The sequence below is a fragment of the Saimiri boliviensis genome, chromosome 5 (genome assembly GCF_048565385.1).
Source record: "Saimiri boliviensis isolate mSaiBol1 chromosome 5, mSaiBol1.pri, whole genome shotgun sequence".
NCBI lineage: Eukaryota > Metazoa > Chordata > Mammalia > Primates > Cebidae > Saimiri > Saimiri boliviensis.
In genome coordinates this window covers 45,796,436-45,868,524 of record NC_133453.1, presented here as the reverse complement: position 1 = coordinate 45,868,524, position 72,089 = coordinate 45,796,436, and positions in this window count along the sequence as shown.

The following is a 72,089-nucleotide window of genomic DNA, read 5'->3' as shown; positions in this document are numbered from 1 at the left end:
TTTATTTTCAGCTTAATTCATGGGAATGCTTGAGATTTCCCAGAGAAAGAGGAAGCACTTTGAAATACGTTGGATGGAAGTCAAGACAGTATGCAATCAGGAGAAGAGAATTTTTCTGAAGGAAGAGTGATACATATTTTTAAAAGCTAACAAGGTAAATATGACACAGAAGACACAGATGTGTCTATTATATCAGAAACAAAGGACATTAGTAAAAGTAGATTCATTGAAGCAGAGGGAGCAGAAGTCAAATTTTAAAAATTTGGGGATGAATGGAGAATGAAGATATAGAGAAAAAGGAGTGAATGTGCATTCAGTAAGGTCTGATCTGATGAAAACAAGTTATAGTTCTCAGATTTGGGCATCAGATAGAGAGGTTTGTGGGCAAAGGGGCTTAAGTATATTTCAGATATAATGGGAAGGGTCTATTGAAGAAGAAAAGTTGAGAAAAAAAGGATTACTGATAGAACTGAATCCATGTAACAAAGGGAATTCAGGACTGCCTTAATTAGTGGGAAAATAATTACTTCAATGGTGAGAAAAGTTGAAAAGAAAATATAGGTATAAATGTATATCCTCTTGAAGGCAGAATGTCAGAAAGTTAAGGGGAGATGTTACGATTGCTTTAATGTGAAGGAGCTAAGTCATGTTTCTGATACGGAGATGGAATTATGTGATACAATAATAAGAATTGTTTTATAAAATTCCTTCAAGAAATAGGTAAACAGAATGGCTAATGAAATAGAAAATAACTTCGAATAGCACACTCAATGACAGAGATCATAAATTTCTTGTAGTGAAAATCTGCATTATTGTGTCATTTTTCAGTAGTCATTAGGTCATAAGTAGGGGTAGAAAAGAAAAATATTTTGCAAGGAGGATGGAAAAAATAAAAGGGGCAAGTATTCTGTTGGTATTGACAAGAGATATTGAGGTGATGGACAATAGGTCTGTGCTGAAGAAGGAAGGAAGTGAGAAGGGGATAGCCAGGAGACAGCAGGGGAGCCAACATCTCAAAAGGTTTGAGTAAGTTTTTATAGTAGAAATAATAAATGGTAATACATTTACTGACCACTTAGTATTTCAAGGATTCTGCACTTACTCATACCTAATTCTGCTAGCGTTGATTTTAACCTGACCAAAAGAGGAAAAGTCAACATCATGGCATCTGCAACCTTTCAAAATAAACACATAAAATAACACGTGGTGAATATCCTGCATAGCTGCAGTTGTATGGCATATGTTACAGCTAAGGACCTCATGTTTTCCTCTCCTAGATCAGATAAAGGATGTTATGGGACACCAAAGTGAGCTTTAATATTTAACCTAAAAAAGGTAGGCATGTGTATTATTTTATTTTAGATGCAATAAGAAGTGTAAAGAACCTGAAGCAAATGTGTAGTAGGCTTATAACTGGACTGCATATCCTAACTACTACTTAGAAAACTAAAGCCTAATTTGGTTAAGTAAGCTACCAAGAATCTGTTTTAAAAATTCAAAATTTAAATCCAAACCCAGGCCTGACTAATTTCGCATTCTTAAGTGTGATACAATATCCTCTATGTGAGAGAGTTGAAAGCACAGATGTTTATAGATGCAGAGTATTTTATGATAGGAAGTTAGAAGTGATATGATTATGGATAAGGAAAATTTCCAAGGTAGATCTTAGGAGTGCATAGCTGAAGTGGAGTAAAGAGATAGTTAACTGACGTGCCTATGGTTCCCTAAGCATTGGATATTGATCTTATATTAGAGGATGGCAGGAAACAGTTCAGAGGGGAAAACTGTAGAAAAACACCAAAGTCTTCAATGAGTGACCAAGAATGATCAAGAGGTCAGAAGATGTTCTTAATAAGGAAAAGCAGTGAGATGTATGGTTAACTTACATATATATAAACACACATATATACGTATATATATGTATATATACACCCTTATATATATACATATACATATATATATGTGTGTGTGTGTGTGTGTGTGTGTGTGTGTGTTTGTTTGCGTGTGTGTGTGTATGTGTATGTATATGGCACCAAGAAAATTAAATCACAGAAGCTTGATTTGGAGAGTGGTAAAGGATGCCTACCCAACTCCCAATATTGAGTATTCTGGCTTGTAAGGTAATGAATAACATTAATTAAAAGACCTACAAGGCAGTTTCTTTGAAACTACTTAAGATTCAGAGAAGACAGTGAAATTTAGAGAAGCATCTAAGAATTTTGTACTACAGAATAAGAATTTCAAAAGACAAAAGAGAGAGTTTTAGGGAAATAGAACTACACAATTTGGTTCAGGAGAAAAGACAATGGTTGCAGTACAGAATATTGATTTCTGAACAAGCTAATGTTTGGTGTAATAACTAAAGGCTACAGGTATCTGAGGCATAGAAGGTTGACCCCAGTAAACTTACCCCAAACAATAGACCCAACAGTTTTTTGGAGCATGGGCAGGACTTGTTCCTTTTGGGAGGAATCAGTTTTCATAGATCAGCTTCCAAGAGAATCCAGCAGATGTCAGCAAGCACACAATAGGATGTGTCCCCAGGGGTCCCATAGTCCTAGAGCCCCTAGTAAAATGTTGGAGCAGAACTGACTCAAAATTACAGAAATGAAATAAAATAAAATAAAAACTACCTTCAAGATTTTCTCACTAATGTCAAAGGCCTAAAAAGTTGCTTCTTCAAAATTTTTAGAGTTCTAATTTAAAAATTATTTATTAAAATTATAATTTATGTACAAAAACAATTACCTTTAGAAAAAAATAGGTTATATTTAAATATTAGAATTTTGTTAGGTCACATCTACAAGCTGCACATTAACAAACTTAAAAATTACTCATCTATTTTTTCTAGTTTTGAATTAAGTTTGAATAATTTCAAGGTCAGTAAATTATATTCATCTGTGGTAGAAGAGTAAAAAATGCTCTCAGTATTACATTAAATGATATAACCTTAAATTACTATTACCATTCTTGGCATATATATGTATATTATATTAAGGGTTTTTTTTGTGAAAAGTATTTAACTCATACTATAAAGTAAAATTAACATGCATCACCAAATGCATTCTCACTAATTCTCTAGCTCCCTGGAGGGACACAAGGATCATCTCCATACTATTTAGAAGTCACACAGTTGGCATCATTTTAAATTAAGGATAATATGCATTTATGAACTACTATGAAAGTGTAAAAAATACTGATGAAAAGTAATTGCATTCTAAATGCATTTAAATTAACCCTCTATTTTTAACAAGAAACAAAAATACAAAAATCTTATTTTATGCTTATTTGAGCACAGTTTTACACCCTGCCATTTTGAAACTGATCTTACTCCATTCCAAACAAGTAGGTTCTCCGCAGGGGGATAAATGCCTTTTATTCTTTTGAAAAGAGAATAACAAAGACCCCTAAACAAGTACCAAAACCTAGTGTTAACTGGCAGGATCCAGGCCACGGTGGCTGTGGAAATGGTTGTTATCCTATGCTATTCCTTCACCTTTTTTCACATATATGGCCACCTACAATTAAGACTGTAATTCTCAGCAGGCATGACTCTATATGATTAAGTTCTCCCAATGGAATGTGAAGAGGAATGATATAAGCAACTTCCAGATATGTTCTTAAAGGAAGGAAAAGGTGACTCTTTTCTCCTCCTTCCACTAACTTGCTGCTTTAAATTTGGACATAATAGGGAGCCATGTTGGAACATGCAGACAAGTATTACATTCCAAGGATAGAAGAGCAACCACCCGAAGGAGCCTAAGTCCCTGTACCTCATGGTGCAGATCTGCCATACCAGGACCTTCTGCTTATAAACTGTTCTGTGAGAGTAAAACAAACTTTCATATTGCAGATGAAACCATGCCCTAACAAAAATTGCCTCCATATTCTCTAAATTCACTGTTGTATAATGTTGGTGACTTAGGTGCTTGGCATGAATGGTAACTTCAGAAGCAGAGCCATTTCTTTCCTTTGTAGTTCTAGATGATATAAAGCATCTCTCTGACTCAATAAGGGAGAAGTAGTGTATAAAATACCCATTACCTCTATATAGAACAACTCTAGAATAGAGCAAATCCAAATAAATGGCCCAGTCCCTAAATTTGGAAGAATGCTGTATAATTTTTACCTTTACATTAAACATATTTTTGATGTGAGCAAATTCTTTCCAGCACCAAAAATTATCACCTACTGAATCATACTAAAAGGTAGTATGCCAGAGATTGTTAATATTCAATAAGTAGGAGGATTGTCTCAAAATGGTGGTGCAAATGTAAGCTGGCTTCACTCCCCCACACCCAGATAATTAAAAACATATATAGAGCACAGATATTATCACCTGCAATATTCCAGAATTCAAATATGAGGATGAGAGAGTTTCCAAGGCCACAAAGAAGTGAAAAAACTCGGAGCATATGATAAGATAATTGGACTTTCATATTCACAATGCCCTTCCTCTTAACCTTTTTGGCACCAAGTACATAAAAAACTCCCCCATGATTCATGATTTCTACACTAGAAAAAATGAGTGTTAGGTGGACAACCAGCTTTCTTAGGTTCCCTGCCTCAACCTAAAGGAAGCATCGTGAGTGCCTAAAGGGAGGAATATCCCTGAGGACATCCAGAAACAAAGAGGGGAAGTGAGAACCATCCTCCGCCCTGGAAACTCTGCTCTGTAACTCAGCCAAAGAAGACACCAAATCAGAGTGGCTGTTCAGAAGGATCATGCTGTAGGAGGTATATTACATAGCTCCCTTGGGCAGAAATACCTTGTCATCCTTCCTACATTGCTAGAATAACCCCTCTGGGACTTCCCCCATTTGAAGCGGGCAGCATTCTAATAATTTACTAGAGCCGTGGGAAACCTAAGCTTAAAGCACCACCTAGTGCCAAAAAGGAGGAAGAGACCTAACTGGGGAAAGAAAAAGAGATTCACCAGGTAAGCAATAAAGATTCTCTATGCAAAAACATCCAATTAAAAAACAAAACATAGCAGACAGAAAAGACTAAAATAGGTAACTAATTCTTTGATGCAAAAACACAATATGCATTCATGAAAAATAACAACAGAGAATGATGACATATCCAAATGGACAAAGTGAGGAATCAGTGACTGACCCTAATGAGATGGTAATGTGTAAGATATCTGATCAAGAATTCAAAATAGCAGTTTTAAGGAAACTCAGTGATTTCCAAGATAACACAAAAAAGTAATTCAGAAATTTATTAAAGAAATTAAGCAAAGAGATTGAAATAATTTTTGAAAATCAAAGAAATCTTAGAGCTAAGAAATACATTTGCTGAACTTTATTAGACAGTCTCAACAGTACAATGGATCAAACAGAGGAAAGAATCATTGAGCTCAAATACAGGCAATTTGAAAATACACAGGAGGAAAAAACAATGAAAAAAAAAGAAAATCACCTACAACACACAGAAAATTACCACCTCAGAAGACCAAATCTAAGAATTACTGGTCTTCCAGAAGAAGTTGAGCAAGAATAAGGGATAAAAAGCTTATTCAAAAAATAATAACAGAAAGCTTTCTAAAACTTAGGAAAGAGATAAATATCCAGATACAGGAAAGTCAGAGAATACCAAACAAATTCTAGCCAAATAAGACTACCACAAGGTATATAATAAACTCTCAAAGTTCAAGAAACAAGAGAGGATCCTGAAAGCAGCAAGCGAAAAGAAGCCAATAACATATAAACGAGTTCCATTTCATCTGGCAACAGACTTCTCAGTGAAAACCATACAGATCAAAAGGGAATAAAATGTCATTTTCAAAAAGTGCTGAAAGAAAATAAACAGTGCCACATAGGAATACTGTGCCCTGCAAAGCTATTCTTCCAACAAAAGCTAAGATAATTCATCACCACCAAACCCATCTTAAAAGGAAGTTCTTACCTATGAAAGAAATAAAGAAAAAAACCAACAATGTCCAAAAACAAAATAAAACCAGTTGGATGTCTAAAACTCACTGATAAAACTAATCACAGACAAACCCAGGATTCTCTAATACTGTAATTGTGGTGTTCAACCCACTACTATAAAGCCTAAAAAAAAAAAACTATCTAAAATAATCATAGCTGCTATAACCTGTTGAAAGGTAAATAATATAAAGATGCATAAATTGAGAAAACAACAAAAACCTAAAATGATAGGGAGGATAGAGTTAACATGTAAAGATGGTTTGGATTCTTTTTTTAGTTTTTTATTTGTTTGGAATCTTTTCTTTGTGATCTAAAATAAGTTTTGATCTCTTTAAACGAACTTATTATTTCTATAAAATGTTTTTCTAAGGCTCATGGTAATCGCCATGCAAAAACCTAAAATAGATACATAAAAATAAATGCAACAAATTAGAAATACCACCAGAGAAAATTACTTAACAAAGGAAGACAATAAAAAGGAAGAATAAAGAGATTAGTTACAAAACAATCTCTTGAAAATAAGCAAATCTCTTGAAAACAATCTCAGAAAATAAGCAACAAAATAGTAGTAGAGAGTCCTTGCTGATCATTATTAACACTGAGTGTTAATGGACTAACTTCTCCATTAAAAAGACATAAAGTGCCTGAATGGCTAAAGAAGCATGAACAAACTCCATGTTGCCTACAAGAAACTCATTTTACCTATAAAGACGAACAAACTGAAAGGGAAGGGATGGAAAAATGTATTCTGTGTAAGTGAAAATCAAAAATGAGCAAGAGAAGTTTATACATCAGATAAAATAGATTAATTTATAGTCTTTGACTGTAAAGAGGGACAAAAAAAGGTCACTATATAATGATAAAGGAGTAATTCAGCAAAAAGATACAACCACTTAAAACATCTCCTCAAACTAGGCATGGTGACTTACACCTGTAATCCCAGCACTTTGGGAGGCTGAAGTGATCAGATCACTTGAATCCAGGAGTTCAAGACCAGCCTGGCCAACATAGCAAAACCTTGTCTCTACTAAAAATGCAAAAAAATTAGCCAAGCATAGTGGTGCATGCCTGTATCCCAGCTACTTAAGAGGCTGAGGTGGCAGAATCACTTGAACCCAGGAGGAGAGATTGCAGTGAGCAAAGATTGTGCCACTGCACTCTAGCCTGGGCAACAGAGACCCTGTCTCAAAAAAACTAAAACAAAAACAAAACACATCTCCACACCTAACACCAGAACACCCACATATTTAAGGCAAACATGAATCTGATGGGAAAGATAAGTTGCATTGCAATAATAATAGGAAACTTCAATACTCCACTCTCAGTAGCAGATGGATTATCCAGATTAAAAAAAAAATCAGCAAATAAACATTGAAGTTATTATTACACATAAGATGAAATAGGTCCGACTGACATTTTCAGAACATTTCACCCAACTGCTGCAGATCACATGTTATTTTCATAAGCACATAGATTATTCTCCAGAATAGACCATTTCTGAAGCCACAAAAGAGTCTCAAAAATTTTAAAAAGTAGAAATTGCATCATTTCTTTTCCAACCATAATGGAGTAAAACTAGTTATTGGTAACAAGAACTAATATCACTGACTAACATAGATGAAAAAATCCTCAACAAAATACTAACAAACTGATTTCAACAACACATTTAAAAGATTATTCCCATGATCAAGGGAAATTAACACCAGGGATGCAAGGATGGTTCAAAATATGAAAATCAATAAGCATAGTACATCAGATTAACAGAACCAAGAATTAAAACTGTGAGATTATTTCAATAGATGCTGAAAAATCATTCAAAAATTCAACATTCCTTTATGATAAAAAACTTCAACATACTGAGTATAGAAGGAACATACCTCAAAATAATAGGGGCCATGTTTGACAAACACATAACTAATATCGTACTGAACAGGAAAAGACTGAAAGTCTTTCCTCTAAGATCTGGAGCGAGACAAAGACGCCCACTTTCACCACTTTTATTCAACATAATACTGGAAGTCCTGGCCAGAGCAGTTAGGCAAGGAAAAGAAATAAAGACCATTTTAGTTGGAAAGCAATAAGTAAAATTAACTTTATCTGTACATGACATGATCAAATATTTAAAAAAACATAGATACTATGAAAAAAAAACTGTTAGAACTGATACATAAACCCAATAAAATTGTAAAATACAACTCAACATACAAACATCAGTAACATTTATATATGCAAATGGTGAATAATCTGAAAGACAAATAAAAATACCATTTATAATAGCTACAAAGAATATAAAATACCTAGAAATTAATTTAACCAAAGAAGTGAAAGACCTATACAAGAATAACTATAAAACATCAATGAAATAAATTGAAGAGGACACAATGAAAGATATTTCATGCTCATGGATGGAAAGAATTAATATTCTTAAAAAGTCAATACTACCCAAAATGCTTCCCAGGGACAAAGAGAGTGGAGCAAGTGTTGAAAAACTACCTGTTGTGTGCTACATTTATTATTTGGGTAACAGGTTCAATCAAAGCCCAAACTGCAGCAGCACACAATATATCCATGTAACAAACCTGCATATGAGCCCTCCGAATCTTAAAAAAAAAAAAATGATATGTATATGGAATGAAATATTATTCAGCCATTTAAGATTCAATGCAATCCTTATAATAATACCAATGAAATTTTTCACAGACAAAAAAAATTCTAAAATTTATATGGAACCACAAAAGATGCAGAATAGCCAAACAAACAAACAAACAAACAAAAATCCTGGGCAAAAAGAACAGAACTGGAGGCATCACACTGTCTGACTTCAAAATACACTACAAAGCTGTAACAACCAAATCAACATGGTACTGGCATAAAAACTAACACACAGATCAGTGGAACAAAATAGATAACCCAGATACAAATTCATGCATTTACAGTGAATTCCTTTTCAACAGAAGGGTCAAGAATATACAATGAGGAAAGAACAGTCTTCAATAAATGGTGCTGGGAAAACTAAATAACCATGTGAAGAATAAAACTAGATTCCTATCTCTCACCATATACAAAAATTAACTCAAGATGTATTAAAGACTTAAATATATGACTTCAACCTATAAAAATCATAGAAGAAAATCTAGGAAATACTTTTCTGGTCATTGGCCTAAGCAAAAAAAAATTGAGACTAAGACCCCAAAAGCAGTTGCAACAAAAATGAAAATTGATAACTGTGACCTAATTAAACTAAAAAACTTCTGCATAGCAAAATAAACTATCAACAGAGTAAAAATACAACCTATATTATGGGAGAAAATCTGACAAAGGATTAATATCCAGAATTTAGAAAGATCTTAAATCAACAAGTAAAAACCAAATCACTTATTAAAGTGAGTAAATAACATGAACAGACACTTCTCAAGAGAGGACATGCAACTGGCCAACAAAGAAATCAAAACATGTTCAACACCATTAATCATCAGAGAAATGCAAATCCAAACCACAGTGAAATACCATCTTACGTCATCTAAAAATGGCTACTACTAAAAAGTCAATAAAGTAACAGATGTTGGCAAGGTTGCAGAGAAAAGGGAATGCTAATACACTTTTGGTGGGAGTGTAAATCAGTTCAGCCACTTTGGAAAGCAGTTTGAAGATTTCTCAAATAACTTAAAATAGAACTACCACTTGGCCCAGCAATTCCACTGTTGGGTGTATACTCAAAGGAAAATAAATCATTCTGTCAAAAAGATACCTGCATGGTAATTTTATTTTATTTTTTTTTGAGGCGGAGTTTCGCTCTTGTTACCCAGGCTGGAGTGCAATGGCGCGATCTCGGCTCACCGCAACCTCCGCCTCCTGTGTTCAAGCAATTCTCCTGCCTCAGCCTCCTGAGTAGCTGGGATTACAGGCACGCGCCACCATGCCCAGCTAATTTTTTGTATTTTTAGTAGAGACAGGGTTTCACCATGTTGACCAGGATGGTCTCGATCTCTTGACTTCATGATCCACCCGCCTCGGCCTCCCAAAGTACTGGGATCACAGGCTTGAGCCACCGCACCCGGCCCTGCATGGTTATTTTTATTCTAACACTGTTTACAATAGCAAAGACATAAAATCAACTCAGGTCCCCATCAGTGGTGCACTGGATAAAGAAAATGTGATACATATACACCCTGAAATACTAAACGGCCATAAAAATGAATGAAATAATGTTTTACAGCAATATGGATGCAGCTGGAGGCCGCTATCTTAAGTGAATTAATGTACAAACAGGAAGTCAAATGCTGCCTGTTCTCATTTGGAACAATAGCTACTAGAGACCCCAGAAGGGAGGAAAGAGGGAATGGGACTAGCATGCCACAGCATCACACAATATATCCACGTAACAAACCTGCACATGAGCCCTCTGAATCTTAAAAAGAAATAAATAATTTGTTTAAGTTCTTTAAAACAATCAATCCCATCAAAAAATGAACAGACACTTCTCAAAAGAAGACATTTATGCAGCCAACAAACGTATGCAAAAGAGCTCATCATCACTGGTCATTAGAGAAATGCAAATCAAAACCACATTGAGATACCATCTCATGCCAGTTAGAATGGTGATCACTAAAAAATTAGGAGAAAACAGATACTGGAGAGGACGTGAAGAAATAGGAACGCTTTTACACTCTTGGTAGGAGTATAAATTAGTCCAACCATTGTGGAAGACAGTGTGGCGATTCCTCAAGGATCCAGAACTAGAAATATCATTTGACCCAGCAATCCTCTTACTGGGTATATACCCAAAGGATTATAAATCATTCTATTATAAAGACACATGCATACATGTTTATTGCAGCACTGTTCACAATAGCAAAGACCTGGAACCAACCCAAATGTCCATCAATGACAGACTGGATAAAAAATATGTGGCACATGTATGCTATGGAATACTATGCAGCCATAAAAAATGAATGAGTTCATGTCCTTTTCAGGGACATGGATAAAGCTGGAAACCATCATTCTCAGCAAACTGACACAAGAACAGAGAAATAAACACAAGTTCTCACTCATAAGTGGGTGTTGAACAATGAGTACACATGGACACAGGGAGAGGAACATCACACACTAGGGCCTGTCAGGGGAAGAGGGGGTAGGAAACGGATAGTAGCGGGTGGTGGGATAGGGGAGAGATAGCATTAGGAGAAATACCTAATGTAGATGATGGTGTGATGGATGCAGCAAACCACCATGGCACATGTATACCTATGAAACAAACCTACACATGTATCCCAGAACTTAAAAGTATAATAATAAAAAAAAGTTTTTTAAATAAAATAAGTAATATATATCTCCAATAAAATGTTATTGAGGCATTCAAAAGAATAAAATACTGTTACGTCCAGCAATATGAATGGAAGTGAAGGTAATTATATTAAATGAAATAAGATAAGAACAGAAAGGCAAATGTTGCATGTTCTCCCCTACATGTGGAAGCCAAAATAAAGTAGGCTTCATAAAGACAGAAAGTAGATTTGTGGTTGCCAAAAGTTGGGAAATGTAGGCAGGAATAGAAGTTAATTAATTAAGTACAAATATAAAGTTAGTTAGAAAAAGAAGGAGGAGGAATAGAAGTTAATTAATTAAGTACAAATATAAAGTTAGATAGAAAAAATAAGACCTTGTCTTTGACAGAGCAGTAGGATGATTGTATTTAACAATGATCTATTGGACATTTCAAAATATTTAGAAGAGAATAATTCAAATGTTTCTAGCATAAATAAAAGGTTAACGTTTAAAGAGAAGGATATGTCAATTACCCTGATTTGAGATGTACAAATTACATGAATATAACAAAACATGTACCCCCAAATATGTACATCTATTATGGATCAATACAAAAGTGATTTAGAGAATTCAACTAATATATATGTGTTTCTCTCTTTCCCAGCCACCCTTGCAGTTCGGTTTAAGACATGTGACTGGGTGTTGGAAAAAGCGTTCCCCTTTCCTCTGTCATGGCACATTTAGAGGGCACAAGTTCTAAATAATTCTTCTGCAAAATGGAGAAAGCCAATCACAGTGAATACTGTAGTATACCACCAAGATTTTCTTGTTAGTGTTGGTGACAGCTTTCAGCTGAGTTGCTCCCTTAGCATTTCTCTCAGCAGAACAGAGCTATTTTCCCAAGTATTACTCTTCCCTAGGGTTAGCACACATCTAACAACTGGTCAAAGTAAAGGTATACAAGCTTGGACACTTTTTTCCCAAAGTAAGATAACCCATGTCATATGGAAGGAAGAGACTTAATTCTTTACCTCTTTTACAGCAAAAATTCCAACCAGCTTAGGTGATTAGAACTCTAATCTCTCTCTCTCTCTCTCTCTCTCTCTCTGTCTCTCTCTCTCTGTCTCTGTCTCTTTCTCTCTCTCTCTCTCTCTGTCTCTCTCTTCCTCTCTCTCTGAGGGAGGGCTGGAGAGAGAGACATATACGTATACACATATACGCATATATATACACATATATGTATACACACACATATACACATATATATACACATTATATATACATATATGTATATACACATATATACACACATTTACACATACACAAAGTGTACATATATACACACACACATACGTATGTGTGTATATGTATGTGTATATGTGTGTGTGTATATATATATACACGCATGTATATACACATTAACACTTTGTGTATACACACACACAAATATGTATATATGTATGGCTATTGTGAATAGCCTACTAGATATTTTTCTTAGAACTGGAATGTCAGGTTTTCCTTGTGTATAGTTTACATGTAGTTGGGGTGGGGATTTAAAAAGGGGGAAGAATAGAGAGCATTATATTATCATGAACCATAGAGGATACAGAGACATATCAAAAGTAGATTCTCAATTAGGGAAAAAGCAAAAGGATATCTCAACCAGTTAAATACATTTTCTTAAAACTTTTTCTTTGTTAAACCAAAATAAAATGAAAATGATTGGCATTGGATATCAATCAGATTACAGTAGACATCAGTTATAATTGATAGCTGTCAGAAATTAACATAATTATTTGTACTATATAAAGATCTTTTTGTTATTTGCTTTCAGAATATCTCACAAGTATTTCTTTAGTTGAAATTTATGCAATTTATACCAAAATAGCAAAGATTACTTAAAGTTATATATGTAATTTCTTTATACTAATTTTATAGTTCCTGCATAAAATCTTTGTATCGTATTTCTTCAAAGATGGAAAAAAGATTACGAAAGGCAACCAGTGAACTTTAAGATAATCTATGTTCCTGCTGTACATGACAGTGTCATTTTTCACCCAGTGTAATAATGTGTGAATTCTGCATTATTCTTCTTTTCATCACAAGTTTGTAATTGTTTCTTCTGAACACAACAGCGTAACTCATATTTTCCTACTAATGCTGTGAATGCATGAGATTACTAAAACAAATGTTTTGGTGAAAAATAAAGTTTGTGACATTTATGTATTCAACCAGCATTAAAACAGTTTGAAGGATAATTAAAGGTTTGGGGAATAGACATTTTTATAAGCTGTACATGTTTGATTGAATGATTCTGACATGCAGTGCTCTGAGTGAGTTGTGAGTCCCAGGGGAACAGCATGAGTTTTTTAAGCTGGGTTTTTAAACTCAAGTGATGTACAGTATTTATAACCACATAAATTCCTGTTATAAGAAGTGGTTCCAATGGGACTTACTCAAAGTGGTCATATTTCATATAGGACAATATAAAGTGTTTGAAAGGAGTTGGAATCAAAATCTGAGCCAGAGAAAGTTTTTCTGAATTATCAGTTAGGAAAGCAGAAGAATTTTTAAAAAGGAAGCAAATGGGAATAAAAACTAAAGAATAGATGAAGAAAAAGAAAAAGAGAAAAGAACTTATACCAAAAAAGTGCTCAGTAAATGTTTGGTGAAATAACACGTTAAATCAGGGAATGGGAGGAGCAAGAAAGATATCTGCTTCACAATTTAGGTGGAGTCAGTGGCCAAAATGACCCTCTTTAACTCATAGGATTCCTCCTTTCTACTCTGTGCATAATCTGTTTCATCTGACGTGGCTGTGGTTTTGTATGATATATGCACTTCTCAAATACAGTATTTTATATCTCTCTTTCATGTGATGTACTGTTAGAAAATCTGTCTTTTATGCCACAGAACTTAGTTAAGAAGCTATCTCCACACAACAAAAACAGAAAACTTTGGGCCAATATCCTTGATGAACATAGAAATTTTAAAAATCTTCAACAAAACACTGGCAAACTGAATTAAGCAGCACATCAAACGGTTATCCCACCTCAATCAAGTAGTCTTTATTCCTGGGAGGCAAGGTTAGTTCAACATATGCAAATCAATAAATGTGATTAATCACATATACAGAACTAAAAAACTGCATGATTATCTCAACAGATGCAGAAAAGGCTTTCAATAAATTCAACATTCCATCATGTTAAAAATCCTGAACACACTTGGCATTGAAGGAACATAGTACAAAATAATAACAGCTATCTGTGAAAAACCCACAGCCAACATCATGTTTAATGAGCAAAAGATGAAAGCATTCCCCCTGAAAAACTGGCTCAAGACAAGAATATCCACTCTCAACACTCCTATTCAACATAGCATGGGAAGTCCTGGCCAGAGCAATCAGGCAAGAAAAAAAAAAAAAAAAGATATTCAAATAGAAAGAGGAAGTCAAACGACCCTTGTTTGTAGATGACATGATTCTATATCTAGAAAAACCCAAGGTCTCTTCCCAAAAGACCCTTGAGCTGATAAACAACTTCAGTAAAGTTTCAGGATACAAAATCAACATAAAAAAAAACACTAGCATTTCTACACACCAACAACATTCAAGCCAAAAGCCAAGTAAGGAATGCAATCCCATTCACAATTGCCACAGACAAATAAAATACCAAGGAATACAACTAATCAAGGAGGTGAGAGATTTCGATAATGAGAATTACAAAACACTGCTCAAATGAATCAGAGATGAAACAAACAATTGGAAATACATCCATGCTCATGATTAGGAAGAATCAATATCATTAAAAATGGCCATACTGCCTAAAGCAATTGACAGATTCAATGCTATTTCTATCACACTACCAATGACATTCTCCAAAGAATTAGAAAAAAAATTACAATTATTATTGAATCATTAACAAGTTCGAATTGCCAAAGAAATCCTTAGCAAAAAGAATAAAGCTGAAGGCATCACGTTATCTGACTCCAAACTATACTACAGGGCTACAGTAACCAAAAGAGCATGGTACTGGTATAAAAACAGACACAGAAACCAATGGAATAGAATAAAGAGCCCAGAAATAATGTCACACCCCCACAACCATCTGATCTTCAGTAGTAGAAGTTGACAAAAACAAGCAAAGCAATGGGAAAAAGAGTCCCCATTCAATAAATGGTGCTGGGATTACTGGCTAGCCATATGCAGAAGAATAAAACTGGACTCCTACCTTATACCACATACAAAAATCAACTCAAAATGGATTAAAGACTTAAGTGTAAAACCTAAAACTATACAAATCCTGGAAAAATAACCTAGGAAATAACATTTTGGACTTAGAATTTGGCAAAGATTACAGGGTGAAGATGCCAAAAACAATTGCAACCAAAACAAAAATTGACAAATGGGATCTAATTAAACTAAAGAGCTTCTGCACAACAAAAGGAACTATCAAAAGATTAAACAGACAACCTACAGAATGGAAGAAAATATTTGTAAACTACGCATCTGACAAAGGCCAAATAGTCTAATACCCAGAACCTATAAGAAACTTAAACAAATTTACAATGAAGAAACAATCCCATTAAAAAGTGGCAGAGGATATGAAGAGACACTTTTCAAAAGAAGACATACATGGGCCAGGTGTGATGGCTCATGCCTGTAATCCCCACACTTAGGCCACAGTGGGAGGATTGCTTGGGTCCAGGAGTTGAAGAACAGCCTGGGCAACATGGCAAGAGCCCTCCTCTACCAAAAATACAAGAAAAATAGCTAGGTGTGGTGACATGTTCCTGTGGTTACAGCTTCTCAGGGGACAAAGGCCAGAGGATCATTTGAGCCTTGGAAGCAGAGGTTGCAGTAAGCCCATGATCACACCACTGCACTGCACTCCAGCATGGGCAGCAGAGTGAGACCCCGTCTCAAAAAAAAAAGACATACAAGTGGCCAAAAATCATATGAAAAAATGTTCAACGTCACTGCACATTAGAGAAATGCAAATCAAAATCACAATGAGATAATGAGATCCAGTAAGAATGGCTGAATGAGAACTACTCATACCAGTCAGAAATATGATCTATTCATACCAGGCAAGCGGCAATTATTAAAAAGTCAAAAGTACCAGATGCTGGCAAAGTTGCAGAGAAAAGGGAATGTTTAAACACTGATGGTGGGAGTGTAAATTAGTTCAGCCATTGTGGAAAGCAGTGTGACAATTTCTCAGAGAGCTTAGAACTACCATTTGACCCAGCAATCTTATTCCTGGGTATATATCAACAGGAATATAAAGCATTCTTACCATGAAGACACATGGACGTATATGTTTATTGCAGCACTATTCACATAGAAAGATATGGAATGCCCACCAACAGTAGACTGGATAAAGAAAATGTGGTATATAGACACTATGGAATATTATGCAGCTGTAAAAAAAGAATGAAATAATGTTGTTTGCAGCAACATGGATGGAGCTGGAGACCATTACCCTAGCAAACTACTACAGGAAGAGAAAACCAAACCTCCATGTCCTTCCCTATAAGTGGAAGCCAAACAATGAGAACACGTGGACACTAAGAGGAGAATAACAGACACAGGGGCCAGCTTGAAAATGGAGAGTAGGAAAAGGGAGAGGATCAGAAAAAAATACCTATTTTTTTCAGTACTTTGCTGATGACCGGAGTGACAGAATAAGCCGCACACCAAACCCCTGTGGCATGTAGCTGATTTATGTAACAAACCTGCAGATGGACCCTGAACCTAAAATAAACATTTTTTAAAAAGCTGTCTCCAAACGCACATTCAAGTTTTTAGAGGTAGTAAAATAACTTAGTAGAACATTAAATTTAACCTCCACAAATCTGGATTAAATTTTGGACCTGCTACATACAAGTTATGTTACCTTGGACAAATTATACAATAACTGTGGCCCCCATGCCTCATCTAGAAAATAAGGACAACAATAGATCTTTCATCTTTATTGTTGAGATTAGAGCTATTCGATACAAAGCATTTTCACAGTTGTTCCTCAATAAATACTAAATATTTCACTATAATAAAGTAAGTGGGAAAATTGCTGAAAGATACACTACTGTCATTTAAAATGATTGAGAAATAAGACGTTCGAGTAAATCATATATTTTGAGTTACAATGCATTATCACATATATATTACATGCTTACCGGTTTCGAATGAATTATAAAGATATACATTTAACACTCAAATTCCATTGAAGTAAATTTTATGCTACCTTAGTGATAAAGCATTACATCAGTTTCTGCTTATGAATCACATACACCAGATAATCCAGGAAAGGTATATTCAGGAAATTTTCTGCTCATGAATAAAGTTGATATATGTCATTTATCAAAAATTAACAGCTGTTAGAACGGAAGTAACTTGGCTTTTACTATAATTATGAAAACAGGGTCTATGACTAATTTTAAAAATAAATACCTTTAAGTGATTAAATAACCTTTGAAGAAAAGTGATTAATGTAGGGAGAAAAGACTTAGAGATGTTCAGCAAATGTGTGCTGGTCTTAAAATGTAAGCTCCTCTAAAACAGAGGTGTTGTTCCTCTAGCTCACTGCTTAGAACGGTGGGTACATAGTGGATACTTAATACATTTTTATTCAATAAATGATTGAAGAATGAGTGTACTAACATATACTTAGCGTATTTCCATCCCTTTAACTCCCTTTCTACAAGAATACCTCTGTTAAATACATCTCATCTAGTCTTGGTTAGTGACATACTTGCCAATGAATTTAAAAGACTGCATTTTTTTCAGCATGTTTTGTATCTATGTATGTTTACATAAGCTACAATACTTATTATCTCAAATTAGGTATTGTTTCACAGTCTGTAGCAGCATGAAATGGAAGATTATCTCTTTTATAAAATTCTGGATATGTTCCAAGAAAATGCTTAGAAAATAACAGCAGACAAATTAACAAGCTCATAACGGGAGGTAATTCTGATCATATTCATTGCATTTCTCTTTATCATAACAGAATGAAAATGAAATACCTACAATCTTGAAAACAGACAGCTTTGGGAGATTGCCTTCTTGAGTTAATTAGAAGAATCCACTTCTTCTAATCCACCATACCACATTGACGAAGCAGTCAGACCTTACTTTAGAATCCAGGGGAAATGCTCCAGGGAAATGTTGCAGAACAACAGTATGTAGCCCAGTTTGAAAACTAGTTGTCAGATTCTTCACCTGAAATGGTTAAGTCTGGATTCATTTCATAATATGCCTCCTTCTATATAAATTTCACAACACTAAAGGTGGGTATTCTTATCTTCATTTTTAGGGTAAAGTAACTTTGTCTCAGAGAGCTAAACTAAATTTCCTAAGAACACACAGATAATAAGTGGTGGATCTAGAATTCAAAACAGGTCTGCTGCCTCTAAAATCCATGCACCTAAACCTATACTATTCAGCCTTCTATTTCAGAATTAAATAAAATATAATTTTGCTTTTCCATATTCTTTTTTTTTTTTTTTTTGAGGCGGAGTTTTCGCTCTTGTTACCCAGGCTGCAGTGCAATGGCGCGATCTCGGCTCACCGCAACCTCCGCCTCCTGGGTTCAGGCAATTCTCCTGCCTCAGCCTCCTGAGTAGCTGGGATTACAAGCACGCGCCACCATGCCCAGCTAATTTTTTGGATTTTTTAGTAGAGACGGGGTTTCACCATGTTGACCAGGATGGTCTCGATCTCTCGATCTCGTGATCCACCCGCCTCGGCCTCCCAAAGTGCTGGGATTACAGGCTTGAGCCACCGTGCCCGGCCTGCTTTTCCATATTCTGATTGTGCATCCCAATTCATCATGTCTAAGTACTTTCTATGAGCATTTCCATAAAGCAGTAGGAATTCTCACTCCTTACGAAAGTATAGCTTCCCATCAGACATCTCAAGGGAATCATGACTTACCTAATTAGTGACATTATGAGAGAAAGCTGAAAAAAAACCTAGTTAGCCTCAGTCTCTCATTTGAACCATCCTGCCCTCAGCATGCTTGCATTCCCTACTCATCAGTGTGGAGTGATTATTGGGATAGATCCAGCCTCTGAGAAAACAGCTGTGGTTGTCCACCTCAGCCAATGCTAAGTTGAGTAAGCTCAGTTTAGGGGATTACATAAAGAAGCTAATTTTGATGTAGGTAAAGTTAAGTTCCTTAACTTAGCTTTCTTATTACTATTAAAGCTACCTTGATTTCTGATACAAAATACTGATGACGAATACATTTTTAGGAGGAGGCAGTGCAAGATGATAGAATAGAAGCCTGCACCATTTGTCCCCCACGCTAGAACAACACATTTTAATAACTATCTGCAGGTAAGAAATCACCATCACAAGAACCAAATATCAGTTGAGCCACCACAGAATCTGGTTTTAACTTTCTATCACTTAAAGAGCCATTTAAATCCAGGAGAGACAGTCTTGAATTGCCAAGGCCACCCTTCTCTCAGCCCCCAGCAGCAGCCTTGTGGCCTATAGAATCTGCGCACTCTGAAGAGGGAGAGTGCAGTGACTAGGGGACTTTACATTGGTGTGGTGGCTCATTCCTGTAATCCCAGCACTTTAGAAGGCCGAGGCATGCAGATCACTTGAAGTCAGGAGTTTGAGACCAGCCTGGCCAACATGACGAAACCCTATTTCTATTAAAAGTATAAAAATTAGCCAGGCATGGTGGGGGTGTGTCTGTAATCTCAGCTACTTAGGAGCCTCAATGAGGAGAATATCTTGAACCTGGAAGGCAGAGGTTGCAATGAGCCGAGATCGTGCCACTGCACTCCAGCCTGGGCGACAAGAACAAGACTCTGTCTCAAAGAAAAAGAAAAAGAAAACACTGCTGCCTTGTCATAGAAGAGAATAAAGCCATGCTGAGCTCAGCCAGTGCCCATTCATGGAATGGACATTTGGAGCAGCCCTAGCCAGAGAGTAATTGCCCATCTCAGTGGTCAGAACTTGAGTTCCTTGGTGAGCCTCACCAACATGGGCTGAAGTGCTCTGGGGTCCTACATAAACTTGAAAAGCTGTAAACAAAAAGACTGCAATTCCTAGGCATCTCCTAGTGCTAGACAGCATAGACTTGGTTCAGAGTCGGTGAACTAGGGTGGAACATGACCTAGGGAGACACCAGCTGACACAGCAAAGGGAAGGCTTGCACCATCTGTCCCTCAATTCAGGCAGTGCAACTCATAACAACAAAACTGACGTCTTCTTCCATCTGCTTAAGGAGAGGAGAGCAAAGAGAAAAGAGAACTTTGTCATGCATCTTTGCTACCAGCTCGGCCACGATAGGATAGAGTACTGGGCAGAGTTAATAAGCCCCCATTGCAGATCCTAACTTTTGGATGACATTTCTAGACACATCCTGGGCCAAAACGGAACCCATTGTCTTGAAGGCAAAGACCCAGTCCTGGCAGGATTCATCACCTGCTGACTGAAGAGCCCTTGTGCCCTGAACTACCGCCAACAATAGACAGGGAATATGACATGGGCCTTGGGCTCTGAGACATGCTGACTTTACAGAGAACTGGTACATCCCCAGTTGTGGTGGCTACGGTGAAAGACTCTGAGAATAAGAGGGAAAAATAAAGGGGTCTTGCACTTTAAGTTCCAGCTTGGCCACGGTAATATAGAGCAACAAGCGGTCTCTTGGGGTCCCTGAGTTCAGGCTTAGGCCCTGGGACAAGATTCCTGGACCCACCCTGGGCCAGAGGGGAGGCCACTGCTCTGAAGGGTGAGTCCCAGACCTGGCAGCATTCACCACAAGCTGACTAAAGAGCCTTTGGGCATTAAGTGAACATGGGGGTGGCTTGGCAGAAGCCCCATGGACTGGTAGCAGTGGTAGTAGTCACAAGGAGAGGACCCCCTGCCTGTGGCAAGGGGAAGCAAGAGTGGAAAGGACTTTGTACTGTAGTTTGAGTGCCAGCTTTGCCAGAATAGAATAGAACATGAGGTAAGTGCTAAGGCTTTTTTACTCCAATCCCTGGTCCCCAGACAGCATCTCTGGACATACTTAGGGCCTCAGGGAACTTATCCTGAAGTGAAGGCATGGCCCAGTGCTGTGCTGCCTTCAAGTCTGACCCAACATAGCCCCAGTGGTAGTGGCCACAGGGATGCCTGCATCACCACTCCCACAGTTCCAGGTGGCTGGAAAGGAAGGAAAAGAACAACTGTCTCTGCTTGATAATCCAAAGAATTCTGGATCTAATCCAAAGCCACCAGGATGGTACCTCTCTCTGTCTGCAAAACCACAGCGATATTGGGCTTGGGGACTAAGTCCTTTCAAATACCTGGAGAGCCTTCCCAAGAAGGACAGGCACAAACAAGCCCAAACTGTAAGGACTATAATAAATACCCAACATGGCCACACATGGTGGCTCACACCTGTAATCCCAGCACTTTGGGAAGCCGAGGCAGGTAGATCACCTGAGGTCAGAGAGGCCAGCCTGGCAGACATAGTGAAACCCTGTCTCTACTAAAAATACAAAAATTAGCCAGGAGTGGTGGCACACACCTGTAATCCCAGCTACTCAGGAGGCTTAGGCAGTAGAATCACTTGAACCTAGGAAGCAGAGGTTGCAGTGAGCTGAGACCATGCCACTGCACTCCAGCCTGGGTGACATGACAGAGTGAGACTTGGTCTCAACAGATAAATAAATAAATTAATACCCAACACTTCAATGCTCAGACACTAAAGAACATCTCAAGCATTAACACCATCCAGAAAAACATGACCTCAACCAATGAACTAAATAAATCACAAGGGACCAACCCTGGAGAAACAGAGATGTATGACCTTTTAAACAAAGAATTGAAAATAGCTATTTTGAGAAAACTAAAAGAAATTCAGGATGTCCCATGAGAGAATTCAGAATTATATCAGGAAAATTCGACAATGAGATTAAAATACTTAAAAAGAATCAAGTAGAAATTCTAGGGTTGAAAAATGCTAAAGAATGCATCAGAGTCTCTTAATAGCAGAGTTGATCAAGCAGAAGAATTAGTGAGCTTAAAGTGGGCTAATTGAAAACACAAAGTGAGCATAGACAAAGGAAAAAAAACAATAAAGCAAAGCCACAAAATCTAGAAAATAGCCTCAAAAGGGCAAATGTAAAATATATTGGCCTTAATGAGGAGGTAGACAAAAAGATAGGTGTAGAAAGTTTACTCAAGGGATAATATTAGAGAACTTCCAAACTTAGAGAAAGCTAGCAACATTCTAGTACAGGAAGGTTGAAACACCAAGCAAATTAACCCACAAAAGACTGCCTCAGGCATTTAATCCTCAACGTCCCAAAGGTCAAGGATAAAGAAAAGATCCTAAAAGCAGCAAGAGAAAAGAAACAAATAATATACAATGGAGCTTCAGTATGTCCGGCAGCGGACTTTTCAGTGGAGATCCTACAGGCCAGGAGAGCGTGTCATGACATATTTAAAGTGCTGAAAGAAAAAGTCTTTTACCCTAGCGTAGCATTATCAAAGAGAATACTTTTTAAGCACGAAGAAGAAATAAAGGCCTTCCTAGACAAACAAAAGCTTTCATCAACACTAGACCTGTCCTACAAGAAATGCTAAAAGGAGTTCTTCAATCTAACAGAAAGGATGCTAATGAGCAAGAATAAATAATCTGAAGGTATAAACCAAGAGACTTTTCTCAAGGTTTGGAAGATCTATTTATAATATCTATTTTTGAGATCTTACAAGCACACAGAAAAACACAGAATAATGTAACATTATAATTGTTGTGCCTAAACTTCTCTTGAGTTAAAGGAAGATTAAATGATGAGTTTGATTGAGAGTTTGATGAGTAAATGCCTTGAGGTAGTCTTCTTTGGGTTAAATCTTCTTGGTGTATCATAACCTTCTTGTCCTTGAATGTTTATATCTTTCTCTAGGTTTAGAAGTTCTCTAACATTATCCCCTCAATAAACTTTCTACCCCTATCTCTGTCTACCTCCTCTTTAAGGCCAATAAATCTCATATTTGGTTTTCTGAGTCTGTTTTCTATATCTTGTAAGTACAAATGCAGAATAGTGGAACATTGTAATTGTGGTGCGTAAACTTCTCTTGACTTAAATAGAAAGACTAAATGATGAACCAATAAAAAATAACAACCAAACTTTTCAAGACATAGACAGTACAATAAGACATAGATGGTTAATATTGCCTATTAACTTGATTGTATTGAGGGATGTAAAGTATTATTCCTGGGTGTTTCTGTGAGGGAGTTGCCAAAGAAGATTGACAGACATTTGAGTCAGTGGACTGGGAGAGCTAAACCCACCCTTAATCCTGGTGGGTATCATCTAATCAGCTGCAAGCAAAGGTAGAATAAAAACAGGCAGAAGAATGTGGAAGGACTAGACTGGCTGAGGCTTGTGGCCTTCATGTTTCTCCTGTGCTAGATACTTCCTGTCCTCAAACATTGGACTCCAAGTGCTTCAGCTTTGGACTCATGAACTTACACAAGTGGTTTGCCAGGGGCTCTCAGGCCTTTGGCCACAGGCTGAAGCTGCACTGTAAGCTTCCCTACTTTTGAGGTTTTAGGAGCTGGACTGGCTTCCTTGCTCCTCTGCTTGCAGACAGTCTACTATGGGATTTCACCTTGTGATTGTGTGAGTAAATACTTCTTTATAAACTCACTTTCATATATATGTATATCCTATTATTTCTTTTCCTCTAGAGAACACTGACTAACACAAAGAGAAACAACAAAAAGTAAAAAACTAGGGGGACAAAGTTAAAGCGTAGAGTTTTTATTAGTTTTTTTTTGTATGTTTATTTCTTTCTTTGTCCATGCAATCAGTGTTAGGTTATCATTAGTTTAAAATAATGGGTTATAAAGTAGTAATTGCAAGCTTCAAGGTAACCTCAAATTGAAAAAGATACAATAGAGACAGAAAATAAAAAGTAAGAAATTAAAATATGCCATCAGAGAAAATTACTTTCACTAAAAGGAAGACAGAAGGATGGAAAGAAAAAAGAGAAGACCTCAAAACAATGAGAAAACAAATAACTAAAATGCCAGGAGTAACTGCCTACTTATCAATAATAACATTAAATGTAAGTGTACTATACTCTCCAATCAAAAGACAAAGTGGCTGAATGACTGAAAAACAAAACCCCGTGATCTGTTCCCTACAGGAAACACAATCCCTCAATAAATAATTGCAAACACTTAAAACAAATGAAGAGAAAAATGTATTTCTTGCCAATGAACATCAAAATAGAAATTAAGTAGCTACATGTATATCAGACACAATATATTTTAAATTAAAAAACCATAAGAGACAAAGAAGGTTATTATATAATAATAAAAGGGTCAATTTGGCAAAATAATGTGATGACTATAAATATATATGCACCTAACACTGGAGCACCCAGATATAAAGCAAATATGATTAGAGCTAAAGAGGGAGATAGACCTTAATACAATAATAGCTGGAGAATCCAACATCTCACTTTCAGCTCAGGACAGATCTCCTGGACAAAAAGTCAATCAAGTAACATAAGACTTAATCTGCAATATAGAACAAATAGACCTAATAGATATTTAGAGAACATTTTAGCCAAAGGCTGCAGAATACACATTTTTCTCCTCAGCCATGGATCATTCTCAAGGATAAACCATATGTTAAGTCATAAAACAAGTCTCAAAACAGTCAAAATAAAATTGAAATACTATCAAGCATCTTCTATGACAATAGAATAAAACTACAAATCAACAAAAAGAGGAATTTTGCAAACTATACAAACATATGGAAATTAAACAATGTACTCATGAATGACCAGTGTGTCAATAAAGAAATTAAGGAGAAAGTTGAAAAATGTCTTGAAACAGATAATTATGGAAAACACAAAACCTGTGAGTTATAGCAAAAGTAGTACTAAGAGGGAAATGTATAGCTATGATTTCCTACAACAAAAAATAATTACACACTTCAAATAAATAACCCAATAAAGCATTTTTAAAAGCTAGAAATGCAAGAGCAAACTGAACCCACAATTAGTAGATGAAAAGAAATAATAAAGATCAGAGAAGAAATAAGTGAATTTGAAATGAAGAAAACAATACGAAAGATCAAAGAAACAAAAAGTTGGCTTTAAAAAGATAAACAAAATGGACAAACCTTTAGCTGGATTAATTAAGCAAAAAAATAGAGAAGACTCAAATAAGTAAAACCCAAGATGAAAAAGGAGACATTACAATTGATACCACAGAAATTCAAAAAATAATTGGTGGTGACTATGAGCAACTATATGCCAATAAATTAGAAAATCTAGAAGAAATAGATAAATTCCTAGTCACATACAACTTACCAGGTTTGAACTATGAACAAATCCAAACCATGAAGAGAACAGAAGTAAGCTGCAAAATCAAAGCTGTAATAAAGAGTGTCCCAGTAAAAAAAAGCCCAGGACCCAGTCGTTTCACTGCTGAATTCTACCAAAACTTTAAAGAACTGGCATCAGTCCTACTCAAACTGTTCCAAAAAATAGAAGCTGAGGGAATGCTTCCAAACTCATTCAGCAAGGCCAGGGATTACCCTGATGTCAAAACCAGACAAAAAGACATCAAATAAAGGAAACTACATGTCAATATTTCTGATGAATATTGATGTAAAAATGCTCAACAGAATACTAACAAGCCGAATTCAACCATACATTAAAAAGATCATTGATCAGCCGGGCGCGGTGGCTCAAGCCTGTAATCCCAGCACTTTGGGAGGCCGAGGTGGGTGGATCACAAGGTTAGGAGATCGAGACCATCCTGGCCAACATGGTGAAACCCTGCCTCTACTAAAAATACAAAAAATTAGCTGGGCATGGTGGCACGTGCCTGTAATCCCAGCTACTCAGGAGGCTGAGGCAGGAGAATTGCCTGAACCCAGGAGGCGGAGGTTGCAGTGAGCCGAGATCGCACCATTGCACTCCAGCCTGGGAAACAAGAACGAAACTCCGTCTCAAAAAAAAAAAAAAAAAAAAAAAAAAAAAAAAGATCATTGATCATGACCGAGTGGGATTTATCCCAGGAATGCAAGGATGATTCACCAGACATAAATCGATCAATGTGATATATCATATTAACAGAATAAAGGACAAAAACCATATGGTCATTTCAACTGATGCTGCAAAAGTATTTAATAAAGTTTAACACCCTTTCACCATAAAAACCCTCATGATAAAAACCCTTCATGATAAAAACTCTTGTTTCAGATGTAAGCCTTCTCCATATATCTGAAACAAGTTAATGATGCCCATTGTCACCATTGTTATTTAACACAGTACTGGAAGTTTAGCTAGAGCAATCAGGCAACAGAAAAAAAATAAATAAATAAAAGGTATCCAAATTGAAAAGAAAAAAATCAAATTATCCTTGTTTACAGACAATATGATCTTATATTTGAAAAAACCCTAAAGATTCTACCAAAAAGCACTGTTAGGACTGATAAACAAATTCACTAAATTTGCAGGCTACAAAGTCAACATACAAAAGTCATTAGCATTTCTATATGCCAGCAGTAAACAATCCAAAAAATAATTTTTAAATCCCATTTACAGTAGCCACAAATAAAATTAAATACCTAGAAATTTACCTAACTAAAGAAGTGAGAGATTTCTACAATGAAAACTGTAAAACGCTGATGAAAGAAATTGAGGAGGACACCAAAAAATGGAAAGATACTGCATGTATGTGGGTTATAAGAATCAATGTAGTCAAAATGTCTATGTACCCAAACTAATCTACCCATTCAATGCAATCTCTATCAAAATACCAAAGACATGCTTCATATAATTAGAAAAAACAATCTTAAAATTTATATGGAATCACAAAAGACCCAGAATAGCCAAAGCTATCCTGAGCAAAAAGAACAAAACTGGAGGAATTATATTATCTAACTTGAAATTGTACTACAGAGCTATAATAGCTAAAGCAGCATGGTACTAGCATAAAAACAGTCTGGAGGTCATTATATTAAGTGAAAAAAAAAGCCAGGCACAGAAAATCAAACTTTACATGTTATCACTTATTTGTGGGATCTAAAAATCAATACAATTGAACTCATGGAGATAGTTCATAATAATGTGATTATTACGCATTACACATCTGTATGAGAACATCTCATATACCCCATAAATATGTACACCTACTGTGTACCCATAAAAATCAGAAATTAAATTAAATTTTTAAAAAATAATAATCCAATTACTAAAAAGAAGAATGTGTATTTAGCAGAGGCTGCAAGTCTCTCCCTATATTATTTATTCATGGGCAATAAACATTTTACTTGTTTAATAACACTTTTTAAATATTACTCAAATATTGCCAACCTCAAAAGCACCACTTGGAATTATCAAGATCCACTTACCATCTTTTCTGGAGAAATGAAAGCAAGTTTTTATTCAACAACTACTATATAACAAGCATTTTTCTGGGAACTGAAATTGCAGAGATAAAGGAGACACCTTTCTTATTAACTCAAAGGAGAGATGGCTCAATAACTATAATAGTAACTCTAAAAATTTCCAGCAAGTTCAGAAATATAGATTGTGCCAGTTGCAGTGGAAATACAGAAGAGAACTTAGTTATTTCTGCTAAAGAACTTGGGAAAGAAAATGACGTTAGGTGATTTGAGCTGAGTCTTAAAGGTTAAGTAGCAGTGTGGAAGAAAGGCAAGAAGACAAAAAGCATTTCAGATAAAGTAGAAAAGAGCCCTGATTTTTCTTTTTTCTTTTTTCTCTTTCTTTTGTATGCTTCTATTGTTGGACTTTCCTTAACTGGGATCTCTTTGACTGAGTTGTCCACAGTTTCATCAATGCCTTCCAAAGATTTGGCCTCTTTATTTCAACTGTGATTCCTGCCTTCATTTGAAACCAAGTTCAAACTATTAATGCAAGTAACTTAGATACTAGTCCCAGCCTCAGATTTAATCTTAAAGAGCTCTCCTTGATTAAATGTTTTCTATCATAGAATACTTTACCAAATGGCTTCCTAAAACTACTCTTTAAAAAAAAAATTATAATTATGTCAATCTACAACTATTTTCATTAATACAATTACACCAAATATTCAAATATACCAGCCATAAAGATGCAGCAAAACAAATGTTTTAAGCACCTAAATCTGTGTGTTATTTCCTTTTGTTCTTTGAAAACACTTAATGTTATGTTTCCACATAGAGGGAAGTCAGAAGCATAGTTATTTTTACCGAAAATTAGTTGCTGATTTTGAAGAAAAGCATAGTTATTATTACCAAAAACAAGTTGCTGGCTTCACTAACCAACAAAGCAGAAATATTATTACTAGTTAATGGCACAATCTCCATTATAAAGAGCCAAACTGTGAGTTTGTGCAATCACTCTTCAGCTATAACAGGCTGACTTGGTAGCAATTTGTCTGCAAGCAGTAATAAAATACACAGAGTAATTAGCTTGAGTCCCTAATTAATCTGAGGATGATTTTTGTTTTTAAATTATTTAACATTAAAATTTTTATTAGATTTCAGGACCTGAAGCCCCTGGCATACAAGTATAATTTTTAAAGTATCATTTGTCTAAAGTCTTAAAAATGTCTTAATACCAAATAAATCAAATTATAATATTTCTAGTAATTTTATTGTTTCATATTTTTCCTTAAGTTATTGGGGTACAGGTGGTATTTGGTTACATGAGTAAGTTCTATAGTGGTGATTTGTGAGATTCTGATGTACCCATCACCCAAGCAGTATACACTTGGTATATATACATTTGTAATCTTTTATCCCTCATCCCCCACCCACTCTTCCCCCACATCCCTGAGGTCCATTGTATCATTTTTATGTGTCTGCATCCTCATAGCTACATTTCTTACATTAAACTTCAAATTCCAAAATACAATAGAACATTTAGAAAAATACCTTTCTATAGCTACGGTACTTTCTAAATTTCAATACAATATTGTCTCCTAAAATTACTTGTGTCCCTTCAAAATTCATATGTTGAAAACTTAATACGCAATATGACAGTATTAGAATGTGAGGTCTTCAGGAGATGATTAAGTCATAAGGGTAGAGCCCTCATTAATATATTAGCATCCTTACAAAAAGAGGGAGCAGAAGGCTAGCTACCTGCTTCCCCTACATAAGAATATAGTGAGAAGGTGCTATGTGTAAAGAATGAGCCTTCACCAGACACTGAAGTTGCTGGTGTCTTGATATTGAACTTCACAGCCTCCAGAACTGTGAGAAATAAATGTTTGTTGTTTATAAGCTGTCCCATCTATGGTATTATTGTTATAGCAGCCTAAACAGACTAAGACAACTAAGTCCTCTAACAAAGAGCTCTAAATATGCAGTGGGTACTTGTGTAATTAAGATAGGAGGAGATGTCAGAGAGGACAATGACACTGAAATACATAGGAACACAATTGAAATCAATATATCCCTCCATAATTATTTCTGAGACTAGTCCTATCAAGAAAACCATGAAATTTGGACCTATACCCTCCTACCTAGTCCTCCATGTCCTATTTTCTATAGGATAAATTCAACCTGAAGTCCTTTAAAAGACACTAATAGTTAATTAAGACTTTAAGAGCATAAAAGTTTTTCCTTCTGATATGGTTAAGCTTTTTATCCCCACTGAAATCTCATCTCAAATTGTAATCCCCAAGTGTCAAAGGAGAAACCAGATGGGAAGTGATTGGATCATGACATATGATGCTTTCATAAGGCAGTTTTCCCTGCTTTTGCTAGCTTTGCTCTCTCGTGCCACCATTTGAAAAACGTCCTTGTTTCCCCTTTGTCTTCTGCCAGGATTGTAAGTTTCCTGTCTTTTGCAGCCACATGGAACTGGGAGTCAATTAAACCTCTTTCCTTTATAAATTACCAGTCTTGGTATTTCTTTATGGCAGCGTGAAAATGGACTAATGCAGTAAATTGGTACCAAGGTAGTGGGGCATTTCGATAGCTACCTCAAAATGTGGAAGCAACTTGAACAAGATAATGGGCAGATGGTGGAACAGATTGGAGGGCTCAAAAGAAGACAGAAAGATATGGGAAAGTATGGAACTTCCTAGAGACTTGGAGGGCTCAGAAAACAAGAAGATGTGAGGAAATTTGAAACTTTCTAGAGGCTTATTGAATGGCTTTGTTCAAAATGCTGATAGTGATATAGACAATGAAGTTCAGGCTGAGGTGGTTGCAGGTGGAGAGGAGTTACTTGTTGGAAACCAGAATAAAGGTAACTCTTGTTATGCTTTAGCAGAGAGTCTGGTGGCATTTTGTCCCTGCCCCAGAGATCTTTGGAAACTTGAGCTTGAGAGAGATGATTTAGGGTATCTGGAAGAAGACATTTCTACATAGTAAAATGATCAAGTGGAATAGATTATAAAAGTTTGGAAAATTTGCAGTATGCTGATGTGATAGAAAAGAAAAAGCCATGGGGTGGGGAGAAATACTAGCAAGCTGCAGAAATTTGCATAAGTACACGGAGCCATATGTTGATCACCAAGACAATGGGGAAAATGTCTCCAGGGCATGTCAGAGACCTTCACAGCAAGCCCTCTTATCACAGGCCCAAGGCATAGGAGGGAAAAATGATTTCTTGGGTCAGGGCTAGGGTCCTGCTCTGCTCTGTGTAGCCACAGGACTTAGCACCCTTCATTCCAGTCATGGCTAAAAGAAGCCAACAGACAGCTCAGACTGTTGCTTTAGAGGGTGCAAACTCCAAGCTTTGGTGGTTTACACATGGTGTTGGACCTGTAGGTGCACAGAAGTCAAGAATTGACATTAGGGAACCTCCATCTAGCTTTCAGATGTATGGACATGCTCAGATGTCCAGGCAGAAGTTTACTGCAAGGGCAAAGCCCTCCTGGAAAACCTCTGCTAGGGCAGTGCAAAGGGAAAATGTGGGGTTGGAGCCCCCACACAGAGTGCTTACTGGAGCAATGCCTAATAGACCTGTGAGAAGAGAGCCACTGTCTTCGGATCCCACAATACTACTATTGTAGTACTATCCACCAAAAGTTTGTGCTGTGTAGATGGAAAAGCTACAGACACTCGATGCCAGCCATGAAAACAGCTAGCCAGGGAGGGAGGCTGTCCCCTGCAAAGCCACAATCGCAGAGCTGTACTCAAGGCTGTGGTAGCCCACCCTTTGCATCAGCATGATCTGGATGTGAGATTTGGAGTCAGAGGAAATTATTTTGGAACTTCAGACTCTAATGACTGCCGCCTGGGTTTCAGACTTTCATGGGGCTTGTCATCCCTTTGTTTTGGCCAATTTCTTCCATTTGGAATGGAAGCATTTATCCAATGCCTGTAGCCCGATAGCATCTCAGAAGTAATTAACTTGATTTTGATTTAACAGGCTCATAGGCAGAAGGGACTCAGATGTGACTTTGGATTTGGACTTGGACTTGGACTTTTGAGTTAATACTGGAATGAGTTAAGACTTTGGGGGACTTTTGTAAGGCACAATTGGTTTTTGAAATGTGAGGATATTCGATTTGGAAGAGTCCAGGGGTGGAATAATATGGTTAGGCTTTGTGTCTCCACCCAAGTCTCAATTCAAATTGTAAACCCCATGTGTCAAGGGAGAAACCAGGTTGGAGGTAACTGGATAATGGGGGTTCCCCCATGCCATTCTTGTGATAGTTTTCATGAGAGCTGATGGTTTTATAAGGGATTTTCCCTGCTCTTGCTGGCTCTTCTCTATTCTGTCACCATGCAAAGGAAGTCTTTGTCTCCCCTTTGCCTTCCACCATGATTTTAAGTTTTCTGAGGCCTCCCTAGCCAAGTGGAACTGTGAGTCAATTAAGTCTCTTTCTTTTATAAATTACCCAGTCTTGGCTATTTCTTTATATCAATGTGAAATAGACTAATGCACCTTCCTTTGAAGAAGCTTGTAATTTAACGAAGCTCAAAATTTTAGAAAAATTTTACCGTCAGTTTTGAATGAATAAGATAACATCTGCCCAGTCAGCCAAATCAGCTTAATTACCCTGGCCAACAACAGGACAACAAATCTTTCAATCATTTTAAGATGCCAAACTAAGGAAAAGTAAAATCACAATGCCTGCGGACATCTCACACCCACACCCTAAACCAAGGTTAAGAGTCCAGGCCCAGGCCATACAATTCATTTATTTCCCAAATACACATTATATGCAGGGGAGGATGGCATTCTCAGGCGTAGTAAAGAAGTGCTCACATCCACAAAGACCAAGGCATGCAAAATATTGTCACATTATGATACATGGTGATAAGCAGAAGAACCACACCAAAGCAAACAGGACTAATGAAACATAAAGAACCATTACTTAAATCACAATTATGGTAATACTGGAGAAAATGGAAAATCTTATGCACATAAAGCAAGGACACAAGGTTTCAAAGAATAATTGTCTGAAGCTATTAGACATGAATAATGTATTAGATGTGATACAGAATCATTGGATGGGTTGACCGACATAACGAAAACAGTTGTAACAGTCACATCACGCTGAAATCCCTCATGGATAGACACCCCATCATTATCTGAAATGTAATATGTCAGAACTGATATTATCTTTTCTCTCCCAAACAGAAATGATTTTCTGGTTTCCATGTTATCGTTCAACCCACTAGGCTTCTCAAGTCCACAAGGTTTGCTACCTAGAAGTTCATGATTTTAATTACATTGAAATCTCTGTGGGGAACTCTTTCATTTTGCTTCTTTTGTACCTCTTCAACTCCCCAGCAATATATAGTCCATACTCTATGAATACTTTTGCATTTGATACCAACTGTATCTCATATTGAGACACGCTGAACAAAATCTCAGATTTGGAGGATCTTTTAAAATCAGAAAATAATGTTTTTAAAAACTATACTATGGCAAGAGTTAGCAATAGTATCAATATGGAAATTATTCTCTTAAACCTATTTAAAATTTAAAAACCTGAAATAGCATTGAAATCAAATTTTGCTACACAGCAGTGTTTGTTGTTAAAGAAAATAAATTGTAAATGTTAGCACATATTTATGTTGTTCAATGCCAACACTGATATTGCAATTCAGAATGATCTTAAAGAATAAACTAGAGTTTGACAGTTAATTATTATTGCATGTACCAAATACTCATTTCTCGCCAAAGTTTTCTTCACCCAGAAAAAATGTGATTTTTTGTTATTATTTCTTTCTGTCCTAAATGTTAGTGTCAGCTCAAAATGCATGAAAGAGCCCACAGAGAATAAATCCATCCACTATCATTATTAAAATAGGACTGCAGCTGTTTTGCACCTGTTGCAAAAATCTTTTTAGACATTCTGCATTAAGACTCTAATAATTCTGTGGATATGCAGTTCTGTATTTTTGTATGAGAAGAACTATGTAAATATTATACACAGTTTTGAAGGAACTGCTTTATGAATTTTTTAATAAAACTTTACATTGTAGGTCTTATATTAAAATAATCTTACTATTCTTTCATGGTTTATGTGGTCAATAACAGAAACATTTGGAATTGAGAATTAGCAATTAGCTTGCCTATCTCTTCTGCCATGATGGATGAGAAAATGTTACCCATTATTTTAGTATTAATAGCTAACATTTACTGAATGATTGGCATGTAGTTATTAGGCATCTCATTTCATGAATACATAAACTGAGCCTTTCGAGAAGTCAAATCACTTGATCAAGGTTATGGAACTAGAAAGTGACTGACCCAAAATTCCATGTTTTAAATCATTATGCAAACTTCTTCCCATCTGTGATAAAACATTTGATTACCATCCTATTTTATACAAGATACATACGTGTGAAATTTCCATTGAGATATAAAACATCAACTTATGAAAACCTATTACATCTTTCAAAACTAACAGACCATAATCTGGAGGGATCTAATAAAAATCACGATGAATATTGTTCTATTGTTAGGGAAAATAAAATATATTAATATAAGTTATTCTTTAGAATTATCTCTACAAATTACTCAGCATTTTTCAATCAAGCAATTTTTTAGTTATTGTGTATACCATCTCCAGAAGAAATTTTCAAGTACATATAACAGAAAAGCTATATCTTGACCTAAATACAAAAAGAAACAATTTCAGGAGGTTTTGTGTTTTCTAGTCTCTTTTACATCTTTACTGAAATGTCAATTGATCGTCTGAGAAAAATTTACTAAGAGATGTTAAAAAGCTGTGCTTAGAATATCATTTTATAAATGATTTGTTAGAATATAAGCTTACTAATTCACCAGTTAATTCCTCTGAAAATCTTTGAAGTGGGAATAGAAGCACCCTTTAAGGTAGGGCATCTTATTGTACAAATAATTTATGAAAAATTATTTATTTTAACCTACAGGATTGCAAACATATTAACAATAATAAACTGATTCTTAGTAACAAATATTTCATGCAGAATGGTCTTTTTTCCTTTTCGTCAAATGCTGTAATGTACTGATGCACTGTTCAAAGCATTTCCAAATGATCTAATGTGTTAAGTCTTTGTAAACTGGGATTAAAATGCAGCATAGCTAATAAGCTGACTAAGAAACTTATCACCTCTACAAGACATTAATAACTTTTTTAAAAGTCAGTTATTATTTATTGAGTTCATTGTTATTTTTATGTTGATAATTGAGTCATTTAACATAAATTCAACTCTAACATTTTTGGCACTTCGGTTTTGCCACACTGTCATCTTTAGTCATACTATGCATCACTGACCTGAATTTGCTATCTGTGAAGCCAATATGGTATTTTTTGAAAAAAAAAAGCATGTGTTTTAGAGCAGAGAAATCTAGATTTAAATGCCAGTATTGTCACGTAGTAGTTCACTTAATCTCTCTCCAGGCTCTTCTTTCTTCTATTATAGTAAAAGAAGACTATAGAAAATTCACAACCCTATAGGGAGAATTTAAATTATACACATAATTGGAATTATACAATACAGATATATTATATATGTAATCATATGATTGTAGATCCTTAATAAATGACTGGGTAAATAAAGATACATTCGTTTATTGACTACATAAAGTGCTTGATAGAAAGTGCTTGCTATTCTGCTGTCCTCTGGGTCATAAAATGATTCTCTGCAAAGAAAAACCTTACTGATTCATTGCAATTTAGAAGAAAAAAGAATCATCCAAGTTTAGCCATAGGTTTCAGACTATAATTTTTAATAGAATGTTATTAATATTATTCCTCATCATTTATTAATCTAAAATAAATGTTATCTACTTATATATAAACTATAGATAATAGTAGACATTATAGAGTTCTAACTATGTGCTAGTACTGTTTAAATATGTTTACATATAATGAAATAATTTTAATCCTCACAGGTAATTACTTTTTGGTGATGAGGAAGCTAAGACTTTCGCAAGTGACCTGCCCAAGGCCACAGCACTTACTGAGTGACAGAACAGGAATGAAAGCACAGACAGTCTGACCACAGAGTTCACTCTGCTTTCCACTACTTCCTATAATAAATGTAAAAATCATGTTTTCTCTTAAATGGGTAAAACATGTTGTTTTACAATGTTGATTACATTATTATTATGTTTCTTGAGCAAAATTATTTCTTTATCAAATCCCCTGTGTGCCACTGGTAATTAGTCAATTATAAATTACTATAGTCCAAATAGATTAATTTTTGTCAATCACTTTAAACAAAGAGATAATATTGAAAACAAATTACATCAATTGATTTTTTGATTTTGAAATTCATATTTTTACCAAACAGTAATTATTAGCCATACTTCAAACTATACATAAGTTCTGTAACTAGCTTAATAAGGCATAAGTGTGATAACCAAATCTGCTCAATTTTTTAAATTCACATTTGGAAAGAGAAGTATCAATTAGTAAGAATACAATGTTCAACTTCATTTGAAGTTGCCTAAAAAGTAAAAACACCTTAACTCAATAAGATTAAGAAATAAAATAAATCTTCAGTTACATCACTGATTTTTAAATCTCTCAACAATAAAAATGGAAAGGGCTCATACTTAATTAGTTCACCTTTAATATTCTTACTATGATCTCAAAACTAAATTTAGAAATTAAAAGCTAGAAAATGGGGATTGATCTAAATTATAGCAGAAATAAATTATATAGCTGAGTATAAGGCTTATGAAAAAGGAAAAAAAGTTATTTTAAAAGGCTTCATAACTTTACCCGACTTTAAGATTTTACCAACACATATCCACAATATTTCTGTACTATTATTTTGCTTAAGAGCAGGGGATAGAACTAAATGAGTTCAACTCCTTTCTGAATTCTAAGCCCATTAACATATAATTCTATGTATTTTAAGATGTCCATGATAAAAGTTACACAATTCTGCCTTTGCAATTTATTTTATATTTTTCAGTTCCCTAGTCGATACCCCATTTGAGAATACCTTTAATGTGGATAATACAATTAAAGAATATTTTTATATTGTAGCATAGTAGACAAAATTTAGCAAAAAGGGACTATAATAAGTGAAAGTAAATCTCAAAGTTTCAGCAACAAATGATCTCCATGGAAATGCCTGATCATAACAATGTTATAATTTAAATTGTTTTCATTTTGATCTAATTAGTTAGTCTTTATAGATGTTTATTTGTCCATTTCAGAAGATGTGGAAATAAATTTATGGCCCACTGACTTTTTTCAACTAAACAACAACAAAAATATTAGCCCCCTAAAACTGTCAACACTTCAGTAGAGTTTTAAAATTTTTTCAGAAAGTAAAAATTCAGTGTCACATTATAAAATTAAGTTTAATTGATTGGCAAATTACTTTAAAAAATAGTAGTATTAATTGCTTAAAATATTCTGTGACATAAAATTTTTTATGCTTGTGAAAAGAAAATTATTGTATTGTCTCTTAGAATCAGAAACTTCCTTCATAGGAAAACTCTTAACCCTTTCATTTAATTCTGAAAATACAGTTGATTCTGTGTCACACAGGGTTAATCCATGCTCCCCAGTGAAGTGCATGAATTTCAGCAATAACATATTCTGTTCCACTGTCATCCATATAAAACATTGTTTACACTCCAGGACTATTGCTTCAGGAAATTATTGATGAGAGCAGCTGCTCCTTCAGAAGAAAAGTAGAAAAGTCCTTTCTGTCCAACCAGGGGCACTTTTAGTCTCTTACTTTATCTCTATGGCACAGAAGCATGCAAGATTGGATTTTAGACTTTGAATGTAAAAAATAATAAAATGAAATAAAAAATCTTTAGAAAGAAACTCTTTAAAACTTCACTTGGGAACTTTTGTCAAGCTCTGAGCCATCTCCCTTTACTCAGAATCCTTTGTTAAAAATGAAATGAAGAGCAGAGCCCAAGCTATACAGTGTAATCGGCATCCAGCTTCAAATGCAGCTCATTGCTACTGAACTGAACATTGTAATTGCAATTATAACTCTACACTGGTTTATGCATAAATTATTCAAATTCAAGCAATAGATTATTCAAACATTATCTCCAAGAAACACTTCTGAAAGCTCACTCACAATTATGCTGCAACCCTTTGCTAACAAATGTCATGCAATTAAAAGCTAAATGTACATTTTAGACCCTGAATTGGTCTATAACATTGTTTTAACAAAAATCTATTTTTGGCTATAATTTACTATTAAAAGTGTCTTTCTTGTCAAATCTTGGAAACTTATCACTCTATACCTGTAAATAAAGAAAAAAAGGTTGAAAGTTCATCTACATTTTTTCAATAGGGTATGTATATTTCAAAAGACTAACTTCTTTCATAAAAATATGGAAATTAAAAGATTTTTAATTATTGTTAAAATGCTGATGCAATGTCAATTTCATATGACCTGACTTTTCTTACCAAGTTGCACAAAACAGTATTTTCACATAAAAAATCGAATCAAACATTTGAATAACTACATCTGAGTTCCAAAGTCAAGCATTTGCAGCTGACCTTGTTCGAGTCATAAAATTCATAAATCCTGGAGCATCACTCATGTTGCATATTTTGTGAATTGCCCTTTAAATAATGTAAAATTCATGATTTACCTGGATATACATGGTATCTGTGATTGCCTTCCTGGAGTACTGTATCAAGTAGGTTGTATAGAATGTTTTGCTTAATTATTGTTTTCTGATCCTCTATGGATGTCACAGTGACAAGTGTGCCTTTGTTTTTTGTTTTGTTTTGAGAGAGAGACTCAATAAATGATTGCTGCTTAACCTCTAAGGGATTTATTACTCATCTTACTGAAAAGGCCCAGGCAAATGTTTCTTCTGCCATGGCTGGGTCTCTTACTGGGCCTCTTATTCTAATAGTTTCTCATTGGTTCTGAGTGGGCCATGTGACTATTTCTGAGCCAGGCACTGGGGCACTGGCATGTTAATCTGGGATTGGCAAGGACTGAGTCACATAACCAGGAATAACATATAAGAGTTACAATGACACCATTCTTTGTTCTGATATTTGCATATTTAAAATGTAAATACTTTCTTGCCTTGGTTATATGCAGATGACAAAATGTCAAGAAGTTGTCTTGTTACTCATTATCTGTTTTGCTTAACCTGTGAATGAAATGTTCTCTTCCGCACCTGAATAATTCATTTTCCCCAGGTGTGAAAAACAAAGGCTTGTGCTTTGTCTTACTCTCAACTCAAAATCTCTTCTTATTGGAGGTTAGAATTTACAGGCAGCCCCTGATAGCTGTAATTCTGCCAGCATAGCAGAGGTGCATAGTATAAGCAACAGTGTGAAGTTCTGTCTGTATGTACGCATTTATACCCCACATCATTCCATAAAAGCTTTCAGCATGATTTGCAGAAAAATATACTATACAACAGGATGAAACCAAATGGGTTTTTCAATCACAGCTAAAGAAAAATAGGAATAGTAAGACAGCAGGAATAAGATTTTTGAAAGAATAATGATTATAACTGTCATAAACTTATATGAAATTAATTGAGAAACACTGTAAATTTGCTTTCAAGCTTAAGACCAGGAAGACCACAGAGAAGATGATAAGCTACTTAAACATAAGTAAGAGTTTCTATAAGGCTTAAAAAACAAAAACACACTCACAGAGACACACCAAACTCCACAACAGTAACAAAAGAGCACATTAATTTGTCCAACAGCCTAGGTACTAATAATTCAGAGAAATACCTGGCAGTGATCCCCATAGAGAGACTTTGCTTTACACACTAATTTCCCTTAAAATTACATTACATGCATTACATGTCATTTACATAATAATGTAACTGATCGTTCTTCCCCACTAAAGGGACTCAAGTATACAGAAAGGTGAGGCTGGCTCAAAAGTAATCTTAAAGAAGTTGCCCTGAAATGGTAATCATAATTCCACCACTAACAAGTGGAGATCTGCAACCTTATTTTTATTCTGTTTATGAAGGCCTGTGGCAGAGAAGGAAGGGAGATGCAGGTTAAAAATATGCCATAAACTGTTCAGTGTACAAGTATGGAATAGATATGGAACTATTAGCAGAATTTTTGCTGCCAGCAAAGAGAAATTCATGTATAGAGGAGATGTAGTTTATCAGTTAGGACTCTCTGGGAAAGAAAATAACCCAGCAAAATCCAGTCTTCATTTTTCAATATTAGAAAAATTAAATTGCTACAAAAACCTTGCATATCAAAAATATATTTATTATAATTCAAACACATTAAGAGCAAAAGAATTAGAACTGCATTTTAAAGAAATAAATAGCATTAATCTTCCTTCTTTCAAACTTACTGTAAAATAAAGTCATTAGATTCTGTATTTGCATTTAATGAATAATTTAGGAGTTAAGAAGAAGACACTAATTGTTGATGGAACAACCTTTGCTGAAGAACACTCTATTTAAATAAGGAGAATGCCTCGGGGTATTTCTGTCAGGAGAACCATTTTATTTCACTCTAGGAACTTTTACAGTTCAACATTGCAGTTCAGTACAGTAACTGAGAGAAATAGTTTTAAAAAACACAGTTGTTTATGCACACCAATGGACAATCTCCAAAGAGATATTCTTTCTGATTTTTGGATAGTGTTAAGAGGGCAACAGATCACATGGGACACAAGTATAAATAAAAATTGGTGAGAAATCATAAAGAATTTCAAAATAGCGTTATTGCCATAGCAGTGTTACATACTTGGTTAATCTGTATTATGAATCAGTCTGCAGTAACATCAATTGATAATGAACTTATGGCCTATAAATGATACTCTCATAGGATTCTTAAGGTGTTGTTGCTTCACCAGTCAGAAATTTCTGTGGCAGGCAGCACCTTCTGCCTGAGTATTGCTCAGGCCCAGTGGGCTCGTTCTGCCCACTCAGCCTGGCAGGTTGTGCTCAGCTTACTCTACAGGCCCAGGTCCCATACCTGTCAAGCCAGGCACAAAGCAGTGAGAGATGTGTGGGCAAGTGAGAGTGGGTTCCAGCCACTGTGCAGAGCTGGGCAGGCTGGCTGCTGAGGCAGTGAAGGCAGCTCCAGCCACCTGGTACAGGTACTAGCTCTGTGCGAAGTCACAGCTGAACCAGATGCACCACACATGGCTTCTGCTGCAGGCACCCATGTCTAGATGAGGCGAACGCAGTGGCACCTGGAAACCTGGAGATGCCAGGAACTGCAGAGTCCCAGAGAGGGTGTCACACATCCCTGGCTTGGGGAGTCCCTAGGTTTGGGATCCCCATAGGACCACAGCTCTTCTCTCCTCATTGCCTGCAAAGTGGCAAGCAGGAGTGGTGAGTGTTGCAGAGGCATGATTCAGCCCTGTTTGTGTTACAGCTCTTTTAGTCCTGCCATTCAGCAGGTCCCAAGTTCTTATCCCATGTTCAGGAAGAATGAGGTACACAGGCACCTGGAAGACGAGCAAGTTGGAGGTGAGCTTCACTGAGCAGCAGAACATTTCTCAAGAAACCCAAAGTCAGTAGCTCCTTTCCACTGGCAGAGCATTCTGATGTCTGTGCAGCCCTCAGTGGAGAGGAGAGGAAACCCAGAGTGGGTAACTCCTATCTGCAGTTAGCTCATCCCATCATCTGCTCAAGTCTGGTTGAGTCTGGGGGTTTTTATGGCTTCCAAGGAAAGGAAGTACATGTTGTTTGGTCCATGAGCAGCCATGGGTGGCTTGGAAAAAGCACCATAAGTTCTCATTGCAGTCCACAGAACTGGCAGCCCAGCCCTCAGGCCTCAGTCCAGCCCTGGCTTGAAGATGGGGCTTCACCAAAGACCTGCCCCTTTCACCCCAGGAGCCTGTCTGCTTCCTGCCATCAACCTGCTGTCCACAGTGCCGATGGTGCCCAGGCTGTTCTGGCCAAGGGGTGCCTACAGACCCTTGCCAAGCTGCCCTTAACTCCCTCAGCCTCCCTGCTGTGCTTGTCACTTGTCAGTGCCCAAAGCCTTGAGGGGGCCAAGGCAACAGGGGGCTGCTGTGTCTGCACTGCCGCAAGCACACACACTCAGTTGAGTCGCAACAGTGCCTGGGCTCAGCCTCAACTTTGCAGCAAAATCAGAGCGGACACTGGGAGCAGGGAGAGGCCAGGCAGCAGAAGCGAAGACTTCTGAGCCTGTAGGATCCTGAGGGAATCCCAGTACCTGAGAGCACTGGAATGCCCAGGTCTACAGCCTCAGCTGTGCAGCTGTAGCTGGGCATTGGAGGATGGGGCTCCCCCAACTCCAACTTGGAAGGGGAAAGGGCGCCCACTCTCTCTGTGGAGTGCTCAGCCCCAGCCGTACCGTCCCCTTTGCAGAAGACATCATGGCAATGGCCGCTCCAGATGGGCCACTGCTGCCATCAACTCCAGCAACCACTGTACCAATAACCCAAGAAGGAAATTCAGTCAACCCGTATATACTGAGTGCTTAGTGTATATGAAGTACTTCTCTAGGCATTAAAGTAAGGGAAGCTTTATGTATTTATGAATCATGAAAGCTCACAAATGTCATGTGTAGTATAAGAAGTGAGAGGTTCCACAAACCAGAGAGGAACATGATTATGAATCTTTCACTTTGTAGATCTAGGAATTAGGTTTTGGGATGCTGCATTAATTTTTTAATAAAGAAAAATAAAGCCAGGAGCGGTGACTCACACCTGTAATCCCAGTACTTTGCAGGTCAAGGTGGGCAGATTCTTGGGCCCAGTAGTTCAAGACCAGCCTGGGCAACATAGTGAAACTCCGTCTCTATAAAAAATATCAAAGTGAAGTGGAAGGATCACCTGAGCCTGAGTATGTTGAGGCTGCAGTGAGTTGTGATCACATCACTGCACTTCACCTTGGGCAACAGACTGAGACCCCCGTCTCAAAAAAAAAAAAAAAAGTATTAATCGAAAAATAAATACATTGTTAAAACAAAACAGAGAATAATTATAATAATTTCTGAGGCAGTTACTTGGATGAAGAGTTTGAACCTGAAGTGAGAGATGACGAAAAGCGGAGGATGGCGAAGGGCTGGTTTGTGCTGAAGCGAAATTCTTCTCTTGCATTATTCAGGTTAGAGTGTAAAGCAGAGGCATGGAAATGAAATTATGAAGTGTTTTCTTCTATACCCAACTGTGGCCAGATCAAACATGTTTCTGCATTAAAAACAGACCATTAGGAATACGACAAAATATTTGGATCATGAGATGATGGTTATTTGCACCTTACACATTTTTTCATGTTCCAGTTGTTCTGTAATAAACACCAATTACTTCTAAAACCAGAAAAAAGTTAACAAATGATAATATTAAATCTAATAAAAATACATTTGTATTTGCTTTCACATGTTCCAAAATACATTTAAATGCTATTTTATATTTATGTAAATATATATGCACTTGAATGCACACTGACATGCATAGATCACCTATGTACTATGCCCTCAGCACAGTTATTCATTTTCGCTTCAATGTGCAAGTTCAAGGTTCCATTAGCACGGGATCATGCTGTGAAAACTACCAACTGTGAAGGATGGATGAAGACATTAATTTCCACATCTCTGGTGTACGTTATAGAATGCTTAAAGTAATTATATATTATTTCCAAATTCTGAAAGTGTGTGTTCTTTCAACATACAGCTAAGGAGAATTCTTAATATGGCTTCCATGGTCATTGAATACTAAATAAAAATCTCTGCTAATTTTATATACTGAAGAAACTTCTATTTATTTTTGTATATTGAAGAAATTCCAAATACATGTAAGTTTTAACTCAGCAGGATTTTCAAGAAAAAAATATGATGTGTGCTTAAAAAATATTGGCCTAGAGTGAGAGTATAAGTTTAGGAAAGACCTAAAGTAGTTGCCTCCATTTAGAGTAAAAAGGCTTTGCCCGTTCAATTAATCATGGGGATTCCATAACACTCTGCTACATTTTAGGAAGTGCAATAGGCTACAGTGGATGTTAGGATGTGTAAGACTTCATCTAATTCAATCAATAATTATACTTAATTAACAAACATTTACTGAATATTTATTACAAGTCACCAAAAAAGTGCTGACATTTGTGACCAAATGAGCTACATATATCAGAATAAATATTAATTAGCCTTTGTTTTTCTGTTATATTCCCATTTATATTTTGAATGGATTCTCATTCCACAATCATGGATATATAACCTGGCCTCACATCTCTCCACTACTTGTATCTCTCTCACACACACACACACACACACACACACACACACACACACTTTGCTAGATTTGGCATTTGCAAGTTGCCAAAAATGTAAGTACAATCAAGGTGTTCGAGACAGGCAGCTCCATTTTGTCCTCTATCATCATTTATCTTTGCGGCGCTCAAACCTTATCCCATTTGTTATTTGATTGTCAGCACATTTCTGTTGCTGCTAAGCCACTCCTTTTGTAATTTGGAACTCCCTTCCAGGCACTGGATTCTCAGGGCCAATTCCTTGCCACTGAGATATTTAGGAATGAATTCACTAACTTCAAACCATGCTGACCTGCAGGTAACTAGAGGAAGCTAAGGTCCTTATCTGCCCAGACACACTATACAGTAATGTACTCTTTGCATACCCACTTCTGAAGATGTCTTCCAGAAAAGTAAGTCACCAGTACCTTCTACTCTCATATTCCAGGAGCCTATGTAGGGCTTATGTTACCACCATGAAAAGAACTTGGCTCAAGAAAATGGGCTCAAAGCTTCTCCCATAGGATAATCTTATCAAGCTCTTTAAACATTTCTCCAAATATTTCCTCCCACATAGCCCGAGCAACCTTTACATGTCTTTAGAAAACTTGCTCGTAATTAGCATGCATTCTTCTTAGATTTTGTGTGTGTTGGTGTGTAGTGTGTGATACCATCTTAACTATCTTATATTTTCAATTGCTCCTGAAATATTCTGCCACATTATTTTACATTGACCAAGTACTCAGGGACAGTCAACAGCTTCTCATTGCCTCTTAAACTTACATAACAAACATGCACGTCCTGCACATGTATCCTGGAATTTAAAATAAAATTAAAATTAAAAAAAGAAACATACATTTCTTATTTTGTTATTCAAATCTCTTGAGAAATACAAATTCATTATAACTTTTCTCCTACTACTTCCTATAATAGATCACTCTCGTGAGACTGATCTTATTAGAATGGCCTCATCATTACGTCCAACATATGTCACCAAGCTCCAATCTTGTTAATATTGCCCCTCAAAACTCAACTCCAGATGTCTCTCTTCCATTAAGCTTTCCCCAATGCTTTTGCCATCTTGATCACTATTTGGTCAGATAACTGTTAACAATGTATAAATCACTTTCTGTATACTGTCTACCCTTTTTTACACTCTACTTATATTTGTTAGGGTATTATGAATTGGAAGCTTCTCACAGAGCCGATGGCAGGCAGTATACACTTGGACAAAATGCTATAAATAAATACTTAGCAAATTAGTCTAATATGTACACAGAGTCCTCAAAAGAGAGGGAGAAAAAGAAAGCACCGTTTCAGACATTTTTCTATTTTATTGTGATCCAAGTAAATACCAAATACTACAGTAAATAAATATTGAATTTACTTCTGGCTATGTAGCCACTTAGGGCATTTAATATTGCAAAAACACAATGTGTTAATACAAAACTAATGCTCTGACACTATCACTTGATTTTTAATGTCTTGTAATTCTTGACCTAACTCTGCCTTTGTTGGTGCAATGCTTAATGCAGTCTCTTGAGAAGAGTTGTTTATTCTTCAGGCTTTTAGAAATAAAAATTTGTTTGCTTTGGCTGTTTCTTCATATGTGTTTTAGATGCTAATATATTATTTAAAGTAAAAACACGTGTATGAACCTATTTCTATTGGATAGTTCATGTTAATTTGTTTGCAGAGGCAGAAATTCAACAACACAATCATCACCTTTGTATATGTAAGTAATTCAAATTGCCAGAGGCCCTTTATGTTTACTAAAACAGGGATGACTTCCAATAATCTGTGAGAGATTATATTGAACTCTCGATCTCTAGATACGATTTCCTTCTTCCATCATATTACTTTTTTCTTTCTGATATTAGATTTTCAAAGATTAGGTGACAATAAACCTTCAGTTTTGCATTATTTTATTGGAAAGTTTTTATTTCCCATGGAATAATATTCTTTCTGTAATCACATTTAGAGATCATTTCTAAGGGTTGCCTTCTTTGTTTACCCTTGTGAGATCTCAACTAGAAAGTAAGCTCCAGGGACTTTTTTTTTTTTTTAACCACCGCTGAATCTACTGCACCTGGAGAGTCCTTGACATTCAATCAATATTTCTTTATGAATGACTGAATCAGAAAAAGATAATTTTCTCTGTATAATTTACTTTTTCTTTTTTATGCCTTTCTTAAAAATACTTAACCTCCCCCTAACCCCTAGGCTGCACATACCAGTGATATCTTCAGAAGAAAATTGACAGAGACAGTTTTAAACTGTTCTAAATGATAGTAGAACTCTAGTTGGTATGAACTGGGCAAGTATTTATAGATATAATTCAACATTTATAGGTATTATATAAACCTAAATATTATCTATAGGTTATTATAATACCTTTCCCCAAAAAAGTTGCTTGATTTTCTAATGTTGAATAAGTTTGCATAAGCATAATATAATTTTTTTAAAGCTATTTTCATGTAGGAACCTAGGAGAGAAGTAAATGCCACCTGTACTCAGTCTAAATCTACACAGCATTTAATAATAGAATAAAAGGAAGGACGGTAGGAAGGAAAGAAAAAAGCTCAATATCTATTGAATCAAAATATAAAATTTATTTTTAAAAAGCCATTTTAGATCAGATAGATTTTTAAAAACACATCATCTCACGGGTATAGATATTTTACCTTCAAATGGTTATCTCCTAAGGACTGTAATCACACGAAGATAGCATCTGAGTAAACCATCAAGAAAACTTGGAGTTCTTAGAAGTTCTGACTTCTTTAATTATACTATGCATTACTAAGTTCGTTTATGTAGTGATTGCATTATTAATATTTAAGAAGAGAAGCTGATTCCTATTTAACTTTGGTGGTGGAGCTCGCCATGTGGTAGTAATTCCTTTGTAAGAACAAGGAAGCCATGCACCTCCAGCTGTGATAGAAATAGGATTGGAGAAGAGTTCCTCTGCCAGCTCACCTTTTCACTGTTAGCATGACATTTATTATAATAAATTACTTTAAGAGGCACATTTTACACTATCACTTCTGCTTGCCTTAGTTGATCTTCACTTTGTATACATATTAATATATTGAAATAGTTTGCACTTTTATGGAAAGCTTTATTTAAAGGTAAACTTGTTTTTTATTGTTGAATCACAGAACTTAACTTCTATCTTAAAGTATTAAAATTGTGCCAATTTTTAATCTAGGAAAATGAAGGCATCAAATACTAACATAAATGATTCCTTATAATTCTAATTAGACCAGGGCCCTCTAAGTTTGAATTTTTCTTGTCTTTGCCATTATTAATTTGTTTGGGGTTTTGGGTGGTTTGTATTATCATTGTGTTAAAAATACTTAGCATAAGGTCTACTTCTTAAAGTTTTAAAGCTGCAAGTGATTATTGTTTACAATGGGTGAAGTGTCTTATGGAAGACCTCTAGAGTTTATTCAACTTGTTTGACTAAAGCTATTAATATATGCCCTTTGATTACCAATTACCGATTACCCACTCCCCACAGAACACGGTAACCGACATTTCACTCTTTGATTTTATGAATTTGACTATTTTACCCATCTCATATAAGTGGAATCATGCAGTGTTTGTCTTTCTGTGACAGACATTTCAGTTGCCATAATGTTCTCAAGTTTCATCTACGTTGCTGTAAATGGCAGAATTTCCTTCATTTTCAGGTTGAATATTATTACATTGTATGTAATTTTACTGTTGTTTTTTAAGATCATTTAAGCACATACATATATGCACACACATACATAGACTCCAGATACATTAAAAGTTACTATATATTTTTAGATGAAAAAGCTGAGTTTTGATTCCCCATAAAAAGACAGCATATTTTGATCCATTGAAGAGACACAATATTTATATGAGAAATATTTCAAATTACTTTTCATACATTATGTAGAAGATGTATACATACTTATGCATAAATTTTGCTATCGCTTTTTCAATAATTGAAATGATATCTATAGAGTTTATGCACTTGGTTTTTCTTACCCCAAAATGTATCATGGAAATTTCTCCAGGCTAACTGATGGAGAGTTAATTTATTATTTTTTAATAGCAGCATAATATTCCATATTGTAAATGCCCTAAATTTTATATGATCATTTTCCTATTAGTCAGGTTTTCTCTTTATTTCCAACATTTTTCTTTCCTTCTTTTTTGCTCAAGATTTTTTTTTACAAACTATATTAAGTAATGATATTCTTTTTTTTTTTTTTTTTTTTTTTTTTTTTTTTGAGACGGAGTTTGGCTCTTGTTACCCAGGCTGGAGTGCAATGGCGCGATCTCGGCTCACCGCAACCTCCGCCTCCTGGGTTCAGGCAATTCTCCTGCCTCAGCCTCCTGAGTAGCTGGGATGATAGGCACGCGCCACCATGCCCAGCTAATTTTTTTTTGTATTTTTAGTAGAGACGGGGTTTCACCATGTTGACCAGGTTGGTCTCGATCTCTCGACCTTGTGATCCACCCGCCTCGGCCTCCCAAATTGCTGGGATTACAGGCTTGAGCCACCGCGCCCGGCCGATATTCTTGGTCTATGTAATATATTCCTGTGAATAAAATTACTAAACAAAGTTTATCTTTGTTTTAATAGATGTTGCCAGATTACCTTCTCAAACAGCTGTGTTATATTCACTTTTCCTGGTCTGTAAGTTAGCTCTTCTTGACATTCCCTCCAGTGATGGAAATGCAGTTTTCTTTCGTTTTTGACAGGTCTATGAATATAATGTAATACCTTGTTTTCTGTATTTGGTCATGTGAGTCTATGTGTGCAAACACATTTTCCTTACTACTAAATTAAAACATTTTTTTTCAGTGTGTTGACCAATCATTATCCCTGCTTCCTTACAGCATCTAATTCAGGGCAAAGCCCTATTTCTGTGAACCCTCTTAAAAATCACTTAATACAAGCTTAAATCCTTAAATGTTATCTTTTAACTTTCTGAGACAACCAATTATTTCCCATGATGATCTTTCTCCTTTGCAACAAACAGCAATAAATCAAACATGTTCAAATATGGGTTGTCCCTGGTATTCTTTGGCTGGCAGGCATTTACTCCAGACAGGAAGTTTAACAACACAAACTTATCAATTCTCCCAAAACTAGTATTTATTTTACATGTTTTAAGACAATACAAATAGAGTCCTCACTTTGTGTGTGTTGTGAACAGGGATTTGCTCAAAATTATCCTCATCTTCACATAGAAGTAGAAATGCTCAAGAATAGTGTAAAAAAGTAAAATTTGAACAACAGGAGAGAGAAATGTATATTTATAAAATAGCAATAAGAGGGGCCCATGAGTTAATAGAACTGTTGAGTATCTTAACTGTGGCAGTAAGTACATAAAACTGCACATGAGAAAATTGTTTAGAAAACACACAAATGAATGCAGTAAAACTGAAAAATCTGAAAAAGATTGGTTGATTGTATCAATATTATGGTTCTGATATTATGCTATAATTTTTCAAAAAGCTACCATTGGGAAAAACTTGGAAAATTACACAGGGATATCCCTGTATTAGATCTCATAACTGTCTGTAAATCTTTAACTACCTCAAGTTTTTCAATTAAGAAAGAAGAATAGCAAGGTTTGTGAGAACTTGCATTATCAGAATGCACATTTTACCCAAAATAAGTGAACATGAACAATAGGCATTGGTATAAAAATAGATAAGTCAGCAGACTAGAGTATAAAATCTAGAAGTATATTCATATATTTATTATTTGTGTCTTCATATATTTTTGATTTAGAAAATTATTGTTTAGATCAGTGAAAAGTATTTCAAACTTCTGGGAAACAATATATGATATCTTGTAAATGCGTACCATATTATATTTTAATCAATTATTTGATATATTGAATGTAACCCATTATTTAATGAAAAGTAAGCAACACTGTTGCTCTATCAGAATAATATAAATTCTATTTTTTAATGTTGCATATTATATTTAAATTATAGCTTTTCCATGAAAAGTTACAACTTAGTTATATTCAGTAGAAATGCTATCCATGTTTTCAGTTAAACGCTGGAAAATAATGTCTAGTATTAAAAATAAATATAGTTACTGATACTGTACAAAGCAGAAGACAACCTCTCAACCCAAGTAACACATAAACTTCCTGAGAAGGATTTCAGCTATGGAAGTTTCTTTATAAGGCCAAAGCCTCATTCTTCTAATCTTCAGTACAGATTTTCAGATAAATCTAATACCTAATGTCTGTTTCCTAAGACTACCTTATCTCTGGGAAGTAAATTTCTTGTTCTTGCTCTGATATCATTTATCTTGATTTCTTTAATTCTTTTTTGGCTGGTCTCCTTAATCCTCTTAATTACAGTGTCTTCAGAACTCACCCTTATGTTCTCTACTTGTGCTATTATCAGATCATTTCATTATCAATTATCTGTAAAATTAGTTCTTAAATTATTCTTAGTTTTTAATAACTTACTGTTCTCACCCATCAACCTCTACAGTCTAAGGTAGTATTTTTAGATATGTTTCTTACTCTGTTTCTCAGAGCCATTAATCAAAAGTCACACCAATTTTCTTTTCCACAAATACTGTGGAGTGCCCTATACCTCTCTGGGGTCTAGGGCAAAAAGTAGTGTTTCTCAAAGTCAGTGGGCCTCAGAATCATCTAGGTGCTTGTCAAATTCTCACCTCCATTTCCATAAATCCTAACTACAAGGCCTGGGGTGGGATTTTAAATAAGCACTCCAGGTGTATAGATAATTCTTAAGAAAGCCAGAACTACAAATAGGAAGGATAAATGATTCCCATCTAGGTGTCTTTCTAACAGATTTGAAAACATTTCATTGGAAATGTGTCAGTGTTTTGGCCAATAGTTCAAAGACTCTGGTACTGGTTCTATTAAATTCTCCAGCTAAAACATGAGTAGTACTTGGCTAAACTTATTCACCTCCTCTTATTGCTAAACTTATTCTGTTAAATCCCCCAGATAAAACATGGACAGTACTCAGGGGAGGTGGAGGCCCAATGAACTCAAACCATTACTTTCATATCACTGAGCCTCAGTTTCTTCTGTAATATGAGGACAATATTCTACTCTACAGAATAATTGTAAATGTTAAGGGACTTATATGTGACCCAAAACTGTTATACAGGCTAAGTAAATATTTGCTCATATTTTTCTTCTGGAAACTTTTCACACTTTTCTGAGATATTTTTCTTTTTAATAACAATTCACATTTCCAAAAGAACATAGACTGATTGAAACACCTTGCACGTTGCTAGGATCCCAAAGGAGCTTCAATGATTATTGGACCAGAAAGTCAACCTAACACATTTGTTTTGATAATCCTTATGTGTTCAGTTTTTCTTTGTTTGAAATGATGAAAATTATCAAAGAACTAAGAGAAAAATATTATAAGCATAGTTGTGTCTACTGGGAGAAAAAGATACCTCCTTTATGTCACAGTATTATTTTTCCTCTACTTGTATCCTAATCAAATGTCACAAAGTCCCAGAGAAACAACATCTTCTGTAGAAAGATAATAGCATCACAACTCATAGCAATAGAACTATTTGTTCCATGAGCATTATAAATATTTCACATTTTCCATAAATTTTGAAAAGGGAAACAAAGAAAAGCTATGAATGTTATCTCGTAGAAAGAGTTGTTAGAGAAGACTGCCCTTGCCCTCCACAAGGTCCTAGAGAAAAATGGCTGGTAGTTCATGCTCCTAAAAAGAAAATAAAAGGCAAACCACTTTCTTGGTTTCAATATCTTACCAAAAGGATTTTATAATCCACTGTCTTATTTGGGAGCAATGAGTGTTGAGAGAGCACACACCTGGATAATCCTAAGGTATCTCCTCTTGAGCTCCAGAAAACAATGTGCTGGTCATTTCTTCAAAGCTCAGCAGGTGCCAGACACTGTGCCTACTACCCTTGAGGAGTTCCTGGTCTGATGACAGAAGGACTTTGAGTAACACTTTCTCCTCCTTGGTTGCACATTTCTCATCAAGTATCCATTTCTTCATGCCAGAATGATTCTCCCAGAGCCGTACTGTTTGGTCTGTACATTTTTCGTTTTCTTTTTCTTTTTTATTACTTCATCAAAACTGCCCTTTCAGGCTCGGGTGTCTCAGAATATATTATGGTTAACTTCTCCTGGCTAAGATGATGAGATACTGTAGAGACCTAACATAGTCACCTCAATCCTTGCAAATCTTTTTCACTTTAACAAGTCCCTCACCTAAAGAAAAATATTTTAGCACATGCAAGCCTCACAGTGCCTTTAAATTGTCTTGCATAGGTAGCCATTAGCTCTACATACCCAGGTCCAACTTTCAACAATGTGTATATTCAATAAAATAAAAAAATTAAAATTTGACATCAAATACATAGTAGGGACTCTCAGATTCTAGGCACTTAAAAGCTGATTTTATCTATCTGTATTGAGTATCTATGCAATAGCAAAAAGTGTTTATTCCCTTCACATAAATTTGATCACAATAGCCCTACGAATAAAGAACTATTGCCCACATTTTATATATGAGAATACTGAAAAACAAAGAGGTACAATATACCTGCCAAGGCCACACAGCAGCTAGATATTAGAGCCATGATGAAACCCAGGCATTTTGGTTCCAAAGCTCACATGCTTAAGCATTATGCTTTATCACTTTAAGAAATTTTCCGGCCGGGTGTGGTGGCTCAAGCCTGTAATCCCAGCACTTTGGGAGGCCGAGGCGGGTGGATCATGAGTTCAAGAGATCGAGACCATCCTGGTCAACATGGTGAAACCCCGTCTCTACTAAAAATACAAAAAATTAGCTGGGCATGGTGGCGTGTGCCTGTAATCCCAGCTACTCAGGAGGCTGAGGCAGGAGAATTGCCTGAGCCCAGGAGGCGGAGGTTGCGGTGAGCCGAGATCATGCCATTGCACTCCAGCCTGGTTAACAAGAGCGAAACTCCGTCTCAAAAAAAAAAAAAAAAAAAACTCTCAGTCTGTTGGGACCACAGTTGTGGAAAAATTAACAATAATAATACACATGAGCTATATAGTAGATGCTGTAGCTTGAATGATGTATGCTTCCAAATACTGGGATTCCTCAGCTGTCAACTCTTCAAAATTGCTCCAGATGAAAAGAATCACCTTGCACAAAGTCAGCCCACTCTTCAGAGTAGCCAACAGACCATGAATGATTGATAGGGAGGACTACTCTGAGGGCCATTCAGGTTCGCAATGTTCCATGGAGCTCTCTGAGGTCTTCTTTGAAACTGCATCACAGCCCAGTATTCCCCTCTGCTTAATCGTGCTTCCTTCCCTTGTCTTCCATGGGTGTTAATCCCCAGAATGATCCCTAATAAACAGCCTGTGTTTTAATTACCATCTCTGATAGGACAGTCTGATTCCCATCCTGCATGCTAATCTCCATCTCAGAGTCAGATTCCCACGAATCTGTTCCTAACGCATTCTTTAAGATAAGCAATATTTGAGGGAGGTGAGAAAGGGGTTCATTTACTTCTAAAGGAAGTTCTACTGGCATTACAGAGGGGTAAGAGAAGAGAGTCTAATTCAGTTCTTAGTTGTAAACAAGAAAATCCAATACGGTTAGCTTCCCTTTCAAAAAGATAATTATGAAAGAACATTAAGTATTTCACAGAATCTCTGGGAGCGTTGGTGAACGAAGTTCTGAAGTTATATTTACATAAACAGTGTCCACACACACTCTACCTAAAAGATCGCCACCTTAATCACACAGCCATTATCACATTTGGGATTGGACTCCAAAACACCTGCTACCACCCAGAGAACTTTCAACATCATGCTTATCAGAATACAAATTCCCACACAAGGCCACCTCCAAGTGTTACTAATGTCTGAATCACATTGAATTTACAGAAAATTGGTTACTTGCTTTCCTCCTAGCAACCAAATCACTGGAGGATATATATTTTCAGAAGGTAGGACTCATTGGGGAAAGTATCAAAATGTAAGGAGAAGTGGGAAGAGATAGCATGGGGAGAAATGACAGATACAGGTGAGGGGACGGAAGGCAGCAAACCACACTGCCATGTGTGTACCTATGCAACAATCTTGCATGTTCATCACATGTACCCCGAAACCTAAAATGCAATTAAAAAAAAAAAAAGACAGTACAATATTGTTACAAGGAGAGATTGATTTGCCAACGGAATGAATAAAAGCTTAGAAAAAGAAAAAGAAAAAAAAAAAAGAAAATATATTGATGGACTTTATAGATCTAAATGAATAAATTTACATTCTGTGGTGGAATTGAAAAAAAAAATGTAAGGAGAACATTCTAAGATGGTGGCTGGTCACAAACAATCAATGTCCACTATGGGACTACTTCGATATTTGTCTTTATATAGAAGAGTGTCTGCATAGTTGTTTCAGGATTTGTAGTGTACCACAGCAATGGGAATAGGAAATTAATAGCCAATCTCTCTTTCTTAACCAAATGTTTACTGTTTTCTTTCCTCCTCTATGTACCCACAGAAAGTAGTATCAGATTAATTATGTATATTTATTATGTGTTGAAAGCACTTTGCAATTCCTTTTATAACTTGTTCTTAATCAATTTTTAATGGTTTCAATTCATCTTTACATTTTAAATTCACTGTAGACTTTGTATTGCACAAGAACATGGATAAGGGCAATTATCAAATAAAATATGACATTCTCAGATGTAACCATCCAAATGGTTTCTCCTTGCTGAAAAAAACTGTAGAATTGTGGTACATATTCATATATTTACTTATAGTCACAATACAATTCTGTGCCTCACCCATACAGTTTATTTCTTTATTATTTCTGACTCAAATCAAACTATCTTAGTAGAAAAAATATTTGTCATAATTATTTTTAAAGTCAGTTTATAATGAGCCAATTTCTGCTGCCATTTTATAATATAAATTATAATTTAATTGCATACACTCAGATTACTCTTATGAATATATCAGTCAAAATCTTTAAAATATTGACATTCTCTTAAAATGACTCTGGTTTAGCTAAATGAAGGGGTGGTTTGGAAAGCTATAATCTCAGATGCAGGATGTGTAATGGGGGACAATATTTCATCTGATCATGGCAGCTGGATGTTTCGCACAATTTGCCTGTGAACTGTTGACAGGCAAACGAGAGACTCCATGAAAGCAGGAAAATCTGGATTAACCACTTTACAGTTTAGCTAAAATTTTTCACGTCAAAACAAAAAACACATGCACATAACACACACATTCACACACACGGTATTTTGATGGAATATTTTATTGCGCTGCTGGTTAGTTAAATGCTGTCAATACACTAGGTTTGTATCAACGTTTAACACCTATTTGCCATTCAGTCTTTTTTTGAACCCCACTCAGAGCAAAACTACATATGCTGTAGCAATAGTGGTCACAGTATTTATCTTAATGATAATTAAGAGAAAAATTATTTCAAGACTTTCCAAAATCCTACTTAAAAAGTTATTTTAATGTGGGGCATTTGCCTAAACACAGAAGACAAAATCTTCGTGGCTGTCTTCTGAGTCTGAAGTTTTCCTTAGATGTAAAATTCTTATGTGCTTCTTAGTACTCTAAGAGATTAAATGTAATTTGCATCTGATAGCTTTGTTTCTGACAGTAATTATGTATCTAGAAAAATGAAAGAATGTAGTTTCAGATAAACTAGGTGTTGGCTTCAAGAAAAGAAATAATTATTTTTTAATTAATAAGTGGTATGAAAAGGAAAATAATACTTGGCTATTGAAGTGCCTATGGAAAAAAATAATATTGACAAGCAGATTAATTGAAAAAGTTGTTGCAACCACATTAGGGACCTGGTTTGGAAGAAGAAACAAAGGCATGATTGACATTTTTGCTTTTTAGCTAATTACTTTGGCACTGTATTCAAACAAATGTGGTTTCATGGCTTTATTCTTTGCCTGGCACTCTTGAGGAATTCACCACCATCTAATTCAGGTGGAAAACAATGTAAAATAAACTAAGAAATAATAACAAATCTTTTCAGGTTAACATAATAAATATATAAGTTACTTCATGCCAGAATTGTTTACAGGATGATTTTCTCCAACATTTGCTGACCAATTAGAAATTTCAGCCAAACAGATAAATTACAAAACTCAAAACTTAATGGAGATGTCGCTAGACAGAAACAAGATCAGATGACGGCACAGATTAAGTACAAAGCAAAGATCTGCTATGTTTACTGAGTGTGTTAGAAGAAAAATAACTAGGTGTTTATTTGGAACAAAGATGGAAAAAGACTTAGGCCAAAAATGTAATCTTAATTGTTAGTAGGCAACAAGGTGAAGAGTTAGTGAGACCACGGCTTGAATCATGTCTCTAACCACTTCCTAACGCGGTGACTTGCAGGAAATTGCATTCATTTTGCTTGAGTTTCTTCATCAACTAAATAAGGCAAATGCTAATATCTACCTGAGACAGGTGTTAGGATGAAATTCTCTTTGGTAGAAAACACCCAATGTATATTTTTTTCAGAGACAAATGTAATTCATCCTAATATTGAATTTCTCTCAAAGATAATTAAAGTCAAGATGAAAAGTCAAAACATAGTAGACCAGTTAACAGAACTTGAATGTATCTATGACAATATATAGAATACCCTTAGAGAAATAGCCTATTTAGGAGAGTTTTATAAGGGCCCCAGGTACTCTGATTGTATCCACTCTGGGCATGTTCAATATCTAATGTATTAGTAATTGCCAAACTGTATCCACCAAGTTCAGGTATTAATATGCTATAAGACCTAGGGTGGTTTCCAACTGTGTTTTGAAGAAAACAAAAGTTTTTTTAATTTTTTTTAAATAATAGAAGAATAATACAGTTAGAAGTGTATACATTTTATTGTATATTCATGGTAGCATGACTTTAAAACTATTAGAGATACAGAGTTTTAATAGCAACTTTTTTGGACTCTGACTTGAATGTTGGCCATCTATTTTGAGGTAAGGAATAGTATAATATAGCCCAGGAATCTCTGGCTTCAGATAATATCCAAACAGTTCTGTTTCCCAGTCATACCACTTGTAGCCAGCCATCTTCCTGGTAATGAATTGGAGTCAGCCTATCAGATATTTCTGTCACGTTATCTTTACTTGAGGACTCAGATTTTAAGGGGTTCAGCAAACCATTGCAGCCCAGCAAGATTTATTTTATTTTTTTTTATTTTTTTATTTTTTTATTTTTTTGAGACGGAGTTTCGCTCTTGTTACCCAGCCTGGAGTGCAATGGCGCGATCTCGGCTCACCGCAACCTCCGCCTCCTGGGCTCAGGCAATTCTCCTGCCTCAGCCTCCCGAGCAGCTGGGACTACAGGCACGCGCCACCACTCCCAGCTAATGTTTTGTATTTTTAGTAGAGACGGGGTTTCACCATGCTGACCAGGATGGTCTCGATCTCTCGACCTTGTGATCCACCCACCTTGGCCTCCCAAAGTGCTGGGATTACAGGCTTGAGCCACCGCGCCCAGCCCCAGCAAGATTTATTTTTAAAGAAAGGAGGCAGTGTGTTTTACGTAAGAATCAAGCATAGACACTCTCATTCTTCTGCCCACGCCCTCTTCATCTCTAGTGTTGTTTCTGTCAACTTTTCTCCCTCTCTTGTGCTGAGATTATTTCAGTGCTCTTCTTGCAATTTACGGAAAGTGATTAGAGTGAAATGAACTGTCCTCTTGAACAAGTATCAGCCCCAGGAATCTGTTCACAAATAAGCCTCTGATAGTACAAGGTGGATGGGCATTAGGCAAATGACCTAGGACAACGTACAGAGAAAAAAGCAGGATAACAGAGTCAATGTAAAGAAAGCATCCAGGCCAAATCCAGATAGATGAATGAAAACTATATGCCAGGCAAAGGGGCTGAAACCAGAAATGGCAAAATAGAAGATGGGTGATTACTGGAGACTCCATAAAAAAATGATCTTTAAGAGTTGTGTGAGAACTCTGCTTTGGGTGAGTAATAAGACTGAATTTGGTCAATAAATTTTAGCATTTGCAGTAAAATCTTTCCTTTCAATGTAGTGCTAAAAATGGCGGCTATTGTCATTCCTTGTAAACCTTCAGGTGTTTGTATTCTGCTGAGCTCTGCCCAATCTGATAATTATTTGCATGTATTCTGCAGCAATTGGTTCTCTCTGACACAATGGAGTGATTGGAATGGTAATATTCTACTTCCTTTATCTGATCTGAAAGAATCCCTATCAGTTTGAAACATGAGCAAAAAATAGATTCACAATTGGACAGAAATATTGTTGACATAATGTTTCTTTGTAACACCATTAAATATCAGTTCCTGTGACAGCACTCAAGGATGTTCCCGTTTCAATATTTCAAACCTAATTGAGAGAAGATTTCAAAAACACATGGTGAGGTGGAGCAGAGCCTTTTCATGGGAAAGAACTAATATTCTGTACTTCTAAAGGATTAATATATTTTCCCCCACAAAACAATTCATGCATCTATTTTCAATAATATCAATTCTTATCCCTGCTATTTGGTTATGCCTAATAATAACAATAAATTATAATTATTTAGAAACCTGTAGAAAAAAATGTATGTTCCAGACACCAAACTTAAGTTCTGAATTTTAGGCTTGATAGAGTAACTGCACAAGTGTACCTTGCCCGCTGCCTAGACAGAGCTAATTTAACAAGAAAGGGGAGTTGCAATAGAGAAAGTGTTTAAAGCACACAGAAGCAGCAGTACAGGAGACCGGAGTTTTATTATCACTCGAATCAATCTTCCTGAGAATTCGGGTACTTGGGTTTTTAAGTATAATTTGGTGGGTAGGAGGCCAGTGAGTTGGGAGTGCTGATTGGTTGGGTCAGAGTTAAAATTACAGGGAGTTGAAGTTGTATTCTTGCACTGAGTCAGTTCCTGGGTGGGGGGATCACAAGACTAGATGAGCCACTTTGTCAATCTAGGTGGCGTTAGCTGATCAATGGCGCGCAGGGTCTGCAAAATATCTCCAGCACTGTAAAACCTATCTTAAGTTTTTCAACAGTGATGTTATCTCAGGAGCAGTTTTTGGAGGGTCCAGAATCTTGTAGCCTCAAACCACATGATTCCTAAACTGTAATTTCTAACCTGTGGCTCCTTTGTTAGTCCTACAAAGGCGGTCTAGCCCCCTGGCAGGAAGGGTTTTCTTGTTGTTGTTTGGGGTGGTAAGGAGGGGAAAGGGCATTTGTCAACTTTGTTTCAAAGTTCTACTGTAAACAAAGTTCCTCCCAAAGTTAGTTTGGCCCATGCCCAGGAATGAACAAGGGCAAGATGAAGGTTAAAAGGAAGATGGAGTTGGTTAGGTCAGCTCTCCTTCACTGTAATAATTTTCTGTTATAGTTTTGCAATGACAATTTTAATACTCTTAAATTTTTCCAGAGATTTTAACATAATGTCTAAAGTCTTGTATAATGACTTCCACTATCACCAATACATAGATAGCCACATGACCAGTGGTGTGCCCAGCCCAATATTCATGAACTTCTGTTCTTCATCCCCAGTTTCTTACCAAGCATGTTCACCTCAGTGTCTCCAACTGAAACCTCACGCCAAAGTTATGTTCAAGACTTACATTACCTTCTTCCCCAAATCTGTTCCTTCTACTATGTTCCCTATTCCAGCTAAGTTGGACTATTTACTTATTTTCTTTGTTCAAATGATCTATTTATTTCACAAATTATTCTCTATCTGTATTGAACAGATAGTCAAGTTCTATAGATGATCATGTTTTATTTCTACTTATACTTTCTATGGTCCTCATTATTATCTCTAACTTCTTTATTTACTCTGTGTAAGCCATCCAAAAGGTATTTCCGAGTGAGGCAGAGCAATCTAACTTCCTTCATAGGTCCTAAATTATATTTCATTCAAACTAACGTTATTATTGAGATAGGATATTTCCCTTGACCTTGACCAGCTTTGGGGCCAAGAACAGGAGTGGCTCATTTCACTCAGCTTACTGCTGCCCACTCCTCATGAGAGGGAGCAGGCAAGTGTGGGAACCAGAGAGAACAATCGCTGATGGGAGCTCTCTGACAGGAGCAGGTTATGTGTGGGCCCCTCAGCAGCATCCAAGCCCCTCCCTCTTGGCACCCAGATTCTTGTCCAACCTGTCCAGGAAGAATCAGTCACTCAGATGTATTGAACATGTAATTTTTAACTTCACACAAAACCAAACATTCAAGAAATAGAAAGTAATTTTAATCCTATTTCCATATAGTGTCAAAACTTATTGAGAATAAGTTCTGGGGGTATAAATATTACAGTTAATAATTCCATTGAAATCTTTGACCTAATCTCACTTTCTCTCTGACAAAAGAAAAGTGAAGTCAGTATATAAAGATGTCTGGCATTAATTTGCTAACAATACATTGCCACAAGTCATGGGAAAATATCTGTCAAGTGCATCAAAATGACTATGTTATCACAAGCCATGTCATTACCCCTAGTCAAAGAAAAATATTGTGGAACTTGTTAGGCTCATCTCTAATATTTAGCTAAGTCGAAAAATGCAGTTTAATTCAATAAATACAAGTTGAGGGCCTCCTGTGCACCACGTGCTATTGCTGGCACCTGGAAACATGATGATGCACTTTTCTTTCCCTATTTTTCCCTCAGAAAGAGGTGAGAAGAAAGACGGTATGACCATCAGCTGCAGAGAGATAGATTGCTCGCTGTCATGAATCTAGGTGTTTTCTTGTCTGCTTCTCTAAAGTTGTGCTATTTAGGAAATCAAGCCATAGAGAAGTACATAATTAATACTCTCTAGTGAAAATGAATCTGATGTGGTGGATAATGGCATATTCAGTGGAGTGTTATCATATGTGAGAAGATCAGAGGACCTGAACAAAGACTCATCATTTACAGACAAGACCTCCTAACGAGATCCAGGAAAAGAACAGACATTTGTAAGAATAATTGTCACTATTATTCCAGCCTTTTACGTGCAACACACTGTTCTAAGAACTTCAGATAGTCACGTCATTAGTTAGCACAAGAGCGATGTAAGATTGATAGCATTTACCATACAGTTTTTTAGACAAATAAACTAAGGCAAGGGAAGGTTATACAATTTACCGAAGGTCAGAATTCTTTTTATTTAAATATAACACATGAATAATTATATCTGCATAATTCCTGTTTTCAGAAATACCAATGGCAGGGTTATAACGGTGAGGGGGGAAAGCAAAGCAAAGTTTACTTACCTAAAAGATACAGAGGTGAATCGCCACGTTAATGATATAAAAATAAGAAATCGGCAACATTTTATCAGGAAAGGCAAAGATACAAGCTTTCCTGACCCAAAATGCTCACTAGGGAACACCTAGCTAAGAAGGAAACACATGAGTGAATGAATGAGACTTGTATCAGTCTAGAAGAACTGTATATCTCAGTTCCTAAAGAAAAGTTTTCATTTACAACTGCTGTCCCTACGTAATTGTTACCCGTGTCCTTCATGTCTCCCAAAAATTTCCTGTTTGTACAGTGCATTCAATGATCACTCTCAACCCCAATCTTCAGAAAATGTAACTGGTCTGTTAGTTGTATGTGAATACAATGAGACCAAATGCATATGTGCTACCTGAGCATGTGGGAACGGAGGGCAGTAGGGTCACCTCATCCGAGCAGGGTGCCCCTCACCAATCTCGAGGTTGTACATACCCAGCATGACACCTGAGACCAGAGTGTGCAAGACACTGAGAAATGAACACCTTCTTCTTATTAGGCTTTCGTTTCTAACAAAGTTTGGTCCAAGGATCTTTCTGTATTCAGTGATGAACTAGAGAAAAAAAGTCAGTTACCTAAACATCTCTGATAGGCTAAGAGGCTCATTGATCAGTTATAAAGCGTATCATGTAATATCACTTGCAAATTATTTTGTTAATTACCTTCTTAATATAGCGTTCTGCCAGAGTACTTTTTTAAAAATGTCTATTGAAGGAAAAAATGAAACTAAAAAGCAAATACGTGTGCATACACACACACACACCAGCACACAAATATTGCCCAGAGAGACACATACCAAAGAAGTAGTTCTTAAAATTCATAATCAGGTCATTATAGGACAATAACGAGTACCTAAAGAAGTCTTATACCTACTGGAACTAGTATTGCCTACTAGAAGCTCAAAAACCAAAACAAGAAACAAAGTCCTTATTAAAGTAATATAGAAATAGGTGTAAAAATATCTAAGTGAATGTTATCTATACTATATGTGTATGCTTTAGGAGGTGAGTAAGGGAAGCATGGCAGCAGTTACATGTTTTGATAAAGCACAGATCAACTATGTCTCCCTCTTAAATTTATGAATTTCAAGGCAAATTCATTTCACTGAACCAATACCAAAACTGTGGACAATTCTCAGACACCAGAAGAAATAGCCAATTTAAAATGTTTTCCTGAAGCATATGTACATAATGTGTTATTTTGATGGTGTCACATTCGATGTAAAAATCCTAACTGGAATATTTTTATATTTCAGTTTTCTTCTGTAAAATGTCCTATGGTTTTATTGTTACAAATAAATGCACTGTTTGGAGAGAGGCAAAGAAAAATAGGTTTTGAAAAGTGAAAAAAGATCAAGGGAATTCATGCTGGTAACTTACAAATCCCTTACCATGTAGACAAGACTCCTCCACGTCTTAACATCTCTGCTTACCTTTCTAGCCCTACCTTGCTGTCCAGCCACCCTCACCATCCTAACAGTTAAATCTTGCTTGCTGTTTGACCCTGCTCCTTGAGGTATCTTGCCTAAATCTCTAAATGGTTATACAAATCACAACTTGCAGACAACTTGAAGGCAGCAAATTTGTTTCTTCATCTCTGTCTTCAGCACAGAGCATGCTACCAAGCACATAGTGGTTGCTTAATGAATATTTGTAACATGAAGAAGTGAAAAGTTACACTCAGTGTTTTTGCTTAAAACGTTGGCCAAGTGCAGTGGCTTATGCCTAATCCCAGCACTTTGGGAGGCTGAGGTGGTAGGATTGCTTGAGCCCAGATGTTTGAGACCTACCTGGGCAACATGGTGAGACCCTATCTCTACAAAAAGTAAAAAAGTTAGCCAGGTGCAGTGGCACCCACCTGTGATCCCAGCTATTGCGGAGGCTGAGTTGGGAGGATCATTTGACCCCAAGAGGTCAAGACTGCAGTGAGCCATGTTCACATCACTGCACTCCAGCCAAAATAACAGAGCCAGACCCTGTCTCCAAAAGAAATTATATCTAGTCATCTTAACATGGTCAAATAAGTTTGAGGGATTTTTTTAAAACCTTGGGCCTGAATTACTAAAAAAAAAAAAATCAGGTTTTGTGAATAACAACTGTAGTTTTGTGCTCCAGATACAAAACAGTTTTTTATTAATCATTAAATGATTAAAAAGAATTAGAAAAAGTCCAGACGTAGATAATGTCAGAATCTCTTAATAGTGACCTCCATCCCTCATTTTGCCAACTTATCTTTATCTTTTAACAAGGATTGCTACATAAGCAGCATGTGCACACACACACACACCAGCACACTGACATTTTCCTTTTTTTCCTTATTCTCCCCCTTATAGAGTAAGATGTGGCTATTAGTCAGTCAATCAGTCAACCTATGAAATGCAAACAGCAGTTCACACTGATTTTTTTCAGCCTTCCTAGTCCCGGTAGTAAAAATAAAATATAGTTCTCAGAGAAAAATCAAATGAACCTCATGTGAATAAATGGTTTTCTTTACCATTTCCATTTTTTAAAAACAGCAGAAATGCTTTTAGCTGGAAAGTACTTTCTTTGACTAAGTTAGTATCATGCCGACTGACCTTTACTTTATTGTTCCACCAGCTTGCTGGCATTTTAATGTTTTGGCCTATAATAATAGCCTTGAAGAATAGAATGGGCTTTCTGCAACAATTTTCTTCCTAAGGATTTAAAAAGCAGTCTTTATCTTTCACATACTCAAAACAAAGTACTTAAAAAAATAAAATGGAAATACAGTTAGCATAGAAAGTGGGCTTATATATTTGTTTTGTCTTTAAGTACTGAATGTATGTAAAACTACACTGAATATAGACTTTAAAATTTTCCTTTTAAGCTTGAGTGATTTCTGGGTTTAGGATCAAATGCAATATATTATAAGAACATGGTCTTTTCCTTGCAGCACTTTCTGGAAAGAAGAATCCTAGGATAGTGCAATAAGACATCATAATTTTTCATATGTGTGTACCTTTTGCTCTCCTGGAAACATCCTCTGCCTGGCTCTAACCTGACTGTGTTTGTCATCTGTCTTTAAAAACTTGACTCTCTCCACTTCCACAATTTCCTTTCAGCTGTTTCCCAAATAAAAAATGAATAAAAAAGAAAATCAGTGTCTTTTCCTAGTTGCAAAACAACCATACCCTGCTGAGCTAACAGATTTCTCTCTTGTCACAGAAAGGAAACCAAATACACTCTTAAACTCTCTATCCTCAAACATTTGCAGATGTTTCTCTTTTAAAAGAAGAGAAGAGAAATCTCTTCTCAAAGATTTGTGACTATAATAATCTCCCAAATTCCTATTTTTTATATTTTAAAATATTGTATTTAAATGTTTATATTTAAAAATTTTTGTAACAGCTTGAACAAAATGTATCAATGTAAAACTTAAAACGGTTTTTGCCAAATTTTTAATTCACCAATATGTACCCATCAATAGATTGCCTTAAAAAGATTTTGTTTAATTAGCATCACTTATAAGAATGACTTAAATTTGTCAAAAAAAAAGAGATCATGTTCTTAAGTAAATATTTGATAAGTATATTTTCTAAGTAATCATGAAAGTACTATTCGATAAGACCATTTTGAGTTTTGTGATGAATTAAATATTCAGAATATTGTCTTTAACTAATCATTAAGAATTTTTTTTAAAGCATAGTTTTCAAGAAACTGTCTTAGGCACAAGCTTAGTTTTGTTTTCTTTTTAAATCGTAATTACAAAACTCCCACCCAAATGAAAGATTACACTTTATCTGTGAGATGAAATAATAAGAGAAACAGCAAATAAAATAGAACTGTGTACAGGTCCTAGCCAGGCTGTACACGTAACATACATAAAAGAACAGTATAGCAAAAATAGTAAGTGAAGAAGGAATCTAAGCATGAGCTATCATAAGCCAAAGGCAGTAGAGAAAGGTCATAATGAATCCCCCAACTCTTGTTGGATTTCTTCCTCCACTAGTGTTCTTTGACAAGCTTCTGGACTGTGGTTACTCAGTTCTCTTTTTTGTTTCTCTCATCAGCAAAGACTAATAATTTTGTGCAATTGTCAAAGCCTTTATGTGTTCTACTTATTCAAAACCCAAGCACGTGGTCTTACACCTTTTAAATGTTTCAAATGGAAACTATTCCCATTAACACCTTCGCCAAAATCCCCGATGGTCACTGTCTAGTATTTATCATCTTTTTGGAAAATATATAATCCTATAATATCCTTCTGCTTTACCATAGTTTTCTATATCAGTATCTCTCCACTTCATGCACTCCTTGATCCCATCTAGATCAGCTTCTTGTTCCCCATCTTCTCACACTGATTTTTTTGTTCCATTTTCGTAGTGTCTGCCTGATCTTGTTTTCTTCCCCATGGCCAATGCCTTCAACTCCCCACAGCTTGGTCCTTTCTCCATGTCTACCCTGAAAATCATCATCTCTTCTTTCACCAGTCCAGGACTTAGATACCTAAGTGCTATTACCGAAAATCCCCAACTCTTGTGTATTCTTACTACTAAAAATAAAAATAAAATAAATTAAAAAAAATACTGCTTAATGAAAGAAGATAGGCTGTGAAGAAAAGGAGCATAAGGCACTTGTTTATTCCAAGCCTTGGATGGAGTGCCATGGAACTGATGTGCTGGTTGACATCATAGACTAGACTTTGACCATGACTTTAGGCAGAAAATATTTGGAGGAGCAATTGTTGCCAAATTAAAGTAGATGAGTAGATGAATCTGGGGTGGAAAATAGGTAACTATGATCATACTATATATTTCCATGAGGATGAGCAGTAGAGGAAATGAAAGATAAGTTGGTTGTTAAAGAGAGAGGTGAGGTCAAGGAAATTCTTCCTTTCAATATGAGTGATATTTAACCAAATAGGATAGTGAGAAGAAGCTAACACAGAGAGAAACATTGGCAATAATGGAGAGAAAAAGCCTCAGTTGATGTGTCAAAATGTCAGGTAAATTGGTAAGAAATAAGATCAAGAGTCCAGTTAAGGAAGAATACCTTTTATTCTAAAAAAACTGAGGAAAGGAGATTATAATAAATGAAGACTTAGATGAGCTTTTAGGTAAAAGAGATAAAACTAAAGGAGTTCCTTCCCAGCTGAGGGTCTGGTGTTTGTGTTTGTGTGTGTGTGTGTGTGTGTGTGTGTGTGTGTGAACTAGAGTCTAAGAAAGACATAGAAAAACTATCAAGCACCATTCACAGTACAAGACTAAAACACACTCATTCATGGTATCAAGAATACACGTAGCTGTGTGTTTTTCTGTAATAACTTTCTAAGATGTATCAGGTACTGTGTTAATAACTATATTTAGATCACTTTACTTCAACCTTCTTATACTTCTTTCCTAACACTTTGTTCCCTACTTCCTTTGTTCACACCATGTTTCCTGTGAAAAGATTCACAAAGTCCCCTCTTACGTAATACTTTGTACCACTTCTATAATCTTGACTGTTGGCTTGATTCAAATGTATCCTTTGTTTGCCTTGTCTCTACTCAGTCTTTTAACCCATAGCCTGTACCAGCTTTATGTCTTGAATCCTATATGACATAAGTTCACCAGATTCTCTATATCACCATGAAAAGGAAACAGAAGAGCAATAAACATTCTTTGGGCTTTGTTTGATTTGAGTCTCTATAGCGTTTGTTGCTCTAATATTTTCTATTCCTAAGTTTCATTAATCTATCCATAATGTCTTTCTAATACTGACAATATATACAAGACAGGTATTATTGAAAGTCACCATCCAAGATTATCTAAAATGCCTGATTTACCACCTCTGTAGTGAAACAGCAGACAAATATTTGTGAATCTCACTAGCCAGAAGGGAAAGAGTTACTAATGTGCACTGATTAGTAGGATGCTTAAGATTTGAGAGAGCAGTGGGAAAAAAATAAATGAATGAATAAAATGGAATTTAAAAAATTATATGAGTAGAAAACTAATAATGAAATGGTAGACTTAAACTCAAAGATGTCAGTTTTTTCTGTGTTCACCATCACATCCTTTATATAGTAATAAAGGTTCAGGCATGGTATGCTAATAAAATAATTGGAACTCAAAACCATTAAATAAGCCAGGCACAGTGGCTAATGTCTATAATCTCAGAACTTTGGATGCTGAGGTAGGAGGATAACTTGAGCCCAGGAGTTCAAGATTGCCATGAGCTGTGATCATGTCACTGCACCCTAGTTTAGCCAAGAGAGTGAGACCCTATTAAATAAATAAATAATAGCCTTATTTTTTTTTTGAGACAGAGTTTTGCTCTGTCACCAGGCGCCAGGCTAGAGTGCAGTGGCACAATCTCAGCTCACTGCAATCTCCGCCTCCTGGGTTCAAGCAATTCTCCTGCCTCAGCCTTCCAGGTAGGTGGGACTACAGATGCATGCCATCATGCCCAGCTAATTTTTTAAATATTTTTTAGTAGACACGGGGTTTCACTATGTTGGCCAAGATAGTCTTGATCTCTTGACCTCATGATCCGCCTGCCTCGGCCTCCCAAAGTGCTGGAATTATAGGCGTGAGTGCATTCTTGATTATACAAAGATTTAAAATTTATGTGATAAAAATTAGCTGAAATTATCTATGAAATTTCTGTATGAATTCCTCAAATGGAAATAGAACTCCTAATTAGTACATGCTGTGAAGGAGGAACTTGAGGTAAATGCAAAAGAGTAAGTCATGAATTAGGAAATAACTTTTCTTGGAGTTGTTTATTTAGTCATTTATTGTTATTAGGAGAAAATGTATGACATAGCCCAAGAACATACTTCTTAAAGTCAATCAGGCATGAACTAAAACTCAGCTAGGACTCTATCTGTATCACACTAAAGCAAGTTTCTTAACTTTGGTCCATTTCCTTGTCTGGAAACCAGACGAATACAATCTGTAAATCATGGATTACAATACTTTGCACAAAGTAGTAAAGATTAAAAGTAAATAATATGCATAAAGTTATTGACACATAATTATTATTCATAGATGAAAGCTCCTTGTTCCTTTTTGCCCAGCCTAAAGTGACACTCTACCTTAATTTTTTTTTCTTTTTTTTGGCTTTATGTTTCTTGAGAAAGACGGCTGTTTTTCCTGTAAGTAATTACTAGAGAAGTAACTGCCCCTCTCCACACCCCACCCTACCTCACAACCACATGCCTATTAGATAGAGTATAGTGACTTTTGTTTCCGTTACTCTAATGTGTTATTTTTTATTGTTCTATGTTGTACCCATGAATAGATTAAGCTATTATACATATGTTAGACTAAATTATTGAATGTGTGAGGAGAGACTAAGACACAGCCAAAGACTAAAGGCTAGAAGGCCAATTAGCAATTAACCATTTTGGAGAAACAAAGATATAAATTTCTGTAATACCAGTAGAAGAAAAAGCACGGACCTTTGAATAAATACAGAACTACAAGTAAAGTATTTTAAAAATCAAGATAAGTGGTTCATCTTTATTACAGAGGGTGACATCAGTCTATTTACCAAGTCACAAAGTCTTTACACAGATTAACATATTTTATTAAATCCAATGAATCTTGACTATTTTGCAATTGAACAGAGTTTAGCACTATTATATATCCTCTCGTCTATGCATACATCTTATATTGAAAGTTTTTCTGCTTTTTCTTTAACAATTATTTGTTTAAGTTAAAATGTAATTAAACAGTTATTAGTAAATGATTAGTGAGTAATGATGATCAAGTCAAGGCCTTGAAAATTCGACAACATGTAAAAAAAATCAGATTAAAGGCATCAGAGGGCTAACAGAGTAAAAAGTCGTAAAGCTCATTATGAGAAGGAAACCTAGAGTGGTGAGTCAAGTATCTGGGATCACTTTTTCAATGTCAGAATCTTCTAATTATTGAAGAGATAGCTGAAAGGTTAAAAGCTTAGCATAGACTTTTTTTATTAGTCCCTCAAAGGCTGACTAGAGGGAAAAACATAAATGAGGAAGCCTTGCTAAACACTCCTCTTTTTGACACCATGCAATAATAGTAAGAGAAAAAAATAGACCTGCCCTTGTGGAGCCTGCTGTCAAGTTTCAAAAATTTCCTATTCTCAATTGGATTAAAGGCACTTGAAATTGCTGCATTTCTAGTCATCTGCCAAAAGAAAATGAGAACTTTCTATTGACATACAAAGCCTTACCTCAGTTTCAGATTATTGCTATTATATTTTATTTATAATATCTGACACAAAATAAATAATAAGACACATGAGTAAGCAGGATCATATAAATGCAAAACAGCAGAAAAACGGCATAAAAACAGAACCATACAGTATACAGATCATGGAGGTATCAAAGATTTTTAAATAACTATATGTGATATGTTCAGAGAGATTTTTTAAAGCTTGATAATTTTAGCAAATAATTTAGAATGATTAAAATAATTGAATAAAAATTTGATAACTGTAAAATATCATAATCAAAATCAAGAGCTCAATGGAAAGATGAACATCAGGTTAGAGGTAGCTAAAGAGTGAATTAGTAAACTGGAATATAGCTCAGAAGACAATATTTACAATAGACCCCATAAAATAAAATGGTGGAAAATAAAGAAGAAATGATAAGAAATATAAGAGCTAGAATAAGAAGTTACTATATATGCAATTGACACTCTCCAAAGAGTGAAAAGGCAGAAGAATATAGAAAAAATAAGTTTAATGGCTAAAAAGTTTTCAAAATGACCAAAAACTATTATGCTTCAAGCCCCAAGATTCTACATGCACTACAAACCTCAAGTAGAGTAAATCAAAAGACATCTATAGCTAAATATATCATAGTAAAACTGCTGAAAACCAATGACAAAGATAAAACTTTTAAAAAGCAGCCAAAAAAGGGAAAAGTCCACATGGAGCAACAACTTGATTAAAAGCTGACTTCCTAACAAAAACACAGTCAGAAGAGAATGCAATTGCCTTTTCAAAATGTTGAAGGAAAATAACTGTCAGCCTAAAATTCAAATACTATTAAATATATTGTTCTAAGAGAAAATAAAAGTCCTCAGTGGGAACTTTTTGCATGTGTGTTTTTCATGTGTGTTTCCCAGTGGACTCGCAATGTAAGAAATGTTAAAATATCTTCTTCAGTCAGAATGAAAATAATTCAAAATTGAGGTCAGAAATTAAAGGAAAAATGCAAGACAATAAAAATGGTAAGTATTTAGAGAAAGTTAAGTTACTGTTGACTACTTAAAACAATCATGCTTTTGTGGGTTAAAATGTACAAATAATCACAATATGCAATTGTACTAGAAAACAATAGTGATTTCCTAACAGCTATTGTTTTTGGCATAATTGCATGGAGTACAACAGAAGTTGTGTCAAGAGGCTAATGAAGAGCCACATATATTAAAAACAGGAAGAGCTAAAAGGAAATGTCCTAAATATCAAAAAATTAGTGGTAGAGCAGAGTTATAAACACAAACAGCATAGACAGAAGAAAATAATATGAATAATGTAGACATTAAAGAAATTTAAGGCAAATCTGTAATAGAAGAAATCAGTAAAGCCAAATTATGTTCATGTCAATCATAAACATGGATGCAAAACTTTCATAATAAATATTAGCAAACGAAACTTAGCAAAATACAAAATAATATAATCAATTCATATGTGGTCTTGGAATAAAAAGCTAATTTAATATTCAAAAACTACTCAATACAATTTACCCCATTAACTGAATGAAAAAGAAAGAAAATCATATCATCATCTCAATAGTTGCAGTGAAAGTATTTAATAAAAATCAACATCCAGTTATGCTATAACCCCTCAGCAAAAGCAAAACATAAGGTAACGTCTTTAAAATGTAGAGATTACTTACAAAAGAATCTTTACCAAACATCGCATTTAGTAATAAAATGTTAACAGCTTTGTCCCTAATGGAAATGAGATGAGACTGTTTTGCATCACCACCATTTTTAACATTTTACTAGAGATCCTAACCAGTACCATCAGACAGAAAACAATTAAAATTTTATGTTTTGGAAATAAAAATAAAATGTTTTCATTATTTGCAGGCAATATGATTGTGTATGGGAAAAATCCCATAGGAAATATAGAATAAATTATTAGAATTAATAAATGATTTTAATAAGATCAATATTCAACAATCAATGTTATGTCTATAAACCACAACAAAAATTTTTAAAAACATTATTTATAACTGTATCAAAAATACCAAATACCTATGAACATTTTCATTTAAAAGGTGCACAATTTCTGTATGGAAACTACAGAATATTAGATTTAAAAATTTAGGAAACCTGGAGTAGGGGAACAAGATGGCCAAATAGACACAACTCCGGTGCACAATACCTAGTGAGAGAGATGCAGAAATCAAGAGATCTCCTAGTCCAACCAAGGTACCAGGTCCATTTCAATGGGTCTGGTCAGACAGTGAGCAAAGCCCAGGCAGAGCAGACTGAGGTGAGGAGGGGTTCTGCTTTACCAGGAAAGTGCATCTGACCAGTGAGTCAGAGGCTTCCCCTCTGGCACCCTGGTCCAGATACAGTGCTTCCCCCAAAGCCTTAGCAATACACAGAACAGGGGATCTTTGCCAGTCAAGTGCCAGGAATTACAAGCACAAGAGTTGAATAATAATCCAGGATGGAGTCCAGGTTTGTCACACATATCTAAGCAAATGCATAAGCCCATAAGCCACCAGGAGAGCCTGCCCACCGAGCTGTCACCCCCTCCCCCTGCCCGGAGAGAGAGGGAGCTAAAAGCAGGGAGACAGATGATGCAGCTGGGCAGGTCTCTACCATCCATCACAAACCCCAGAGGGCTGAAGCACTAACTCTGGTGGGTTGTGCAGACAGTGCCTCAGCTGAGATGAACCTGAATGATCCAGCTCCATGGAGGAAAGGTCAACCCACCATTAAAGATGTGGGACTAGGCTTCATGTTTTAACAAAAAACACAGGAAGCCTATGTAGCAATGGAATGGTGTTCTTGACCACCAGCAGTGCCTCCATGTCAGCAGAAGAGGTGGGCCTAACCTCCCAGTGT